This window comes from Pithys albifrons, chromosome 2, assembly GCF_047495875.1.
Source record: "Pithys albifrons albifrons isolate INPA30051 chromosome 2, PitAlb_v1, whole genome shotgun sequence".
Classification (NCBI taxonomy): domain Eukaryota; kingdom Metazoa; phylum Chordata; class Aves; order Passeriformes; family Thamnophilidae; genus Pithys; species Pithys albifrons.
In genome coordinates this window covers 12,036,728-12,100,058 of record NC_092459.1, presented here as the reverse complement: position 1 = coordinate 12,100,058, position 63,331 = coordinate 12,036,728, and the positions used below count along the sequence as shown (strand labels likewise).

At 39.3% G+C, this 63,331-nt stretch overlaps 1 protein-coding gene across 4 annotated transcripts; it reads left to right on the top strand.

Moving 5' to 3' along the window:
• The first annotated feature begins 10,731 nt into the window (after nt 1-10,731).
• LPIN1 (lipin 1) lies at nt 10,732-58,215 on the top strand. Of its 4 annotated transcripts, XM_071548336.1 has the most exons (21): nt 10,732-10,810; nt 20,559-20,759; nt 22,072-22,167; nt 23,217-23,554; nt 23,892-24,011; nt 25,129-25,236; nt 29,422-29,551; nt 31,393-31,702; nt 33,119-33,212; nt 34,389-34,576; nt 35,521-35,614; nt 37,990-38,059; nt 40,893-40,985; nt 42,332-42,405; nt 44,415-44,559; nt 46,032-46,180; nt 47,720-47,806; nt 49,697-49,849; nt 51,659-51,773; nt 53,774-53,877; nt 54,720-58,215. In XM_071548336.1, the coding sequence occupies exons 2-21, from the start codon at nt 20,568-20,570 to the stop codon at nt 54,877-54,879; spliced, it is 2,820 nt and encodes a 939-aa protein (XP_071404437.1). In that variant the 5' UTR covers nt 10,732-10,810; nt 20,559-20,567; the 3' UTR covers nt 54,880-58,215. The 4 variants fall into 4 exon arrangements, with proteins under 4 accessions (XP_071404437.1, XP_071404435.1, XP_071404432.1 ...); XM_071548334.1 differs by lacking the exon at nt 25,129-25,236; XM_071548331.1 differs by lacking the exon at nt 25,129-25,236 and having other exon boundaries at nt 29,422-29,560.
• Nucleotides 58,216-63,331: the final 5,116 nt, after the last annotated feature.

The window sequence follows — 63,331 nt, the reverse complement described above, 5'->3', positions numbered from 1 at the left end:
TCAGAGAAACTGAATGCACAGGCAGCAGCCCTTTTGTACAATTACCAACTCTGTTGCAACACATTGTTGACTTTTCTGCTGATGAAACATACTGTTTTCCTGTGGCAGATCCTATTATTATGTTTGTGAGATTTATTTTATGGATCATGGAACTCTGATAGTTTTTAAGAAGGAGAGAAAGTAAAGGAAAGAATGTGCCTCAGCCCAGAAAGCCAGCTGTATCCTGGACTGCAGCCAAAGCAGCGTGGCCAGCAGGTTGAAGGAAGTATTTCTGCCCTTCTACTCTGCTTTGGTGAGACCCCACCTGGAGATCTGCATCCAGTTCTGGGGTCCTCAGCACGGGAAAGGCATGGACCTATTAAATCAGGTCCAGAGGAGGGACATAAAAATCATCAGAGGGCTGGAACACCTCTCATATAGACAGCTGAGACAGTTGGAGTTGTTCATCTGGGAGAAGGGGAGACTCTGGGGAGCTCTTAGGACACCTTCCAGTACCTAACAGGCAACAAGAGACTTGGAGAGGGACTTCTTACAAGGGCATGTAAGACAAGACAAGGGGAAATGGCTTTAAAGTGAAAGACGGTAGATTTATATTAGATATTAGGAAGAAATTCTTTACTGGGAGAGTGGGTAGTCACTAGCACAGGCTGTCTAGAGAAGGTGTGGATGCCCCATCCCTGGAAGTGTTCAAGGCCAGGTTGGATGGGGTTTTGAGCAAGCTGATCTCATAAAGGTGTCCCTTCCCACAGCAGGGGAGTTGGAACTAGATGATCTTTAAGGTCCTTTCCAACCCAAAGCATTCTATGACATCTCTTAGACTCAAACAGGCGCATGCAACAGGAAATTGCAATTCTATTGAATTGAACATTTGCATACAATATATATTTGTATTTCAACTAATAATTTACTCTCCAAGAGTGTTTCTGTTCATGTAATTATTGGTGCAATAATGGTAGTATTTTCCTTCTGCTTAGAATAGAAAGGATAGACCACTTGTTAAAACAATGGGCCATGTGTAAAGAGATCTGTTTCTAATTTGAATGCTAGAATTCCTCTGTAATGCAGAATAAGTCATTCAATCAGGATGTGTCTCAGTTTCTTAATGTGAAAAATGTAATTTATAATACCTCCTGGTCTACAAGCTTGTTGAGAGACTCAGTAAATTCTGTTTGAATAGTGTGGTGCAGTCCCCAGGGGAATGTTCAAGATATTGTGGTGAACAAAAAAGGGCTGCGTACCAGACCTAAACTACTGTCACCCTAAACCTACTTGTCACATCCCCCACACAAAATGTTATTTTAATTATACATATACCAGAGTGTGTGAGTGTAATGAATAGTAATGGAACTCATAAGAACTTCATCTACCACAACTGGGTGAATTTATTTCTGTAATGCTTGTTTTTCTATTTCTGATTGCTACTTACTTGTAATTGTTACAATATCTTCATTCAAATGAAAGAAAGTTCAGAAAAAGGATCATTTCATGCCTTTTCTATTTGCTCAGTAAAGTTCCACAGAGTATTCTGTGTGTCATATAACTTGGGAATGATAGAGAGCAGAATCAGTTGGTTTTTTATTCTGGTGAGCATTTGTGTTGAAAAATTTTGATATTTGAATATGAGGGAATATGAGTGTTTTCAGAACACACTACCAGAAAACCTGGCCATATTTGAAAGTTAATTTTTTGAGGCAAGAAAGAGAAATATTTCAAATTATTCTTTTATATCATCATCATATTTGTTGATCCCGTAGAGTTAGTCCTTTCAGTATGAAATTTCACTATAGAGTAAAAAGTAGTATAAAATGCAGTATGGAGTTTATCTTCAATAACTCTTCATTTTATTGTAAATACAATCCCTTCATGTCCAGAAACACTGGAAGCTTACCGTATTTAGTGGGTATTAATTTATTTCGATGTGTCTTGCAGCTGCGGCTTCTTTAAAAATGAAATCAGCAGTCACTCCTACTTCTGTGCATTCAAAAAAAGGTTGTCACTGTAATTGTGTGCCTCCTCAGCTGTGGGACTTTGTGTAAGTACAACCACTCTGCTGAGGCCCCTGTGCTGCCCGTCAGCAAGGCACTACTCATGGAATAAACTCATGGCTCTGCCATGCAGCCCCTGAGCTCCAGGTTGCTTTAGAGGTATGAAGTGTGTTCTTGTCCTACAGAACTCTTTTTCCTGTCCTACTTGTTATTAGAGGTCTTCCTGTGCCATGAACAGGTCTAGAGATGCTGCCATATGAGAAGATCTTTTTCCTAGGCAGAGGAGTAGAATTACAGCTCTACCTTTGCCCTTTGCATTGGGCATCCTCATCTTGCAAGAGAATAAAGAGACTGTTGTGGTCCATGCTTCTTCAGAGCTCACAAGGATTTCCAGCTAATGATTTTGCTAACAGAGGGCTAAGTCCTTCTGCAAACCCCCTGAAAACTGAGACAGAGGAAAGAGAATTGAGAACATTTCTCAGTACAGATGCAGAGTCAGGATGACACAAGGGCAATGTGGCTTACAAAGGAATCCCAGGAGAGGTATTTATTTAGAGCACCTGGGTTTCAAGAACCACGATTAAGGCCTGTATATGTTAACTTCTCTGTATAGTTAATTATCTGCACTATTTCTCATTATTTTTTGTTTCTTTCAGATTCCACTGATGAAAGATCCTGGTTGGATTCGAAATGTCTGGACTCGCAATCTAAATGTAGGAATTTAATTGTTCATTTGCTATTTTAACTCCAGTGCCACAGAACAGGCCTAGCTTGAAGCCTGGTTGGTCTTTGGTAAAGCAGGATCAGGCAGTGGTTAACTCTTGCCCACTACTGGTACCCAGTGCAGCATGTCCAAGCATCACCCTTCAGACACTGTGTTCCTCTGTGTCCCCTGGAGTGGTATTATTATTCCTGTGAAAGCTTGGGTGGCTCTGGTGGCTCTCATGTGTGGCTGGTACTAGCAGGATAAGGATGGAAATGGCACAAAAATTTGGAAATTTGGGATTTGACCTGGGCAATAAACACAGACTGAGCAAACCTGTGGCAAATGTGAGATGCAAGATATGACCAAGCCAAGGAAAATGTGCCCAGACATCCCTGATGCTGCTCTTCTATAAGGCAGAGAGCACATCTGTGAGGTGGTGGTCTTGGGACATAGCTGTGGATTGACAGAAGAACCACTCAGGGGAAGAAATTAGAGAGGGAGGACAGCATTTCCCACCCCAGTCATAGAACTGCCCCTGCAGTGGGGGAGGGAAAAAAGACAGATCCAGGAATCAGCCTGATGATTTTCTAAGTGACTCTGGATTGTATTCCTCAGTGACCTACTCTTACAGTGATGGTGAGGCAGAGTATTTAGAGGCTGATGTGTTTGAAATCGTATGTAGGACCACAACATTCCAACCCAGCATAAGCAGAGTCCTGCAATCACATCCGCTGAGCTGAGCTACTGGAGTCACGCACAGCTCTGTGTAGGTTTCAAAGGAGATGTATTAGCCTGGGTGGAGTATAATCTTAGCTATAGCTATACAGTAGTTTGTTATTACATTGATTGTTTCCAGACAACCTACACAGAGCAGTGTAAGGTATATTCTATGATTTACCAAGGAATATTCCTGATCCAGCAGCCTGAGTAGACTTGCATGTAGCTCCTTGGTGTGCTGGCTGGTTGGTGGAGCCTGGCAGTTTCTTGGTTTGGGTCGGGCAGATGTAGGTAGGTACATCAATTTCTACAAATTGAGGATCTAACCTTCATGAAGAGTTTGATATTACCAATGTCATGTAAACTGGACAGGTAGAAAAGCCAAACAGGCAGTCTGAAATGAGGATGAGGTTGGTTGCTGTTGGCAGGGCTTGGGTTTGGACATCCAATTCAGCAGCTGAGATTTGCAGACTTAAAGGCACCTGGGAATTCAAAATTCCAGTAAAATAAACAGCGAAGGCGCTCCAATTAACAAAGGACATCATAAAATCTGAACATAAAACACACGTAAAGCAATACTACAGATATGATCTTTTCATTCCAAACTTTGGGAACGTTCAGGTCTGCATTCAGGTGAGATTCTGAACTTTACAAGAACATCTCCTGTGTAAACAAAACATACCATGTGAACTTGTACTGTAACTTTGAAAGAACTGAGGATAATGCATTCTTCCAGTAAGACTATACTTGCAGAAGAATCAGGTTCTGTTTTATTTGGGAAAAATTTTGAATTATTTTTATATGATCAGTTCTACATTATTTTTCTTAAATTTCTCATAATCATCTAGTACATAAATACATGAAGAAGAGGAGGAGGAAGAATTTTGTAATGTGGATGTTCTATATTTAAAATGTGCTGCAGAGAAAGAAGATCATAGGATGTTAACAAACCACTAACAATAAAAAAAATCTCAGAAGTGTTGCAGACAAAGGACATGTTTGCAATAAGCTGGACCTATGTCTGCACAAAGAAGACAGCAGTATGAAACAGAAAGTGAGAAAACCTCATCAGACTGAATCTGCCACAGGAAGCAGAATTGCACAGAACAAGTTACAGTAATCACTAAAATCCCAGAAAATGGAATTACAACGAAAAAGCTTCTAAAACAGATTATCCTAAAGCAGTATCTCACCTCTCCCCCTGAATCACCTGACACTGAGTCTAGAGGTTAAAGATCAGAAAGATCTGAAATCTGTGCTACCAGATAAAGGTGTCCTCACAGCTCAACACACAGGAAGGAATGGGAAGAGAGTGTGGAAAGACCTTAGGGCCAGAGCAGGTGAACAGACCTGCACCCTTGTGCTTGCCTTGCTGTTACAGAAAGCCCTGTGGGGGGAAAGTGAGACCCTTCAGGAAGAGGCACAGGACTGACACTTACTGCACAGGCTGAGTTGGGAAAAGTACCCTTTTAAATGTTACACATAGACATTTAAAAGCTACATCCTACCACTTCAAACATTCAAAAAATTGAATACTACTGAGAGAGGGAAAAAGAAAAAGGTAGTAATGGGTTTCATTATCTCACTTTGTGTCAGCAACAGTCATAAGACAGGGCTGAAGAGGAGAGCTTTCAGGCAATGCGTGCAGAGGTCTTCTCCATCAGCTCACTGATGAGGGACACAGCAGTCAGGGTCTGCCTCTCCTCCTGACAGCCTGCTCACAATCCTCCACTTGCCTCTTTCTCAAGGGGAGATTAAAAATATTTTCATCCAGTTTATATGACAGCTGAAACTAATGACAGTACCTGAGACAGTACAGAATTACTTCATTTCAAAGCCAAGCAAACCTGCTTCTTGTAACTACAAGCCAGGAACAGAGTGCCTCTTCATTCACCAGGAGCGACACACACCACAGCCCCTTCTATACCCTGGATTACACAGAAATGAAGAATTTTTCTGCCCCAGCATGAAGGACCAAATATTGCTACTTTTGTTGTAAAACTCATTTTAGATACTCCACTCTCTCAGTGGAGTTATACAATGAGCTTCAAGCCGAGTTATATTAGTACTAAATGCTTAGGCCACCAAAAGAAAAAGCTTTATACAAAATATCTCTTTATCTTCTCATTATCGGGGTGGAGCTGTTACGTCTTTGCTAGCTACAGTTAGCATAGTAAGGAGGTTTCAACACAGTGGGCTACTCAAGGCGTGCTGCTTTACAATCCCTGAGCAGTAACTTTCAGAATTTGTTTGCAGGGGTAATTTCATATTGGTAGGCAGTCTGATGTAGAAATTGCAGACATACGGCTGAAAGAAAAGCAACAAATTTCTAGACAGAAGGAGTTGGTTTGTAATGATCTGTTTCCTCTTCAGGATTAGGATTGCCACTTTAGTTTGCAAGATTTGCAGGAACAGTAAAGAAAAGATTATACCCTGGGAAGCAGACCAGCTTTGTTTGAAGTTCTCAAAGTATGTTTTGTACCATTTTGTTCTAAACAAATAATACTGATGATTTTGATTTGGTGTGCCTTGAAAACAGTATTCTGGGCAAAAGCTTTGCTGGTCATGCATAGATGTATTGGGCTGATGAAAAGCTATCTTTTGCACTGGAAAGCATTTCTGTCCACAAGATGGAGGGGATTTCCATGGAGTTGTGTATGATCTCTCATTTCTTGTATGTGTGTGCACTTAGATATCAGTATGTATTTTGCCTGAGCAGAGTACAGTCTGTGTTTGAACAAGCATTTGCAGAATTGTGGTCCTGGGCTGAAGAAAGAACACGTTGATAATTTCACTGTTAAATCCCTAATCTCATACACCATGATTGCTTTTATCATGTCTCAAGTTTTTCTAAGATTTTAAAGATTATATTTAGAGACCTCAACCACGGCTATTTACAGATTTGGAGCTAAATTATGTTCTGATGAGATTGGATTGGTACAAGTGTCTGTCCGGAAAGGCTGATATATTTAGGCTCTCTTGTTCCTAATTTAAATATTCCTACTCTTTAGCTTTGATGATATTTGGATCATAGGAGTCAATAGAAACCTCTGTTTCTCAGTAGCCGCATATTTTGTAGCAGAGAAATGTGTTTTGACTGGGGAAAGAACTCCCAGGATATAAAGGAGGCATTGAGGTTTTCATGGTTTTGCATGGCAGGATGTAAATCCAGAGAAAAAAGAAAGGGTCTTTTGAGAATTTTCATCGTCAAGATTTGTTATATCCTAAGAACTAAAAAAACCCCAAAATTCATCTGGTGGTTCATTTGCTACAGATCCCCTTTTGGGCTGTATTTTCAGTGAGGGGAAGAAAAGGGTGTATCTGTCACAAAACTAAGTCCCAAAGCATGTGTTTCAAAAACAAGTTCTGTTATGCAATCCAAGCCCTGACGGCATGATAGCTGCTATCACTACAAATGAGCATTTTGGTACATGACCAGTGCCTCCTGCTCTGCCTCTAATTCCTGCTGCAACAGTTCCTGGAAAATTACAATCCCACATTGGATCATTTGACAAAAAAATACTCTCTGTTTTGCTTTCCATTGGTCACTCCCTTGCCTCATTGTTGACTTACACTTTATGCTACTTCTGATGACATCACAGTCCTCCTGAGGATGAGGTCATCATCTCTTCCCTTAACACAGAGGTCAAATAAGAAAGATAAGAAATTATGTCAGAATGTGTATTGGCTATGACTCTCAGCAAATGATTACAGCACTTGGGAACTGTGACTATATGGAAAGCAAAATCCCAAAGCTAAAGCTGGCAAAGTGCAAGGAGTTCAGGGGCACAGACTTGATGGCTGGTGCAGGCCAGAAGCATCTGCCTAAATGTGGCAGACTGAACACACTGCCAAAAGGAAGACAGTTTTATATCAATAGCCTGTCCTCTACAGATTCATGTTGGACAAGGACTGTGTTATTTCTCTTTTCAAAGTAAGCTGTTTACTTCTCAGATATTCAAGTACCTTATAGTGAAACAGAACAGTCAATCCCAGGAACAGAGACAAAGCAAAACAGCAGGACAGTCAAAATTGGCAGCAAGTTAAGTTCAAGGGGGGGCAGGGGGGGTAGCAAATGTTTTATAAATCTCTGCAACTAAAGAGCATGTAATTATAGTTTTAAAAAAGGTTCTCAAATCAATCAAGTACTAAAAGGCAGATTAACTGCCAGTATTTAAGGAAATACTAGATAATTAGATTTGAAGGGAAAAGAAGAGAAAAAGGAATGAGAAAAAAAGTGGACCAGACAGTGAATTTAGTAAATTATTGCAGGTAAATACAGTCCTGTATGAAAATATCTACTTGTGTTAGGAGAACAATTGCTTTTTAAAGATTGTGGGACATTTAATTAGATAATTACATAGTCAGGGTCAAACTGGTTTTTGATGTTTACACTGGAATAAAACTAGATCAACTCTTAATTTACATTGCCTGAGCTACTCAATTGCTAGTACAAAGAATGTCAACAGCAGACTCCAGAACCATCTTTGCTTACAAGTTCATTATAAGTTAAAAGCTAAATGCTCATATTTTTAATTTACTGAATAATTTTTACCTGCACAAAGGGCATGCATTAACAGTTACAGTCATTCATGACCCATGTACTGTGTGCCTGAACATCAACTCCAGTTTTAGTGGGGGAAAAGCCAGACATTACTGTTAATGCACAATGGCTTGAGTGGTTAATTTGCTCTCTGGCAACATACTAGTTAGGAAACTCTAATGTACCAAGTTAGAATGGAAGCCCTATTTCCTCCTGCATGGACTTATACAGTGTTCTCATGGAATATGTTCGTGAGTTTTGTTAAACTCTTCTGGGCTTGTAGACTTGTTTTAAACTGAATTTTATTAATTTACAGAAGACTGCACAGCTCAACTTTATTCTTACATTTTCATAGTAACCGTGTGTCCAGATCAGAGTCTAGAACTCCACTGTGCCAGAACTGCACAAACACAGAGTGAATACATAACCTATATGCTCTGTGAGACAGGAATCAAGAGTTAGGTAATAATGGATGAATATAAATTGTCCACCAAAGGAATGGAAAGAAAATCTCCATGAAGAAATATTTCAAAAACTTTTGGACAGTTTTAGATCAAACCTTGAGAAACAAACATGTATTGACTAACACAATGCCTCCAGAAAGAAACCTGTCAAGTGGGAAACATTACAGGAAGAAAACAGTAATAGTTAAGAACTTCATCATTCCTGAGTGTGTTTTGAACATGACACCATCAGGGACTTTACTCTTGCAAGGGCAGAGCATGTCTCCTGACCATGCTCCCTCTGCCAACTAGTCTGTGAGTAACTCCAGATTATCTTTTAGGAACCATCCCTAAACATACTACACTCCAAACTCTGCATTGGGCTGAGTCAAAACCACAGCCACAACCATGCTAAGGCTTGGGTGATATCAAAGTTTATATATCAGTGGCTGGTTCCTAGGTAGGTATAACTGGGGAGAACAGTTATGAGCTCAAGTGCAGCACAAGTAAGGATTTCAGAATCACTTTGCATGAGATTGCTCCAGGGAAGTAATCCCAGGAACCCTCCTGTGCACACTGGTCACATCATCAATAAGAACAGAGTAAAAAAGCACAGAAGGATAAAGATAGTCCCCTGTTGTTAACTGAAGCTCACTGTTGCTGTGTAAGCATTTGGCACTTCCTAGAGCTTCTTGTGTGTGTCATGGCTGTATTTAGTCTGCCCTGTATAACGAGATAGCATGACCTTGCAGATGGAACCATTAAAATGTAGAGCATTATTCTGTGGGTCATTTTACATCAAGCAGCATATGGTTGGACATGATAAGTAACGAAACACGATATATTATTTTCACAACTGAGGCTGTAGCTTCAGGATTTCTGAAAGAAGCTCTAGGTTCTGGATTTCTGAAAGAAGCATGGAAGGTGGGTGTTGTTGAGACTGTGGGAAGACAGTGGTTTTGATTCAGTGTGTTATGGTCACATTTTGATTTTAGTATAGTAGTGAAAGACCATGGCAGACCAATATGTTAGAGCAGTCGTCCCACCTAAAATGAATGGTGATGGCTGGAGGTTACCATCCTCTCAGAGGGAACACAATATGGGATCATATTCGACACAAATGTGGCAGGCACTGGTCAGGATCCACAGACACACAGACAGCTTCTTGTATTAATATCAGGGATGGGATTATTTACCAGCATTTCTGATTGCCTACTGACTGCCCACTGACAAGGGATTAGATATGATATGCCTGGGATAAGAAACTGCAGGCATTTCTGGGCTCAGTTGTCTATTATTTTCTCGCTGGGACTAGGTACACACCCTTGTTTGCTGTGCCTGGACAGAAACTGTCTTCACTGACTTTTCTGTTCTAAAATTGAAGGGAACTGGTTAGTGTCATTGTGTGAGGGGGAATGGAGCAGAAGAAGAGGCAGGGATTGGAGCCTGGGAGAGACACCAGGCCCTGTCACCCAGTGACTCCATTGTAGATCTGAGCTGTACAAAGACTGATCAGCATAGACAGAGCTCATAGAGCTACAGAAGGAAGATGTGCCGCAGAAAAACAGTTTGAAGGTTTACTACTAGGTGATGACCTAGAGAGGATTGCACTGAGATTATTTTACAGTGTAACTGGAAAGTTAGCAGAAAATGGAAGGCTTAAACGTTGATTACTTGACAAGGAACTCTTCCAGGCTTCAACTGCATGAAGATTTTGGGGACTAGAATATGTAGATGCCCGAAATCCAGCTTTCAAAGACTTGTTTTCAGTCCTAAAGTTGGCAGGGTGATTCAACTAATGAACTTTGAACCTTCCTTTTAAAAAAATGTTCTTTGTCCCCCCCCCCCCCCCCCCCCCCGCAGCCCCGTGTTACTGTTTCCTTCTCATTTGTTTTGCACATAGCACCGCCCGTTCTTGCCTTTTGTAAACAGACTTCAAAGAGCCTGCAGGATTCCTTCATCAGTTCATTTTTAACACAGACATCCTCTTCCCGGTTTAGCTGTGTAGAAGGTTACAATACAGTTTTAAATGGAAGGGGACCACAATCTGGAGGCAAAACTTTATTTCATTTATTTACAGCGACAAAGATGCTGAAAGACATGCTCCCGAATGGCAACGAGTGCTGGGCTTGGGCAGTTTAAGCTTCCGGCGATGCCTCTCACGGACAGCCGGGGTGCCTCGGGTCAGGCTGGGCTGAGCGACTCCCTTTTCCCCTGTGCGCGTTCCCCATCACCGCACACCCCGGACCACATCACCCCACGCCACCGCCCCGCCCGCCCCGCTCGGTGCCGCCCCCGCGCCCGCCCCGCCGCGGCCCCTCCTCGGGGGCGGCACCCCCGGGCCCGGCGCGTCCCCGCGGCCGCGGCGGGCACAGAGCGGCGGAGCGGAGCCTGCGGGAGCCGGCCCGGGGCGGAGGTGGGTGTCGGGGCTCGGGCGGCCGCTGTGGGCCGAGGGAGGTCCTTCCTTTCTCCAGCTGGCACCGGGCGGTGAGGGCACGGCCGGGCTGCCCAGCCGGCCGCTGTTTCGTGCTAGAGGCAGCGGGGCCGTCGGCCTGGGCATCCCGCCGGCCCTGCCGGGGCTCCGGGCGGCTGCCCGCACCTCCTGCCCGCACCCTTTCCTCGCATCCCCTGCCCGCACCCTTTGCCCGCACCCTTTGCCCGCACCCTTTGCCCGCACCCCCTGCCCCGCACCCCCTGCCCCGCACCCCCTGCCCCGCGCCCCCTACCCCGCGCCCCCTACCCCGCGCCCCCTGCCCCGCGCCCCTGCCCCGCGCCCCCTGCCTCGCGCCTCCTGCCCCGCACCCCCTGCCCGCACCCCCTGCCTTCCCTTGCCGAGCAGCCTGGCTCTGGCGGTGACAGCAGACCCCTGGGGATGTTGGGCGCATCGTGGCTGGGCAGTGCTTTGTGCACGGGATGAGAGGGAAGATCTGATGCTCCCCAGGTTTACCCTCGGCGCGGGAGTCTCGGTTCTGGGGTCTGCGTCCCCGCCGAGCTGTGCGAGGCCAGTGCTCCTCTGCGCTGCTGCTTCCCCTTGGTGGACGGTGGGGATTGTGTTTTGCCTCCCTTTGGCTGGCAGCTGCTGATGCAAATCTCTGCATTAATGCCACTGCTTCACTAATACTTTCCCTGAGCTGGAATAATGAAAGCAGTATCAGGACAGAGGCATTTAATGGCATAGCAGAGCCTAGCTGGCTCAGTGCAATGGCTACATAGGAAAATATCTTTCTATTTCCTTTAAGTGACGCCCCTCTCCCCTTTTTTTTTTCACTCCTCCTCCCCACCCACCCCCCGGCCCAACAGTTGTTACTTTTTCTCTTGATTAGTGTGTCTCCTCTACCTTCAAGAAGGAAAACTAAAACCAAATGTATCTTGTGAAGAGAGGGGAGGAGACAAAACTATGCAATATTTTTGTTATTCCTGTCAAAACCAGAAATTGTGTAGGGGCAGCATCACAGCCCTGATGTTGGAGACTATCCAGGATAACATGTCATTTTTCTTTTCACATGTTAAGTCATTAGGCTTGATAGATCTATTGACCTCTAATTTGGTGCATAGTATGGAGGGTATTTTGGAATGGTTTATTTTCTGGATAACTTTGTCTGTATCTCTGCTGTCTTAGGAAACAGCTACTGGCAAATGCTTAGTGTACATGCATAACATTGTGCTGTCATCAGTACATTGTTAGAAGTTAGATGGAGAAACTCGTATTTCTGTAAAGAGCCTACTTCTCTGAAGGGAAGTGGAGAAAAAGTGGGGAGACAGTGAAGGAGATAAGATGAAAAACAATTAACATAATTATGTTATAATTTTAGGCATGAAGCCATGAAAATGGCTAAAATAGCTTCTAATGGTTTTAGATGCTTTCTGGTTTTCTGATAGGCCCAAATTCAGATGGCCCCTGAGAATATCTGCTTACCTTATGCAGCAGGGCCTGTTTGTAAGGAGTTGGGCAAGTTTTAGTCTTTGGCCCTTTTCCATACCTGAGCATGTACAGGTGCACACATTTGTTTATCTGTGAACACATACAGATGAAAGACAGTAACAGTTTACTTTAAACTCTGAAAATGTCGAAAATATAAAGTTAGAGCCTAACAATCAGGTTTGTTTTCCAGTCCTGCTAACAGAAAGGATGCCAAGTCACATGAGTTGTCAGTAAGGCGTAAAGCTACTTCTGTTTTTTTCACTCTGATTTATGTTCCCTCTCTGACCTCAGAACAGTAGCACAGGGTAGCACAGTGCATGACCAACCATATATCCTCCAGCTATTTCAAAAGTCCTCAGTTTCAGGCATCAGTTTGTACTTTTCAGTTTGTTGTAAAGATTGTCCCTATTTATACAGGCTCAGTCCAGAGGGATCTCAGCCCTTCTGTACGTTCCCTCAAAGTGTCTCCATGAGGAAGGAAGTACTGTACAGCTGGAAAGCTGAGGCACAGAGAGATCAAGGGAAATGTGGAGGGTCTCCTAGAAAACCTCAGGGAAAGGAGAAGGCAAGTCTTGAGGTGTGATTTCAGGAGTGCCTGAAATGTCAATAGGGCTGTCCCTTGTACTACACACCACTGACTCTTAGTTTCTCTCTTTAGCTGGTAGTAGCACTTGTATGAATATGTGGCGAGTCAGATCATCCAGTTGATGTAGCTTTATTTATTATTTAAAATAATAAAATATGAAATTTAAAATATAAAAATATTTATTTTAGGGCTGGTATTAGTGGCATTAGTTTTCAGTGCTAACATAAGGGCAAGATTTAGGAGAGTGAGGAATGTTGGTGTGGGGACTGTGGTTGTACACTTCAACTGGCTATGAAATAATTCTGTTAGACCCTTGTTTGGGTACCAGTCCGATACCCTGGCTGGAGTGCTGTGGGTCAGTCCTACTTTGGTTTGAAAATGAGGATTCATTACAGACAAGTTTTGAGTCTTTGGTTTGAATTTTTGGTTTCATCTGCTCTCAAGAAAATAATCTTCCCTCTACAGGGATTTTGTGAAGTATTGCACCAAGTAAAGTTTCAACTATTTGAAGTATAGTGCAATATCAGAACCAAATGAACAGTTGTCTCAAAGTCCATGTCTTTGAATGAGTGTGAGTGGGTGGGTTCTTGGAGGGACCAGCAGCTTGGAAGATAAATTTGATCCATTTGACTTTCTGGCTGTTGTAAGAAGTCACAATTTTTGGCACTGGCCTTGGCTAGCTTTGTAATAAAAGTCAAATAGTTCAGCATGATCCCAATCCTAAAATATTTCTGGATATTTGGCTGGCAGGTTTCACAATACTCTGTTGTAGAGCCAGGCACATGATTAATTTTGCTTTCTGATGTGGGATGTACAAGTGAATTGCACCTGCCTCCTGACTGACCAGACTTCTTGTCGAATCACCTGCAGGAATGTGGTCTGTCCCATGCAGCTGTGACTGTGGGGAGGTCCGGAACAAATCTGCTTATAATTGGACTTGGACAGAGTTTGCACTCCTATTTACAGAACAACCAGAGTCATGCTGCTCAGCAGAGTGCCCTGGAGTTCTCCCTCAGCTGCTTGTCCAAATCAGGGTCATGGCTGCTTATGGCTCCCTCTCAGGTCATGTGTCCAAGTTACCTTTCCCAAGAAAAAGGAATGTGCAAGGAGACTGCTTGTCCATGTCTCACTTGGATGAGCTTGGCAGGCTACAGTTGAGATACAACCTCAGTGGTAGACCCTTTTTAAAACCAATGGGAGTTACACACCCTCTGAGAGATAAGCCTAAATAACTTGCCAAAAACTATGTGGAAATCTTGTAGGAAAGCAGAGCCCTAAGCTGAAATTTCCCAAAATCCTGTGGATTGTCTACATGGCTCCTCTAGAGAAAGAAAATACAGGCTCTGATTTTGCTCTGAGAAATGCACAACTTTGGTGTTCTGTCTGGATATTTACCCAAAAAAAGTATGATGGAAATTCATGGCAGTGACCTTCGGTTTGATTGATGTAGGAACTTACAAATAGTTAAGAAAAAGGCTTTCAAAAGTTCCAAATGATTTTCAGTTTCCAACATGAACAGATTTAAAGTATGAAGAGATTTTAATGTGACAATCACACAGCATTAGTGACTATACAGTGTGTTAATTGCTTACTGATAAACAAAAGTACCTCTTTTAAAAATAATAAAATGGTGGTTATTATGCACTTTTGTATTTAACAAGCCACTGTTACTGTGTGGGTAGTACAGTCATGAAGGGTTAAGCTTAATTTTAAAAAATGATCCTAGGGAATCTTCATTTGCAATATTTTCTTCTCTCCCCTACATTTTTATCATAAATCCTTTTTAGAACATAACCTCTGAAGCTGTTTTCAGTATGAGAAAGACTTCAGTCAATAGTAAATTTCCACTAATTGCAGTAGAGGTGTTGGTGTTAAGTATTGAATTGCTTCAGAGTCAAGGAACTAAATGTTTGATATGCAGTAAAAGAGTGGCAATAAGCACTGAGTTTGACTATTGTCATTCATATTTTTTTTCTGTAAATGTGGAATCATTCTCTTGAGGGAATCACAGTCTGATTCTCAAATCTAGTCTAGTCTCTCTCAAGCTTTACGTCTTCAAAATAGAAGCCAAGTGCAGATCCTGTTTGTGAAATTGTCGTAGTTTCAGTGTTAGCAGCAGAGCTGCAGTGATATATTTTAACTGAACACTAGCCCATAAATTTTTGTTTTCCTTCCATCATGTCACAAATTTTATGCAAGTTCTTAGGAGAGATGTTGATTTGTTTTGTGCTTTTTGTGCTTATGCCCACCACGTAAGTGGTGGACCTGGGTCTCATCATCGCATCAGGTATTAAAAGCATAACTGAAGAATGTATCTATATGTGGTTTTTCTTCTTTGTGCTAACCATTTGGTTTGTGCTATGTTTACCATTGCTGCAAATTTTTCTCTTCTGGCCTACAAAGCCAGTGCACCGTCATAATAGTAGAACCTGAGAAAAGGTGTGGAAAGGGACCTAAATGTTACATCCCTGCTAGTGAATGAAATGGTGCTAAAGCCCATTCTTGGTGGCCAGACCAACTAGCACCACCTACTCATGTCTTTTCTATAAAGCTCTCTTAACTTCCAAAAGAAGGTGACTACTAAACTGGCCATGGGGGTAGTCCCCAGTCCATCTTCTCGTTAGCTGTTCCTGGGAGTTGTGTGAGTGCTTATTGGCCGTGTTTGAAAGGTACCAGAAGCAGATTTTGCAATTGAATAGATTCATTAGAGATACCCGGATTGTAATGATCAGATTTGTGATGGGATATGCTCCAGTTTACTGCCTTGGACACAGGCAGAGCAACAGTGTCTGTCCCAAAGATTGCAGTTGCCTGTTCTTAAACAAGTCCCAGCAGGTGTTTGTAGTTCTCAACATTTTCAGCCTTGGAAAGTGGAAGTCTGTTCTAGTTTTTAGTTACCCTTCCAGCACGGTACCTAAATCAACTGTCTGACTTTAGAGCAGTTGAATAGCAGTTGCATCCCTTATTAATTTGGATGTGTGTGGATATGTAATCTTTTACTCATTATGTTGTAGCACCTGACGAGACACTGGGTATTGCAAAAGGAAAAAAGGTCTTTAGTTCCTGTGACTTTAAGTATTTTATTTTGCAAAATGCAGCACAGAAAGATGAAAAGGCATGGGGAAGAGCTGAGCTGTAAAAAAAAATCCTGAACAACCGAAACCAGGCCACAAAGGATGCAATCACTGGCTTTTCCAGTGGAATTAGGACACAGTCTAGTGTACCTATGTGAAAGGAGTAGATTATCTAGATGAGTGCTTTTGATTTTACTGTGGCATCCAGTGGAGCAGGACTTTAAAGAACTAACTTGGCTAGGTCAATCTTTTCTAAGTGAATAAATCAGTTAAGTAATAAGGAAGATCACCTAGCTATTTATTTTTGACTTCTTTTTCCATATGATGATAAATTCTGAAAAATGACTGCTGTCTTTTGCAATCAAAAGGATTGGAAATTTTCTAAACCTTCTGGCAAATGTTGCTAGTTAAATTTACATTGAAAATTATACTTTTAATTTTATAATAGATATATAATTTAGAGCTCTGAAAGGTCTTCTGGCAAGGACCAAAAGCCATTGGAAAGTCATTTTCCAGAAGCAGCACAGACTGTTCTCTCATGCTGCAAGCTTAGATTAAAAGGATTCTGAATTTTCCTAGCATGAAAGAAATATTCTATATGTCCACTAGCATGGTATGAGAACAAGAGTTTTGCTAAATTGAGTCTAATTAAACAGGCAGGCACTGTGGGTTTAGCCCATGACGTAAGCTCATGTTTATTGCCAAAATTGCTGCTGCCTGGTCAGTAAGTGAAAAATGGAGTGGCCAGAGTGAAGTGCTACTCCAAAACCACATGCAGTCTCTCTGGGGTTTGAGGAATGTTGGTTTCCTGGAGTGCTGACATTGTATGGATTGACTTTAGGTTTGGAGTATAAATTTACAAACCTTAGACTCCAATCTCAGCTTTGATTGGCATGTATAAAAGTTAGGATAGTGAGCCTACACCAATCAGAATCTAATTTCTGAACTCTCCCCCATTTTACCTACAGCATTTTTTATTACTTACATTTGAAATATAAATCCATTTTTGTTGATTTCTTAGGGAAGTGGCATTTATGGGATTATTCTCCCAATGTGTCTTTTAATTCCATGATGATTTTGTTGCACATCTCTGGTTCAGCCCAGCTTGAAAGGAATGCCCATCACCAGCAGTTTGGACATGGCAGTTTCTTTTTAAAGGGGTGGGAGATTTCCCCTGTATAGAAGCAAATTGTCCTGTGCCAGTTGGCCTGGCCAGAGCTTGAGGATGGTGCCTAACTTCTTTAATTTGTGAGTATGAAAATAATCTCTGTGTCCTAAGACAGGGCAGGCAGTGCAGAAAAGATCTTTAGTGGACAAGAATAGTTGCAAAATTCTGTTTCTGATTTTAGGAGCCCTGCTAGTGTAACCTGCTAAGGGGATGTGCGAGTCCTCATATTTGGATTGTCTGTTCATAACTCACACATGATCAGGGTATATACTGTCCCAGCAGCACCTTCCAGGCCAAGGAAGTTGTGGCTGTTTTACACCTAGAAATTTTGTTACTTTAGTAAACCAACCATTAACTAGGGTGAACTATATAGTGTAATTTTGACCCTAATTGTAGCCATTGTTAAATTTAATCGTAGCTCAAGGAAAAACGTGGTTTTTATTGTGCTTTAGGTTGGAAAAATTCTCAGTAGAAACTGAAATATTTTTCCACAGCAAAGGGGTAATTTTAAAAGTGGAGGCTCACTTATGAACTTAAGTCTGTGCCTGTGTGGTGCCAACTTTTCAGAAAGTTTAGATAGTGGACAAGATAATTAGGGGGCTAGGAACTTTTGGCTTAAAAGGAGAGGCTGAGAAAGCTAGTTTTGTTCAAGTCTTCAGAGTATTAGTTACTTGTTGGGAGGTAGAGAGGAAACAGCTGGGATGTTAAGAGATGCACAGTGATAGGACAAGAGGCTATGGCACAAGTCACAACCAGGAAAATTCAAATTAGATAGTGGGAAGAAAATTTCTCTTTGAGGACAGTCAAACATAGGAACAGGAGTGCAGGAGTGCTGAGAAATCGCCATTCTCGAAGACGCTGAGAACCCAGCTAGACCAGGGTTGTGGGCTATGTGGTCCAAGTTGTCCCTCCCAAATTTGGGCAGACCTTTGGGCCAGGTGACCTTTACAAGTCTGTTCTGTCCTGGTGGTCTCTGATCCAGCGTAGGGTGTGGCCTGAGTTTCAAGTGCTGTTCCCTATGAAACAGCTTACCACTAGATTTGCATTCAGGAAGGCAATGTACAGTAGGAGCCCAGAAGTGGTAATACCAGTTCAATGCAGGAGAACTGACTATAATTGCCATGAAGTTTTTGTGTGTTGGCTTTTCAGTAGGTGGCACTTCCTGGATGCTTGAATTGCGAGCTGTGCAGGAAAGCTTCTCCAAAGAGTATTTAGGGATTTTTCTTCCATTACTTAACATCTGCCCTAGTTTTGGCTGGGGTAGAATTAATTTTCATCCTCCTAGATGATGCAGTTTCGGATTTTGGTGAGAATAATGTTGATAATACAGTGATGGCTTAGGTGTTGCAGAGCAGTGCTTACACTGTGTCAAAGTCTTTTCAGTGATTCATGCATGCCCTGCCTGTGAGAAGGCAGGAGGGGTACAAGCAGTTGTGAGGAGACATAGCCAGACCAAAGGGATATTCATTCCATACTATAGATTGTCATGCCCAGAATATAAACTGTGGGGAAAACTGGTTGTGGACTACTGTTTGTGAACTTGCTGAGCATCAGTCTGTGGGTGGTGAGCAATTGCACTGTGCATCACTTGTTTTGTATATTGAAATTCTTTTATTATTGCTATTATTATAATTATTTATTACTATAATAATAATTATTATTTTATTTCTTTTCTGTTCCATTAAACTGCCTTCATTTTAACCATGAATTTTATCCCTTTCACTCTTCTGATTATGGCCCCCATCCTGCTTGGGATGGGGGATTGGTTGTCAGTGAGTGGATGTGTGGTGCTTAGTTGCTGACTGGAGTTAAAGCACCACAACATCTTGTATATTAAATGCTTCAAAAAAGTCTGTCTGATTTTCAAAGTTAGTGCCTAGTTTTAATCTTAAACTTACCGTGATTTAGCTCCCCAATTGTCAGACAAGGAGACCATCTTTGCTTTTCAGGAGCAAGGTGGTGATGAGTATCATAAATAATTCTTCCTTCAGAGCATGCATGGTTGTGTCATGATACCCATGTATTGCAATATAAACAGAGAGGAAAGCAAAGCCTCAGTCCATCCTGTGGAGGGACTTCTGGAAAAAAAACACAGGTGAACCATAATTAATTAGAACAGCAATGCATAACCTGCCTTAATTATAGCATTTCCTAATTTTCTGATTTTTTTACTGTAATACTTTCACTGTATTCTCCAAATAGTTTTTGTTCATAGCTGTAAATCACAGTTAAAATTTGGAGCAATATTTACGTCTCATACATATTTTTGTTGTTTATGAAAGAACACAGCTGAAAGAGTCTATTGTAGCAGATGCTGCTGCTGCTGAGCAGTGACTGTCAGACTGAGCTCGGTTCTTTTCTCATCACCATCCGTGGGAGTTTTAGTGTTGCCTGCTCTGTGAGTGTCTCTTTTATTGGTGCCAGGTGATGTAGTACAGCCTAGCAAAGAACTTGTATGTGAGTTTTATGCTCTGTACTGAGTGCACAGGACTTCACAGAAAACAGTATCTTGAAACTGGCAAGAGGTGTTGGAAAAATAATGAAAAGAATAGACACTGGAAGTCCTTAAAATCTGTACTGTTCAGTGTGGTATCTGCTTAAGTTCACTGCTGTTTTGAGAGCCCTTAAAAGACTTTTTTATCCCTTAAGTATGTCTCAATATGTGGGGGACTAAATGTATTAACCAGGATGTGCAGTAACAGAGTAGAAGCAGCAAACTAAATCCTAAATACTGAACAAATTCAGGAGCAGAGGAAATAAAGACAATAACTTAACCATCAACACATGTCTAATTTGTAATAAAACTGCTGGTACTAAAAAGCTTTTTGAAACAAGAACAGTGAAGTTGCATTAGGAAGCACTCCAGTGTTCAGACACTCTGAATTGAAGGTTGTTTGTCCAACCTTAATGCATATCTATTGTCTGTAAGCATTATAATAATGTTTTAATGGGAGAAATCCCTGTCAAATGGGAAAATAGTGCAGTGGAAAATTAGATCTGCTTAAAACCATTCACTTGTCCTGCCCTTAAAAGCTTGTGGAAATAATGAGAAAAGTGTATTTGGTGTTGAGGGCACAATAAATGATAGGAGGAGATGTATTCTGGAAGTAATGCTTTTCAGTGACGTTTATGAGCTTCAGAGTCTAAAAGTATGACAGGCAACTGATTTTAATGAACTTTTGAAAGTTGTTACAATTCTCTGACTTACAAGGTCTCTTTTACTTTCTTCTATTGAAGGCTCTCTATGAGCATACATCAGCTGTAAATAAAGAAGGAGGAAAATTCTAATTCTATGTAAAATGGTTAATTTGGGAAAAAGGAGGATACTCCTCTGCTGGATTTTCTGTCATTCAAATGTCTCTAAAATAAAAATCAGGGATCAAAATCTATTTTCTTCTACCTTTTGCCTTTCAGGTCCAAACCATGAATTACGTTGGACAGTTAGCAGGACAAGTATTTGTAACTGTGAAGGAGCTCTACAAGGGACTGAACCCAGCCACATTGTCAGGATGTATAGATATAATTGTTGTGCGTCAGCCAGATGGAAATCTTCAGTGTTCCCCTTTCCATGTTCGCTTTGGAAAAATGGGAGTTCTACGTTCTAGGGAGAAAGTGGTAAGAAAATTGAGAATTTTTATATGTTTTGTTTTTGAGTTAACTCTAGACCATGAAAGTTACTGAATGTGCTGTGGTCTGCTAATCAAGGGTTTTATAAAAGGCCTGAATTAAGGTAGGGTTCAATTAAAATGTTTCTTACTAATTCTTGCATTTTAGAGCATAATTTGTAAGACACTTACTGTAAAAAAAAAAACCCAAACAAGCCATGAAATTTGTAATGTTTATTTTCAATAAAATAAAATTTTGAATATGTCAATTTGGGCCTATACTAGATTTATTAGTGACTGTGTATTAAAACACACTTCTTCGATGTACTCAGTGATAATTACAAAAAGGGAGATAATAGTGAAGTAATATTTTCAGATTATAGAATGTCAAGGTTAATTGAAGCTAGAAAAAGTGGTGAGGACCTTGAGATAAATGTAGCTGGGCCTGAATGACCTGGCAATATGATATCAGATGTGAAGTTACCATTGAGTAATGCGTGGCAGATTATTTTAGGAAATAATTTGTAACTACATACAGTCTAGGTTCTAATGTAGCTATAATTGTTCAGCAGAAAGATCCTAAAGTCAGCATAGACATTGTTCAATTCTTATGTAAATCAGAAAGAAATTCCAATGTTTAGGATGGGTAAAAGTTGAAAATGTACCTGTGCCAATACTGTGTCCTGAAATATAACATAAATGTAGACTTGTCCAAGGTTCCAAAACACTTACAGTGAAAATGAAGTTGGTGGGAAGAACAGTTGCAGGCAAAGAGAGAGATTCTCCTGAGAAGAGATGGAGAGAATTAGGGCTGTACAGTGATGTGATAAATGTGTGGAAGAAATAGACGCATGAATTGAATGTAAAGTGATTTTTCTTAGTTGTGCTTCTCATAGTGCAAAGAGAAGTCTGTTTAATTAATTTGAAAGACAACATATTAAGAATTTACGTTTGGAAGTACTTCTTGTACAATTCAAAATTAGGCTATGGATTAAAAAAGCAAATAGATTTGTGTGATAAGTGAAGCATTCAGAATTATATTTAAAATATTCAGAACTTCTTTATAATGGCTATAAACCTTCCTGAGTAGAGAAGCAAAGCAGCAATGAACTGAAAGAGTTAGAAAACCATTTTTTATAATTTATTGCCTTGTGAAGGGGTAAGGGAAGAAACAGAGAGGTTCACTATTTTATGTTTATTATAAGGTTTCCTACACTTCCCTGAGAAGCATTTGCTCAATAACAGCAGAAGGACAGCTGAACAGGAACTGTGTACCTAAAGTAACTTTCTTTTCATATGAGAATATACTTATTTTCTTCCAGGTTGACATAGAAATTAATGGAGAAGCTGTAGATTTGCACATGAAACTGGGAGACAATGGGGAGGCCTTTTTTGTGCAGGAGACGGATAATGATCAGGTAAGAGTCAAAAGTACTTTTAAGTAATTAAAAATTCAATACCTACACTTCAGAGTCAGTTCTGAGTTTAAGAATGGTATTGCAAAATAAAGTGTCACCCATTTCGTAGTTTTGAAAGTTTCTGGACAATTTTCTGCTGTAGAATTTTAATGCTGTGCTGTTACTTTGAGGTTTTTTTTAGTTGCTGAGGTTTGAAAAAATCTAAAGGTAATCACATAACTGGAAAATAAATCATGTGCGTGCAGTGTGTAAACAGAAATGGCACATACAGAGTTCACATCCTCCAAAGTTGTGTGCAGCACAGGTTGATGTTGAAGGACCTATTTTTTTGTGGAAATCTTTAATTTGAATGTATGAACTCAGCAGACTGCCAGTAAAAGTGCACATGCTCTTTGAAACATCCATTCACACGTTAATTCTGGTACTCACCATAAACATGATCTCACAACTATTATTCATGTAGAATTTAAGAATGTCTGCTTCTGAGCTGTGTGGTTAAATACTTCTCTGTATAAGTTATGGTCACCCTGCTTTTGAGTAGTCCACACTTAATGTGACATAAGAAAATTTTTGCAGGCATTCCTCTTCAGATATCCCCAATAATTTTTGTCATGTAACTTCCATGAATTTTGAGAGCTGTGTATATATATGAGTGAATAGCAGGATGTTTATGTGACTGGATTATAAACCACTGACGTATATGTCTACTCTGTGTCATCTGTGTTGTGAAGGGGAATTGGATTTTACAAAATGTTCAGGTTGTAAACTATGAGTTTGTTTCTGCTCTGTATCTAGCATGAGGTGGATAGGGACTCATGCCACTACCTGGCCAATATTAGATGCTCAGAAGATGCTCTTTATTAAGAGTATTGTTCCTGGCTTGTCTAAGGAGATGTAGCTATGGAACAATTTTCATATGCCATAGGACCATGCTGAGCATCCAGATATTAGTAACTTAGATTTTGGTAATTGTGCCTTGGCTTTAGAACCATTTGCATGATTAGTGAAAGAACTAACATGTTTCATGATTTGAATTTTTTCTTTTCCAGGAGGTGATTCCTTATCATCTCTCCACATCTCCCATTCTGTCTGAGGGAACTGCTTTAATGGAATCTCAGCTGAAGAGGAATTCCATAGATAGAATAAGAAACCTGGACACTAGTGCATCCTCACAATTACCACCCCAAACCCATGGATCCCAGCCTTCTACTGAAACATCTCCAGTCTGTACCTCTGTGAAAAAAAGGAGGAAGAAGAGGAGGAAGTCTGCCCATAAAATAGACAGCTTAAAAAGAGAAGACACACATGGAGACACATCAGAAGATGAAGACATGTTTCCTATAGAGATTAGCTCAGAGGAAGAAAAAGAACCATTGGACAGTTCAAGGTATCACATTGGAAATGAGATATGTAATGGAAACCTGGCTTAATGCTCAGTTCCGTGCCTTCCAACAGTAATTTCTAAGTTATAACACATGGGTGATGAACATGTTATTTTGAGAAAAAAGATTTAGGCTAGAAAGCTATTGGGAACGTTAGTAACCAAACTAATGAAAATGTAATTGAAAACATAAGAAGAATCCTCTGTGCTGTTGTGAACTAGAAGGTTTGAAACATAACATTTCTCTATCTCCTTTTACTTCTCTGCAGTAGGGTTTTTTGTTATCTGATGTATATGAAAATTCAGTATGTTTTTTAAATGTCACATCTTTCCCTGTTCTTAGGATCCCTGTTCCAGATGTGTTTGTTGATGATGTATCTGACATAAAGGCTCCTGCAGTTTCTGTGCTTTCCCAGTCTGCACCTTACCCTCATTCAGATGGAGAATGGTCACCTCTTCAAAGGTAATTTTTCTAATACTACAGTCCTAGGTAGTACCTTAATCATTTTTTTGCCATTAATGTCTCTTCCAGTGCCAAATGAAGTCATACTAAAAGTTTTTATATCAAACCTGGTCACAGACAATTGTTAGATGAATGTTTTCCATATTTGCAATCAGATGGTGTACAAAAGCTTAAGATAAGCTTTGTCCTTGATTCAGCAAATGCATGCACACAAATTTTGAAAAGTACTTTTATCTGTTAATGTTACTGTTTGCTTATAAATACTATAGAGAGGGTGAATGTTTTGTAAAATGTAAATATTTTCCTGATGCACACACCTTGTAAGGACTTTAGTGAATGCAGTTCTATAAGCCTTTAGTACTTTAAGTGTAAAACTTTTAAGAATTTGGAAGATTGGAATTAAAGTATAAAAATAAGATTTTCTTTTTGACAAATAGGAATATGAGCTTTTCATGTCCTTTTTAATATAGACATGAAATGTTTATTGTGTGAAAAGAACACATACAGTAATTTGCTTACTTTTTCCTGTATGTGTATTTGTGTGCTTTTGTGTACCTTTCCTGTCAAATCACAGCAGCTTGGACCTCCTTTCTTGTCTATGGAACCCTGTCAAAAAGGGACAATTTTTTGCCTAATGTGCATTGCATTGTAATTCCAGTTAGGTCTGTGTGTACGTGCCCCCATGCAGAAGTGCTCCACATCCTCCATGCAGGCTATTGGAGTACAGCAATATTTACCTTATCCTAAGAATTCTAATCTCAATATCCAGCCTCTGTCATTGATGTTCAGAGGAAGGGACTGTGAGGAGATTATTTCAGAGCAAGGGCTCAATTTTAATGTTTTGAGTTGTATTCTGGAAGAAACTTTCTCCACTGTTTGTAAAGCTTAATGTGATTGGCTTCACCAGTCTGGTGATAGCATATGTCAATACCCGTCCTTTCAATGGCTTTTGGAACTGTCTGTTCTGTTTGTTTCTTGATTGCACTATTCTGGATTTTGAAAGCTCTAGATGTAAATTCAGCATTCATGTAGCTAATGCAGAAACAGTTTACGTTAATCAGCATTTGTGAATAATGACACACTGTTTTTCTTTCTTTCAACACGCTTTGCTGCCCAGTAAGCCTATAGATTGTACAGGGCAAACCTCTCTCCTCACTGTTCCAGCAGACGGAGGCTTATCTAACTCTTGTCCTCAACAATCTTCTCACTTTTCTCTTCCAGACAGGTAGAACAGTTGTCCTCTTTTCTGGACTGCTTTTTGCTCCTTTTAACACATTAATACACTTTTAACACATTAATACTCTGTGAACTTCGTTGACTTTAGAACTATATTTACTGCTAACTCAGACACTTTGGAAGTGACATTGAAAACCACTTCCTCGCCTTGCTTCTTTGTGGGCATTTCTTGGAGGTAAGTTACCTTGATGAATCATCCATTGAATGAGGATGGCTGGTATAAAATCAGGTAAATGAGAAGCTGGGTTAAACTCAAGTTGATTAAGATGATAAAAATACCAAAAGGGAAGAACTTAGCTAGTGAAAACTTAGCATTCCTCTGAAGATATAATGTCGCAGGTTTGGCCTAGCTGCTGCCAACCCTGGACTGGTCCCCCTTTTCCCCTCCCAGAACTTTCCCAGCAAAGGAAAGGAAAAAAAACCCACTGAAAAGAAACGCACTCTAAAGAAACTGAACTGAATAAAAAGAATAAATTATATTTTCTAACATTTACAAACCACACTGTATACACAATACATAGGATACCATTACATTGACATTTCCATTTAGCTTTTTACAGTCAGCATATGTTTTAATGACATTTTTATTCCATGGTTTTCCTGAGTTGTTTGCTTGTGCATAGGCTGCAAAAGTAAAAGCAAAACAAAAACCTCAGAGACTGAGCAATAAGAAATGCAAAATTTGTGATTACAGTAACCCAGTGCCAAAAAACCCTCCTCTTCCTTTGTTCTTTGGGAGATGGAAATTATGTTGGATTGGATCGTGGGGGAATCTTGCAGAGTAAAGATGACACAATAGATAAGGCATCCTGTCAAAGGCTTAGGAGAGACTAAGAATTAAACCTTTTCTGGAGAGTAGGATTCCTCTGAGGGTGGACTCTTTTCCACAGAGCTAAAATTGGATAACAGACACTTTTTCTGTTATCTTAAATCTAAGAAGTCTTGAGATACTGCTCAAGCCTTTTTCTCTGCATTGAGTCAGTGGAGATAGGACACAGCAACTCCGTTAAAAAATTTAAAGTAGGTGTCTGAATATGACCTCAACAAATCTCCATTAATCTTGGGAAAGCTTTGTGTAATAAATCAGGCTAAATTGCTCATTGCTTATATCAACACAGTTGCCATGCTAAGTGCCTAAGGCTATATTGGAACTGATAATCTTGAGGTTTTCCCAGCTTCTAGGTATGTCCTCTCTAAACCAACTGTGTTGCAGCACCAAGTCAAAGTGAGATCCTGGGATATCCAAAGCTGTTCACCTTAGTGGTTTCCATTGCAAGGAAGGACAGGTGCACAGTTTGAAATGGAGCAGTGGTGTGGGTGGCTCCATGAACTTTGCTCTGGAGTTCACCTGTTCTACAGTCTAGATAGACAGCGAAAGTGCTGTAGTAGCTTATCTGAGTAAGACCTTCTCTGTGTCTGCAACTGTTGAAATAAATGCCTGGTGGGTCTTTCAGCAATTTTTTCCCTCTGCATGAAATAAGGAACTCTATTATGGCCACCTAAGAGAAGGTTCAGAGGCTCTCAGTTGTTGCTGAGACATGTACATGACACAGGCCTCTTTACTTCTCACTGTATTTTCACAGTTTACTCATCGTCAATCAAGACAAGACTTTTTCTCAGGTTAGACTGCTGCTTTCTCAGGGATCTTTTTGCTTCCAGTGGAAAACGTTGCAAAGATCATCATGGTTTGCTGTTGCAGAACTGCCAACTCCAAGCCAAGTTCCTCGTCCTTTGGCATTGGATTATATTAAACGCGATTGCAGCTTGTTAAGGAACACATAGGGTTGTGACACAAGTATTCAGCATTTATGGCATGTGAATCAGAGATGCTGATCTAAATGGCTGAACTGAAGTTTTCCTTCCTCCTTGTGTAGTGCTGTTGGGATGGGAGCCTCTAGTTTGATCTGAAATATCTCAGCAGTCTTTGCAACGCTAGGGAATGTCAGCTGGGCTGGGTCAGTCTCCAACTTAAGGGCACAGGAATTACAAGATATCGTTCAGGCCACGACAAACCCAGATGTGTGCATGGATCGTGGAGCAGCCTGTTGCAGCAAGAGCCTTCGCAGAGCAGAGCTCTGCCTGCTTTAACATACACACATATGCAAGTGCCATATTTCTGGTACTTGCATGTGTCCAGGAATGTAAATCATAGTCCTGAGTAACAGCATGGGCTCTTCACTACTCACTTGTGTGTAGAAGGGAACTGTATTTTCAGGGAAAATCGTGTAAGAGATCAGGCTTCTTTCCACCCCAAATAAATTTTCTCATTGCAAAATGCAGAGGTTCTAGCCCAAACTGAAGCAATACTTCTAATCTCTGAGATTGGCTGAGTAATTGAAACTGGGCTCAAGATACCCCAAAGGCCAGACTGGATATTTTTCTAAGTGAACAAAAGGTATTTTGAAGGTTAAAATGGCTGTAGTGCTCAGATTAAATAAGTCACAAAGCAATAATTCTTCCTTAAATCTAGATGGTTTAGGCTTAAAGCGTAAGAGCATTATTGCCTGCTGAGGTTTTCTGAAGTGCCCAGGCTCCTGATTTCCAAGGTTTCAATGCACCTTAAGCATGGAAAATACTTCAAATCCTATAAAATTTTCATTGTGAGAAGTAGAAATTGCTGAAAAACCCACTAGGTATATCTTGAATCATTAGAGCTCGAAAATACTTTTAAAATTGCATTGTATTGATTCCTTCTTCTGTCAAATTGTAGGTTATACCCTGAGGACTGATAAAAATTGAAATTCTTAGGATCTAAAAAGATCTTCCACAGTAGTATGACTTATAAATTTTGTACTTTAATTAGGTAGAATAAAAACCTGTAGGTAAAAAGTGTTTGTCCTTATTCAAAGTGAACAACCTTTACTCCTCAGCCTGTCTTCATAAAAGTGTTGCAGCTCTGTGATCAATTCAGTGGCTCTCCTTTGGCCTCATGTGTTTCTTGTGTTGGGGCCGTCAGAGCTGAATGCAGCACTCCAGGTGGGGTCTCACCAGAGCAGAAGGGCAGAAACACTCTGTCACCACACTGCCCACACTGCTTTTGATGCAGCCCAGGATATGATTGGCTGACTGGGCTGTAAGTTCACATTGCTGAGTCATGTTGAGCTTTTCATCCACAGACAACCCGAGGTCCTTACTCCTGGGCCTTCCTCAGTGCATTCTCTGCCCTGCCTGTGTTTGTGCTTGGGATTGCCTCAACTGAGATATAGCACCTTGCACTTGGCCTTGTGAAACTTCATTAGGTTAGGAACTTCATGGGAAAGGAAGCCTTTTGTTTTTGAGAGTGAAAGTAACTCAGTTTGACCTTTGATTTATGAATGTAGTGGATTCTTTTGTTGTTTGTAGTTTTTAAATCAGGATGGGATGAATATACTGACACATGTTACAGCTCAGACCAAAAATAATGTTCTTTGTTTGGGGAGTTCTGGGTGAAATTCTATTACTTATGCAGAAAGGCAGAGTAGGTAATCAACATCTTACCTTTTGACCTTAAAATCAGGAAATCTTTATTAATGACTGACTTGACATTGCGTTATTGACTTCACCACATTAAAAATATGCTACAAGCTGACAATTTACTATTAATTATTAAATATTTTATATTTTATAGCAAGTAGTCGTCAAAACAAACAGTTTGAACTGAAAGGGCTCAAATTATTTGTGTAGCTCTTCTGCTGTTCTTAATGCAAACATCCATTCAATGGTAGAACTGAACAAGCTAGTATAGAGAGGAGTAGACTGGATTCCTTAGACTCATTTACTACTTAGTCAGGATAAGGTGTCTTGTTGACCTAAGTGAGCAATTGCTGCACTTCACATCCATTATAGCAATACTAACAACTATTTATCCACTGCTGCTGGTACCATCCACATTGGTTTTTTTTCACACAGAAACCCAAAAATCCTCCTAAAATGTTCAGATGCCATGTTCTTGTGCTATCTCTTTCAGCTTCTCAAATCCTACTTCTTTGACAGCACTTACTATGAAATGGATGAGACCTCTGAATGTCAGTCAGAGGATCCTGAACTGTTTAAACCATTTTGCCATGCTTTTGTACTTTCAGTTGGCTCATGATTATTTCAATCTTCAATGCTTTGATTGATAGATATCAGTTTGGAAGGTGCTTAGTGCATTGTGGTTGTTTCTGGTTTTGTAACATTTTTTGTTTTTCTTCAGCCAATCAGATTCACGCCCTCCTACTCCTCAGAGTGACTCAGAATTAGTCAGTAAACCTATGGACAGAAGTGGACTGAAGAATAATCCCCACATGCACTGGGCATGGGGAGAGCTACCCCAGGCTGCAAAGGTATCCAGTGTAAGTTGTTTAATTGCTGCTAGCATCTATTGTGCTTTAATGGGTCACATGTCCTTATTTAACTGCAGACTGCTGAAGAGGGAATGCATCCTGGTTTTACATAAAGTTAGTGTTTTATGTAAGAGAATTGAATCATTCTTAGGAGGTCTAGGACCTTATGCCATGGATGTTCTTAACACTGATGATATACAGCAGAAAATGCAGAAGAACCTGAGACCTAGTCTTGTAAAAGTTACAAGCTTACAAACCAGATAAAATCAAATCAAGTGTCTTTTGGTAAATCACTGAAATTCATAAATGGTCTTAGATCAAAAATAGCAACATGATGCACAAAAATTAAAATGGGCTGTTTGAATACAGAAGCATCCAGAAACACCTGTATTTTTGCATGCCCAGACATGCTGTTCCCTTGGTTGAGAGGACTGGCTTGATGCCATTTGGCCCAGGTGGTGTTGGGATCTGCAGTGTCCCAGCAGCATTGTCTCCCATGCTGCACAGTAACCATGGCAGCTGCGTACGCTGCAGGTCCATCAGGGACTGTCAGCTCCTCGTGATGCTGTGGAGTCGGAGCATCCATATGGTAAAGGGGAGTCAGTATGGCTGCCCCAGTGTGTGAGAAATAAAGGTCAGGTTTCAGTGGAATATGCAACTGTGGGGGCTGGGATGGTGCAGGGTTTGGCCCCTCCTGCAGAGGGATGGCTTCCCTGCAAAAAGTACTGCAGGAGAGATGGGGTCACACACACAGCATAAAGGAACAATTAATTCTGTTTTGCAGGCCAAAAAAACTGGTATCCTGCTCAGAAAGAAGACTTCTATGTTTTGGTGATGGCACCAGAATTATAATTGGCACAACTGTAATTTGTCTTTAATTCAGTGTTGGTAACTAGTGACAAAAGCAGGAATAGGAATCTGGAATTCTTAATTTCTTCAGAAAGGTCTTCTTTATCAGACCAAGGATGAGCTGTCCCATCAACTCTGCGTTATTCTCCTCCTCATGTATATTACAAGAAAAGTGGGAGCCATTTTCTGTTCGTAGAGAACTGGTTTAAGTGCACAGGTCTATGCAGGAGTTTCAAGTTGGCATTTGCAACCTAGAATTTAGAGTTTCCTGCTAGCAGATTTAGACGTATCTTTTTTATCCCAGTTACACAGCCTGGTGTGCATTACAAATCTTATTCCTGGAGGCTTTTCCCTCTGCAGTCTCTGTCTATGTCCCTAGACAAGGCATTCTGAGTTGATCTGACCGTACCCGAACTGGGAGTTATACTTTGGATGCTGTTGATCTTTGTGTAAGAGTTGTTTGTTTCATATGATGTGAAGATTATAGTATCTATATGCTCCAGCTGTAGTTCATCTCCCCTCTGGAAGAACACTTCCTGTCCCACACCCAGAGAAGATCTGAAACTGTTCCTATAAAGTGATTTAAAATCTGAATCAGGACTATAGATGAATGACAGTGTCCTGGTGCCTGAGAGCATCCTGATTGTTCAAGGACTCCAGTATGCACTACCTTCTCCTGTTTGTCAGGGTTACCTTCTGAAGGAAAGCCAGGATTTTCATAGGAAGGGAGGAAGGCAGGGTGGGAGGTGGGATGTGCAAATGAGTGGGAAATGAAGACTGTAGAGCAGATTACAGAACAGATCTTTCCTGGCCCCAAGATGCAGATGAATTTTGTGAAAGCAAATACACAGCAGAAAGGTCTTTTGTACAAGGTAGTCTCCTTCTCAGTGGTGGCTTTCTGTTGTAGTGGAGTGAGCACAACAGGTTAAACTCCAGCTGTTGCATTTTTTAAGAGCTTTTCTTTACAGTAATCTGTTTAATTTTCCTCACAGGCCAGTTCTCTGCTCAAAGCAAAGGAACCCAGTGTAGTGGATGTAAATCCTTCTGAAAGCACTCACTTTCGGGTCATCCAAAGCTCTCCTGTGGAGGAGTTTAGTACAGTGTCTCCTTTGCCTGCCCTTGGACAAGCAGATGCAGCAACTGCTGATGAAAGTGAGCCCTTACCAGTTGAAACAAATAAGCCAGAGACAGAATTGCCAGGAGCAGCTGTACCACCGTTGCCTGCCAATGAAGAAATAAAGCAAGCTGCAGCTTGCTCAACCCAACCAACTGGCAAGACAGATTCCCCTTCAAGAAAGAAAGGTAAAGCTTTATATGGTTTATATGATTGTGTTTGTATATGATTGTGTCTTCAAATTTCATAATGATAAAGCACCTAATTGCCGTATAAATTAGTCTGTGTCCTGAAGGCACTTTGGGATCTGGAAAGGAGTAAGCTTTGGAAGGAGCCTTCAAAACCTGAGCTGTGCAGCAGGCTGTTCACAGGAGATAGGTATTAGATAGAAGATTCTCCTTGGTCTGGAGTTTTTGGCAGTGCTGTGCATATGATAAAACTACAAAGCTTACTCCAATTTCATTCATATTTGATAGATTCAGGAGTTTCACTCTGTAGATCTGCTGGTTCACTTGAATTATATGTTGCTGCTAATTGTGGAAACTCTGCTGTGGTACAAAGTGGTAGTATGTCTTTTGCACAAACAACAAATTTACCATAAAATGAGGTGCTTTTGTTTCACATGAGTCTTTTCAGTTCTGTGTGTTACATGTCCTGTCCTGAATATGTGAAATATAACTCCAACTACTTTTTTACGTTCTAATTTCTGGGCTCTATATTCATGATATTTTACAAGTGTTACAGTCCTCACATGAAATGTATTTGCTTACAAATTATCTGTTTTAGAGCACTCATTCTATAATTATGTAAGCTCTATATAAGCCTAGTGTGTGCATCTGCTTTTTAATCAGTAGACAGAGAAGTTTCTTAGTCTCTTTCCCATGCATTTCACTGTCTTTGAAAAGAAAAAACGTTGTGTTACTGTTCTTACTATTCAGTCTTTTTATAACTTTTTTGATAGCTTTTCTGATGCTTGGTGTTGAAAATTTGGGTAGTGAAAAGTTGTGGCTTTGAGAATCAATTCCAAATTAGCTTTTGGCCTTACAGTGGTTACTTGTCTAGATGTTCTAGCAACAACAGGACAGTGATGGCTCTTTGTGTTAGTCCCAGTAACAGACCTGGAAGGGTTGTCTCATCCCCTACATGAGTTGTCTCTATAACAAGCCTTGGATAGTGTGTAAGTGACACTACAGTCTAGTCTGTTACTTCCCTTTTGCAAGGAGGGATTGAAGATTAGGTCTAGGAGATTAAATGCTCTGACTACCATACTATGACAGTAGGCTTATGCAAATACTTAAAAGGTTTTTCTTTTGCTATTTTCCTACTGTGACCACTGACTTCTGATTCCTAGTGGTTTTGTCTGGCATACGGAGTCTTTAGCATGTCTTAAAACTAGTCCTCTGCTCTTCCCTTTTGTGTATTCATAGTTTGAACAACTTATTTTGAAATTTTTGACAGTACCATTTTGTACTAATACAGTTTACCGACTGTTATAACTTGTCTGGTTTCTCTATCTTGAAATGAATAGTTAAACAGTAATACCAGCTCTGGAGTGTTACTCAGAAAATATTAATTAATAGGTTTATTTGTGCTGTCCCTTACAGATAAACGAAGCCGGCATCTTGGTGATGATGGTGTCTATTTAGATGACCTCACTGACATGGATCCAGAAGTTGCTGCACTTTATTTCCCTAAGAAGTATAAGTTCTTTTATTATATTTTTACTTTTTGAAGAGCTATTGTCACCTTCCATATTTAGATCAAACTCTTCATTGTCAAACAGATAAGATCTCTTTTTCAGAGTCCAAGCAGAGATGAAAGCAGAAGGAAAATAAAACTTCATAGAGAGGAATATTAGGGCTTTTGAAAGGTGCTGTGTTTGGGCCTGAGAAGTGTGGTTGCTGCTGGTTTTCTAATTTGGTCAATTTAGCATCATATATTGATTGTAGATTGTTATGTAATATACACAGATATTTATGAAAGTTACTCATATGTCCTGGGAGAGCAGTTGGCTTTGGGATATAATTATCCCCATGTCCTGACTTATTACCATGAAGAACATATCTTACTGTTAACAGTATGAGCAGAAAATTATTGGTCTAGTGTTGCTTTACTGTGTGTGATCACCTATAAATAGGAAAGTGAGAAAAAAAAGATTTGGAAGATCCATGACAGAGTTATATGTGAAAATAGTGCACCCTGAGCATACAACATTTGTGACATTTATAGCCCTCTTTCCACATCATACTCTAGTCAATTCACTAAAGTCTTTGAGCAATAACTAAATTTTTCATGGGTATAATGATTTACTGTTTCTTAAAATTTTAATCCTAGTAGTTTATATGTAGAATATTTTATTTATAGATACATGATGTACAAATACACAAACATACACATCCTTTGGGTTTAGCTATCAGTTTATATAATAAATCTAAATTAAACAATCAACTAATACCTTTTTTCTTGTTCCCGTGTGGGAATAGTTCTGCTAGTATAAACTGTGCTTATAGTAGCATTATTTTGTCTAATAAGATTGTACAGCTTCTTGTTTTATTTTTCCTATCTCTTGTGAATAAGTGAAGCTATAATTATACATACCTAGCTTAGGCAAGTAAATAGAACCAATCTAATATTTTAGGGTACTTGAGCCCTATATTACTGTGCGTTGTTTTGCTGTAAAATGTTTAAGAAATTTTCTTTCCAGTTTTCTTTTTTCCCTCTTTTCCCCCCTTTTTAACCTTTTTTTTCCCCCTTTTTATTCTTTTTTCCTTTTTTTTTCTTTGTAGTGTGCATCAGATGTAAACAGTGCTTGTTGAAGGAAGCAAATTTGGGAATGAATACATAAAGACTGAGTTCCTGATTTTTCTTTTTTAGTGGGGATAATGTCCAAAGCAAGAACACGACTGACACGGGGCCACATTCAGCCAGCCACTCTCCACAGTCTGTCGGGAGCTCAGGTGTTGACAGTGGAGCTGAAAGCACCTCGGATGGAATTCGGGATTTGCCCTCCATTGCCATTTCTCTCTGTGGAGGCCTTACTGACAACAAAGAGATAACCAGAGGTACAGAATGACTTTCTGAATTGCAGGCATGTGCTGGCAGCCAGGATTGAGCATCCCAGCCTGAGCCTGCAGAGCCCTCCTGTGGCTGTGCTCAACAATATGTTGCGAAGATAAATACTGGCCATGGAATCATCAGTTTTCTAGAATTTTTCATGCTTAGAATAGACTTATATAGGACTTGTGCTTTTTAACACATTTTAATAATCCACTAGATACAAAACTTTTTGAAAGTATTTTATTGGTATTTTTATTTCCTGACAGTGCTATGTTTTGTATCACAATAATGTTAGTGGTGCTTTTGCCACTTGGTATAGTATATAGCTGGGAAATTCACAGCTGTTGGTGTCAGGAATGAAAATGGTGGTCTGTAAATGGGGACCCAAGGAGAGAGAGGTGGAAAACTTAAGCTGAGTTCCTGCCCTGACTCGAATTTCTTGTGTAACTTTTAGATAAATCACTTAAAATACTGTTCCTTAAACTTCCAGTGGCATAATGAGAAGATAAATGTGTCAGGACTTGCACTTTCTGCAGTAATGTAGTATCATAAAATCATATGAGCCTAATGCTGCACTGATTGCTGCTCCAAAGGTACTTATTAAAACATTTCAAATATGCTGTGATTTAGTGGAGTCATATTGTCATCTGAATAATTTGTAAATTACATAACTTTTCTAAAAGGAGATTTTTCTCCCTCACAGTTACATCCCTGAGCTTTCACTTAAATTGTATGTTAAACAGGAAAAACACCCAGTGGCAAACAAAGAAACACTCAGCATCTTCTGAGATTGAGAGTCTCTGAACAACTTGCTTCCATATTACAGTTAAATCTCAGCAGCTTCATGAGTGTGCAGCCTATTAGTCTGAAAGACTCTAAGAGGTTTAGGTTGGCCCATCACAGGCATCTGTAAATGCATGCTTTAAAAATGTAACTTTCTCCCCCACAGAAGAATTCATAGAACATGCAGTGACATATCAGCAGTTTGTGGACAATCCTGCTATCATTGATGACCCCAACCTTGTGGTTAAGATTGGAAATAAGTAAGTACATTTCAGGGAAAAAGCCTACCATTGTAACAAAGATATTTCTGTGGCACTTCAGTGCCTTAGATCAGTTTAGCCATAGCTGAAAAACATGCTTTGAATGTTTGTAGCTTGGATTCGTCCAGAAAGATCCCACTCCCTAGTGAATTCAGGTCCTTCTAGTTACCTTTTCTCCTTTAAATTGAGAGTAAAGAGCAGTTTCAGGTGACCTATTACAGCTAACTGACACAATTTGAATTTCAAGAAGCTGCTATTAAATGCTAATAGTATTCATACTCAATTGACAGAGTAAAAATTAAATAAGGTATGAACTTGCTAAGGCTTGCCCTGAGCCAGTTTGAATAATTAATATTTACAGGGATATGTCAGTCTACTTGGCAGTCACTCTGTACCCAGCACTTTTTTTGTATATACTGAGTATTTTTCTAATATGCCTCTATGGAGGTACCGCTTTTCAAGACCTGTCAGACTTCACCCACTGAGTCTGAGACTTTTCTGCAAGACTAAGACATTTTGTATGTTTATATTGCAAGCAGCAGGGCAGCACTGTGGTCTGTGCCAGATGCAGATACAGCTTTTTGGAGGATTCTTTAACTTGAGAGCTGCTTGCACCTGGGAGACAGTGTTTGGGGATAGAGGAGAGATCATGGCATTGTGCTGCATTTAGAGGTTTGGCTGCCCTTAGTCATAGACAACACTATGCAAATCTGATGTATCAGGTGATTGTTTGTACTGTGTATGTTATGGCCTCATACCTGACCCTCCCTCTGGTTTGAGATGAGTCACTTGCTGCTGCCCTGCCAGAGTTCTCTGAATTTCATGGTACTATTTACCTGCCTACTCAATGTGTTGGGAAGAAAAGAGTACTTAGTGGGGTTGTTACTGTCATATTCTCTGACTGCTTCAGCTTCCCCAGACAATGGATACTGTAATTGTTCTACTGTCTATAACTAAATTGCCCCATGTTCAACATGTAATAGCAGAAGCTTGATATCATACAGACTACAGCCCTTGATTTTTGTGTAGTTCCTTGATGGAAAAACAGTGAAAAGCTTGTAAAAAATGTGGTTCATACTGTGATAATGAGGTATAGTAAGGACATTAGCTGGCTGGCTGGCAGCCAGAGAGTTGTGGTCAATGGCTCTGTGTCCAGGTGGTAGCTGGTAATGAGCAGTGTTCCTCAGGGCTCTATCTTGACACTGGTGTGCTCTTCAATACCTTTATCAATGGCACAGACAGGGAGATCAAGCACACCTTCATCAAGCTTGCAGATGACACAAAACTGAGTAGTGCAGTTCAATCAGCAGAAGGAAGAGATGCCAACCACAGGGACTGGACGAACTTGAGAAATGGGCCCATGAGACCCTCATGAAGTTGGAATGCAAGGTGCTGCAGCTGTGTCAGGGCAATCCCAGATACGGAGTACGGAGTGGGAGATAACTCATCAAGAGCAGCCCTGTAGGGAAGGATTTGGGGGTTCTGGTGTTTGAGAAGCTAGACATGAGCCAACAGCATGTGTTTACCGCCCAGAAGGCCAACCATATCCTGGGATGCATCAAAAGCAGTGTGGGCAGCAGGTCGAGAGAGGCGATTCTGCCCCTCTGTTCTGCTCTGGTGAGACCCACCTGCAGTGCTATGTCCAGGTCTGAGGTCCCCAGCACAGGAAGCCAGTTCAGAGGAGGCACACAAAGGTGTGATCAGAGGGCTGCAGCACCTCTGGTATGAAGTCAGACTGGCAGAGTTGGGGCAGCTCAGCCTGGAGAAGAGAAGGCTCCAGGGAGACTTCATTGCAGCTTTTTTGTGCTTAAAGGGGGATTATAAAAAGAGAGGGAGAGCAACTTTTTTACATGAGCTGATAGTGATAGGATAAGGGGGAACAGTTTTAAACTAAAAGAGGAGAGTTTGAGATCAGGTGTTAAAAGAAATTCTTTACTGCGAGGATGTGAATCACTGGAACAGATTGCCCAAAGAAGTGGTGGATGTGCCATCTCTGGGCGTGTTCAAGAACAGGTTGAATGGGACCCTGAGCAATTGTTCTAGTGCAAGGTCTCCCTGCCTGTAGCAGGTGAGTTGAAATTAGATGATCTTCAAGGTCCCTCCCAACCTAAATCATTCTGTACTTCTATGATGACTTGAGGAATGTATGACAAATACCTTTCTACTCAAGGGCCCAGCACTCTCGCATACCCTGAAATGTATATGCTGTAAATACATGTGAACATACTGTGGAATAAAATGGGTCTGTATCAGTGCAGGCCAGAGTCTGACCTGTGCTCCATGGCTTTGTGCCTTTAAACTGCCAAGTGATAAATGCAAGGTAGATTGTGATTTGGGATTACAAAATGCAGCAATTGTCTCTCTTGCATGCCCAGGTACTATAACTGGACAACAGCTGGTCCCCTTCTGCTGGCGATGCAGGCATTCCAGAAACCTTTGCCAAAGGTGAGATTGAACATGAAGATTGGTAAGAGGAAGAGTGAAATTATGCCATTGATTAAGGGAGGGAAGAGGGATTATTGTACAAGAGAACAAAGTAATATCTATCCACCCATAACCATTCATCTAGCTTATGCTAAGGGCTAATTAAGGAGGACTGAGTTTGGTCTGTGAATAGTGTTTGTTTGCTAGGCTATTACAACCATTTTCAAGAAGGAAAACTTCCTTTTTTACTTCATAAATATGGATTGTAAACATAAATTATGTTGACTCATGTTAGTGTTTGCTTTAGCTGAATACTTGGTGATTGCTTTACCATTTCATACATAGGCAGTTTATATTATTAAATAAATGTAGGGTCCAGGAATTTTAACCCTAGGGTTTAAACTTTAACTACTGAATAAGGAAGGTCTCCAGCTTGCTAGTTTTCTGTTTCTTGGTTGTTCTGAATCCAGGTAGGTAGTGACTGATTGCTACAACTGTGTGACAACTATGTTGGCTTGTATTAAATATATTGAAGAAGTTCACTTCTACATGACCTGGTGCTCATGACAGAAATACACACTACTGTATCACTGTAGTATCACTGTTGGCACTATTTTGTATCGTGGTTAGCCATGTATTTAATAAATTTTGGAACCTAAACTTTCCTTCTGCCACTTACAACACTTCATGTATCTTTGGGTTGGTTCTACGTAAATTCAAATGCTCTTTCTTTTGCTGTCCATGTGGACTAAAAAATTCTTAAAAGCCCAGAATATTTTCTGCTACTGTGTTCTTTCTTAGTGCCCCATTAGCTCTATATGCAGTCAGATGTAACTGTACAGTAGCATCCCAATATAAAATAAACTGATCCTAAAAGTCCCAAATATCTGGTAAATGTGGCTTGAATTTCAAGGATGTCATAGAGCCACATGTTTTGTGCATACCTGCAAATGTTCTACTAATCATCAAAGGTGCAATTCATCCCATGGAACTCAAACACATAGAAGAAGGTGCATAGTTACCCTACTCTGTATTTCTTGGGTGCTCCCACAGTGGGATTTAGTCCTCGATAGGTGCCTATTGGGTCTTCAGTGGCAAAAATAATGCAAAGTAACTGCATTTTTAATTAAACACTTCGATGCCTGAGCCAGATGTTGTGGGTTTTGCCTAGGATGGGTACATAGAAAGAATTGTTATCAAATGCTTATTCATAAAGTTACAGGAAATAGCAGTTCTTTTAACAGCTTTATAGTTATGCTATTATTTATAGATTATCAGTTGAGAAAAATCTATGACTGTGAAATTCAATGTGTTCATTTTTTTAATGGTTAATTTATTTTCTGAATGCTGATAACTTTCTATACAGTACAATTTTATTTTAGTGGAGAAACCAGTATTTATAGTTGGAACAATCTGTATGATTGGTAAGTTTAGTAGGCTGAACTGTACCTCTAAAACTAAAATTAATTATTTATATTACCAGACATCCTACTGGTTTTCTTCATGACTCGTTATTTACAGTTTTGGTTTGCTGTAGTAATAAAACTAAGGAATGGAAATATTAAGACACTTTACTAAAACAGACACTGTGAAGTGATTGAAAACTGAAGTTTTTGCAAAAAATTCTCTCATGTTCTGCAAAATGCACTTAAGTGCATGTCTGATTGCAAGCATGTGAATTCTCCCACTAAAAGTCAATAGGACATTTGATTGAAGTTGTCGATATGTTTGAGAACCTTTTTGTATTGTAGCTGTTGTTCTCAGTGGTGGCATTCCATTCTCAGTAGCTCCATCTGCTTCCTGTTTTTTGTATTTTGTTTAAAAGCTCTGATTTGCTCCTCGGTCATTTCTTTTTTTCTCGTATAGTTTAAATAATACAGTGAAGGGAACCTATGGAAAAACTGAGAAAAGGGAGGCATTGGCCCACACACTCGCTGAATGCAGCCTCCGCTCTTAACTGCTAAGTGTTCTTAGAACGTTTTTTAAATTTTTTTTTGAAATCAGTAGTCAACAGCACAGCTTTCTTTTGGTGACTTTGCTTACAGTGGAAGGTATCACCGCAGAAAGGCAGTGGCTAAGCTGTTGCACAGTGTACCAAACTCTGTGGCCACCTTTACTATTATATTTTATGTTTTTATATTTGCATTATATTTTCTCCTTTCATCTTTTGCTTCTCTCTAAGTGAAAGAATTCAACTCTCCTTGTTGCAATGCATAAGGCTCCAGTCATTATAGGTATTGAAAGAAACTTCTCTACTGGTGTCTAATACATAGAACCAATGAAAAGTAGCCAGGGTTTATAAACAATCCCACAATTCTAACATCATGAGTCAAATTCATAGCATCATATGAAACTCACAAAAGCTAGTAACTTCTTTGCTTTTTTTCTAAACTGGTGATTAAATATGAACTTTACAGTTATTTTTAAATGAGAATAACCATCTTGCATGTTGGTTTGTTACTGTTTTGCATGACAGCTCCTTCAGGTAGTGATATTTTTCTTTTTCTTTTGTTTTTTTTTAACATATAATTTGTACTAAATAACTTAAAAACAGTAGGTTATCCATTCTAGACATTATACTAATATCTCTTTATGCTTTTTTTTTCTTCTTTGATTTGATTTCTTTTTCATTTAATTTTTAAAAATACCATAAGTATTCATGCTTAAGTTACTTCAGAGCAGCTCTGGATACCATTAGATTTTGCTTTAGTAGAATTTATGGTCCACAGACAGTATGTTTACTTTTATTCTATTTATTATCAGTTAAAATTGTGTGTTTGGCACTTTTTCATTTACATGTATCAGGTTGTTCTTTGTTTTGGGCCTTTTTTATGTTACCATCCATTTATCACAGGCAACTGTGGAATCTATAATGAGGGACAAGATGCCCAAAAAAGGTGGAAGGTGGTGGTTTTCATGGCGAGGGAGGAACAGCACTATTAAAGAGGTAAGTTTAAGAAGCAAGCAAGTTTCCTTCTGGTTGCAGTGGGAAGGCTGAGTATTTCCATATTCATCTCTCAGAACTTTTCTTCAGAAGTAACTTATTATTCAATGTGACTGAGCATATATATATTAAGAGATGTTTAAACATGGTCTGGAATCTGATTTCTTTTGACTTGAGAAACCTTTGGATCAGGTCCTACCTGAAACATTTGCCTGAAGAATTTTGGTTCTGCCTTTATTTTCATTCCCAACTTTGAGGCAGTATTACATAATGTATTAAATCTCTTTTTGGGAACATAGAATCATAGAGTTGTGCCATTAAATTAATGTTTTCATGCAGTCTGCCACCCTTTCTACAGCTTTCTTTTGATAGTTGAAGAGGACACATATTTATGAGTAATGTAAGCTGTAAAATTCAGCGAAACCTAACTCATATATATATGAGTTTGAAAGTCTTTTGGAGTTTCTTTTCAGAGCATTAAAAGTTTGTGGTAACAGTCTTAAAGCCATGAATGAACATTAAAAAACAGTGAAAAAACCAAAGCTTTATATGAAATATTGATCTCCTGTCTAGACATATTTAATCTTTAAAGTTGGCTAATAAAACCTCTTCATATTAATTTATCCTACTGCAGAGTTAGTACTTGAGGGGAGAAAATGACTTCTAATACAATTTTATGGTTGTGCCTCAGTCAGGAACTTCTTTAACCTTGCATGAAATAAGCATTGTACTGCTCTGTGGGTATGGGCTTCAGAGCATGAGATTTTAGTTTTATAGTTGTTCGAAGTTTTTAGAGTTTTCCTCTGAAAGTATTTGGTTATCTCTTGAGCGTGGCAACTTTAAATGGAGTTTTTTAAAGTAGAAATATTCACTATTTAAAAATTTTGTGGAATGACAATCATAGTGTACAGTATCTACTGAAGGTAAGAGGAGTTTGAAAAGTTTTATTGGATTAAAAATTTTAATGAGTGAGTGAAAGGTAATTTTGTTGTTTTTTCTTTTTTTCTCCAGAGTTATATTTTGCTTTTTCAGGAGAAATCTAGCTGTTTGAGGTGTATGAACTGAGTAGTTACGGAGTTGATCTCAGAACTTAAACAGTACTAGATGTGAAATCTAATATTTCTCTCCTTCTTCCATGCAAAACTTAATCTTAATTATCCTCTGGGTTTTATATTTGCAATTTTTAGTTCTTTATTCTTTAAAAAACCATGAGATTTTACTTTGCCTACAAGGAAAGGAAAGAAACATGCTGTTGATTTTTACCAAGTCTGTACAAGACAGAATTAGATTTTCAAATATTTTTCTGTAAACTTTTTCTTTCTACTCAACACATACTTGTGTTTTTACAGGAAACAAAGCCAGAGCAAGGTATGAGTGAGAGTGGACTTATGGAGGACTCTTCACAGATGAGCAGGGCAAACAGGTATCCCCAAAATAATGTGCACCTCAAATAGGCAAGAGTAACATTTAAAAATGAAAGCAAGTTACCTCATATATTTGATCAAAGAAATACTGGGTCAGTGAAATACACTGACTTTGTTACTCACTGCACCACGTAAGTGCAGATAGGAGGGCTCTGCCCATGGCAGGGCTGCAGCCCTTGTGAGTGTACTCTGGCATTTCTGTGGTTTGGCTGGCAGCTCCGTGACACACCTTCCAGCCCTTAGAAAACAAACTGTAACTGGAGCAGTTCTCCAGAGCTGTATGTATTTCTCTACAGTTTTCAAGGGAACATTATAGAGGAACCAGTGTTTTTATCAGATCCCAGTTGCTAAAATTTTTGATTTACTTAAATATATGGCCTGACAACTTAAGATTTTCATGCATATTTTGGGAAGTTCGGGGATCTAAGTCTTCCCAGACTGTTTTTCACAAGTAATAGCCACGATTTTCTGTTAGTACTTTCAAGTATTGCAGAAGTCTCTTCCTTCTTGTGCTCCAAACGAATCACAGTGTATAGCCAGAGTCTCATTTTTAGGAGGGTTCCATAAAATGAGTTTTAACTTGCTTTGGAGGGATGAATTATTCAGGGACGGCCCTCCTGCCTTGCCCCTTTTCTGTGCATACAGATCTTAATGTAGAGACAGCTCATCTATGTGCTGTCTGCACTTACAGCTGAAAAGGGCCAAATTCAGATATTCTCATTATATTAAGTTCAGGGATCACCTTTCTGAAACAAAAAGAATTGGCTGTTTCTCTTTCTGGTGGTCAGTGGCTGCAGCCCAGGTGAATGTGCTGGAAGGAGGATTCCTCATCCTGTAGGAGATTAGCTGTTGTCTCTGTTGCCGCTCTGAGATTGAGAGCCATAGAATAAATCAGAAAGGCTGATTTGCCCTTTAAGAATGACAAGTAACATTTAGATCTGTTTCTTACATGTTTGTTTAAAGATAAACTTTAAAGTGGGATTAAGACTTCAAGCAGACTAGATTCTGAAATTGGTGTTCTTTGTTTAAATTTTAACTGGCCTTGGAATTCTGTCATTAAAAATTAATTGTTTGTGAGCAAAATGTGACAAGTGGGATGCTGAGTAAAGCTCTTGAGATCAGATGTCACAAAGAATAAAACAGGCTTTTAAATGTTGCTAATCATGACATAAAGTACCTTGATATTGGATCAAGAATTCCTAACATCAAACAGCATCCAGGGGTGATTGAAATAAGAGGCCAAATGCTGATTGTTTTAAAGATGAGATTTGTAGGATCTGAAAGAATATTTTATCTTATGCTTACAATGGTAGATTTTTTTTAACTGAAGAAAAATACCCTTAACAAATTTCTAAGGAATGGTTGTAGCAGAAAAAAAATAACTCTGTGTGTTTAAACAGAATGGTGTGAGGGAGCTCAGGTTTTATGACTTTTCATCATTTTATCTTGAATGGGGTAGTCTTAAAAATACTGGAAAAGAATAATCCAATGAGCTGAACTTGCTCATTGAAAGAGAAGGATGAGTTACTTTCTGTAATAAAATAGCCATAAGCATTTCTTTTTTATTAACTTTTAAATTCTTTGGGGAAGGAGAGAAGGGGGAAGAGAAAGCCAGAATGAAAAATACATCTCTCTTCTCCTGAGAGGAGAGGATATTTTATAGTTACAGCATCTGGCAGATATTATTTTTTTTACCACTATGAGATTTTTGAGTCAATACAGCACATTAATTTATATTGGTTAAATTTAAGTAATGAAACTTAGCTTATAGACAAGTGAATGGCTAGAGAAATCCAAGTATGAATAATGGAGAACATGCCTGAATGAAGATTTGGTGCTTCATTGATATATATTCAAAGTCACAATGTGAATGACCTCCTGTGAGACAGTACTTGGGACCAGAGAATCAAGGACTTATTTGGTGACTCACTGTTAATGCATTTTTAATGGATACTGAGATGCATTTACTGACATTATAGCATCATTTTCTGTGTGTGCAATGTTCCAGAATAAAAGATGAATCTTCTTCAAGCGATGAAGACCCTAGAGCTGCCAAACAGAACCTCGGGTCATTACAAACCAACTCGAGTCATCTCTCATTATTGTCTGGAATCAGTTACAAAAAATCACTTCGACTCACTTCTGACCAGCTTGTGAGTTAATTTTACATCCTTGTCCTGAAGTGTCATTTCTAATACAACATGAACCACACTGTTATTCAGGCTTGCAAAGCTTAATTAACTCTCATGTCTTGAATTTAATTCTCTCTTTTGTTACATTTTTCAAAAAAACCCTTTTCCCATCTCTTTTATGTTTGAAGCATGAATGTTGTTCCTTGCAGCAAGTGCTGGCATTCAGTGGTTGGATCCCATTTGAAAAAAAAAAAAACTAAATTCCAAAGTATGTATGTTTCATCTCAGTATACTGGAACCACACTTTTTTGTATGATGTGTATTGTGTGTATGTTAACCCACAGGCCTTTCTTTTTCCTTTTGTCCTCCTCTCCTTTCTTTTTCTCTCATTTATAGGCAGACAGTCACATTTTGCATAAATAGAGTTTTCTGTTAGTAAATTCTGAAAGAGCTGCTTGTGAATTTACTATGAGGCCAGGCTATTAATTTCCTTGGAGCCAATTCTCTTCCTCTGTGGCAGAGATGAATTGACTAATGGTGACAAAACTACTTCAGTGTTGTGTTCTGTATATTCCAATTTGATCTGGAAAAATGGGTTAGTTAATTTAGGGAGATACTTTTTGTCATCCTGTCTACTGCTAATTAATTTTCTGAAGGAAACCCACACAAGGTGTACAGCATTAAACGTCCCATTGCTCACTGCCTCTATAGTAGGTAAGAAATATAGAATTTCTCCCAAGACACAGATGGGATGTGTTCTTAATTTTCTATAGCAAAGAGAAAGCAAGGGTGGCATAAATGTATTGGTACTTTTCAGTTTCAGAAACCTTGCAGAAATTAGCTGAAGCTAAAACTGCTCTTAAATTGGTTTCTTGATGAAACACTGTGAGTGACTGATCAGTTACCCATCAGTTGTTCTTCTTTCCCGCATCCTTTTCAAATAGAATCAAATCAGTCTCTTGTCCAGCATGTCACTAAGCGACATAGGGAACAGTGAAGTTCAGCAAAGTGGGAAAGTGAAGGATATTTAGTGGAGACTGAAGGGTAATATGGTGTGAGAGGTGGGTTATTGCAGGAGAGAGATGCAATACCACAGAACAGAAGTTCCCATATAAACACTCAGTTTATGGAACTTCTTGTTACTCACATTTCTCTGAATGTGTACCTGTATCTCAGAATGGAAACCCCCTATAGATAGTTCCTGTTTCCCCATTTTTTGCTGTTTATATGAAGATTTGGGGATTTTTTTTGTAATATATTTCATTGTGAAACAGAACTTTTTTTTTGTTTATTTGCTTTGGTCTGTTTCATATGTTAATGCCTAATATGCACTGCACAGGGCAAACCTCTGCTGTCATTATCTAGACCATAGCTCTGCTGAAAGCAGTAAGATTCAGTGTGACCAAGGCAATGATCATCTGTGGCTTTGTGTTTGCACTGTGCCCATTTCACATGCTTAGTTTGTTGATCACCTTGCTGGTAATGTCTTGCAGAAAAGCTTAAAGCTCAAGAATGGCCCCAATGATGTGACTTTCAGTGTAACAACACAGTATCAAGGCACTTGCCGCTGCGAAGGCACCATTTACCTGTGGAATTGGGATGATAAAGTTGTTATTTCTGACATTGATGGAACAATCACACGGTGAGTTCATGAACAGGGATTTTATCTGCAAGGACAGGTTGCCTTTTAGACTAAAGGAAAAAGTAATTAACAGGTTTTTTGAGTCAGAGAATAATTATATTCCAATGTTTTGCGAGGGTGTTTATTTTTTTTATATTTGGCTTTCAAACAATGCAAGGATCCTTTCTTAAATGCCATATGGGCCCATTGTTTGTCACCTCTTGGTGTTTCACGATAATATTTACAGCAGTAGTGGAGGACCTTCTGCAAAATCCTAACCTTTTTGCTGCATCACTCTTACAAAATACACTTGCTACATTAAAAAGAAGACACATGCGAGTTTTGTTTTAAAAGGCATTACTGGGGCATTCCAGTGTGAGGTATTATTATTTAGAAGACAAGACTCTAAAGTCAATATCAGAATTATATGGAAAGTTTCAGATGAGTACTTTGGGTAAAACCCGGAATGTTTGAGAGACCAAAATGATGCACTGACTTGCTGATTCTGGTTTATTTGTTTATTTAACATTGAGGTAAACGATTGTGTGTGGAACAGGGGAAACACATAATAAAAATACTAGCACAGTCTTTTAAAGTGAAATGCTTAGATTTGTTTTGAAATCAATTTCTTTCAAAATCAAACTAAGCTATATCTAATTAGGAAAAAGAATGAGGAAAAATAATTTCCAAGAGCAATCTGAGAAGAATTAAAATAATTGATTTAAACTGAAACTTTGTTGTTTCTTGTGATTTATTCATTGTATTGCAAACATTTTTTTGTTGCAAATGTAAATTAACATCGCCTCCTACTTTGTTTTCTTACTCTTCAGTAAAGTGAGTGGGATCTATTCTTTCCTCTGCTGCTGAGCTGCCTAGAGTTACTTAATCACTTCACCTTACAATACCGGTGCAAATCTATCCTAAGCCACTGTCCAATGTTTTCCCCTGTAGGATGCAAGATATTCAGGGTGTGGACTTCTTGCTGTGTATCTGTTCAATGCTTGGTCAAGCAAGGTGCTTCTTTGCACCATTTGTTATTATACTGTAAATAATTTTCTCTCCTATATAGCTGGAAGTATATTGAAACCAGAATAAATATTTCGAAATATTTCATATGTGATGAAGTCCTGGCTTTATGTGGAGAACTTAGTTTAAAGTAAGATAGAATGTGACTTTTCTCAAACTTTCATTTTCCCATGAACTTCCCCTTATGAGTAAAATTGGTTTATTTAGAAAACATTTAATGTAAACTTCAAAAAGTATGCTTAGTACTGGTGGCCTCCTACAGATCTGATTGATGGCCTGTGTGCTGTAACTTCCATGTTAACCTTATGGGTCACAAGCTTATCTGACCGGGGGCACGAGTGTAATTAAAACAACCTGGCAAGGATGAGCACTGAAAAGGGAATAAAATAATCCTCCTGTGATTTCAATCAGTACCTTACAGAAAATCTTATTTTCATCTCCTGCTAGCCAAATAGGCTATTGGGGTTTGTATTAACCTCCTGTTATTATAAATGTTTTTTTCCAGTTCATTTATATTGTTTTTTCTTCTTTCAGGTCAGATACTTTAGGTCATATTTTGCCAACTCTTGGCAAAGACTGGACACACCAAGGGATCGCAAAGTTGTACCATAAAGTGAGCCAGTGAGTATTCAGTAAATCTGTTCATGCATCTGTGGCTTGTTCATGTTTATTTATTTGCACATAAAAATTAAAATTTCTCTAGGCTTCTCTTAAAACCTACAAGGGTGACAATCTCATGAATATCTCATCACTTCAGTGATGCTTACACAGTGTAAACCTCTGCTGCGTGATATCCAGAGCAGAACCTGCTTTGTGATACTAAAAGCAAAAGCCCCCTATCTATGAGTAGTGATTGCACTTCCAGCTATCCCAAATAGATACCTACATGTAATTCCAAAGACTAGTAATCTGAACAAGTTATACAGTTGTAGCAAGTGTAACTTTTTTGCAAACTGGGAATTGCAGCAGTGCTTTAGGTCAATTAATGTCATTGACTGGGAGAGTATCCAGGTATGACCTAGAGCAATATATTCCAAAAAAATGTGGATGTTTCCGCTGATGAATATGAACAGGAAAAACAATCAGACTGTAGAGCTGACATGGGGTGATGTGTGGGAACATTTCTAGGTGACCAAGGCTAATGCAAAAGTACAGGTGTGCTGTACTTTTACCTTGGATACATTTTGCAGTGTAGTCAAACCATTGGGTACACTGGAAGATCAAGGACAGAGTATGGTGAGTTTTGTAATTACCCATTGAGAGAAAAAAGGAAATGAGGAAAAATTAATTGATGTCTGAATGGGATCAGATGAAGTATCTGATTTCAGTTTTTACAAGGAGGATTACTGATTACTGGGGTTTTTTATTGCATTAATATCAGCTTCTCTTACATATTCAAATTACCAAAAATGTTTGAAGAGCCTCTGGTACACATCACAAACATCGTCTTAGTTAATCTGATTTGTTCTGTGTACTAGGGTTATGCTAAGGTTCATTTATTGCTTTTTGTTTTACATGGATAGTGAATTATAAATTATGGATGATGGAATCTAAATTATGCTGGAGATACTTGTCTGTGCATAGAAATACATGTTCACAGAAAAGACAGCACAGCCTGGGAATTGACATGCTGAGTTTTGTTTATAACCCCTGCATTACATTTGGTGAAAATGTTAATTAATTTTTTTAATTGCAGTTGTTATTTCTGTGCCTGCCAGCATTGTCAGTTGTTAGGGCTTTGGGGTTCATAAACATAGGGGAAAAATAGATTTGAGTCATGTTGGTTTTCAAATTACTGAGTTAATTATGTAGTGGCTGGATATTACAGCTGAACACCACATAAATGTTCAATACTTAGATTGAATGACTGTACGTTCACTGAATACAATATTTCTTTATAGGAATTGGAAAGTAAACTACTATTAAGTTGAACTAATATCAGATAGAACTCTATTTTATCATGAACAGAAACAAAGGCAACCTGTGACTTCTGCCAAAATTTATTTCAGTGTCAAGTTAAAGATTACTTATCATACTGTATTTTGAAGTCTGAATTTGTTCCAGCATGAAGGAATATGTTACTGCTGCACATAGACTAGACTGTCTTTGCAGAGGCCCAAAAGTCAGGAATGCAGCAGTGTTAGTACAGCAAAGGCCAGTACACCAGTATCTGTTTTATGCCAAGTGTTTTTCACTTCACAGATGTCATTTCAGTTAATTCTAAGGACAATGGTTCCACCACACGGGAATGGATAGGAAACCTTAAGTCATGAGAAGGGCAGAGATGTTAGCCCTCTTTAGGTGCAATCACAAAATGCAGTGGAGCTAGATGGGTTTGAATTATCCAGGTTTCTGCCATAAATGTTTTTATTCCTTTTAAATTGTTAAGTTAAACATAAGTCTGTTTAACTGTCATGACTTGATTCTTATCAAAGTAAGCCGACAAAATTATTAATACCTAAATACCTGCTTTATTTTTACAGTAGTTTCTTCTTTTATATCTGCTCACAGAAATGGATATAAATTTTTGTACTGCTCAGCACGTGCTATTGGAATGGCAGGCATGACCAGAGGATACTTGCACTGGGTCAATGAACGAGGAACTGTACTGCCTCAGGGGCCAGTGTTGCTGAGTCCAAGCAGCCTCTTCTCAGCTCTTCACAGGTAATGCAATTTCACTTGTTTGCAGAAAGAAACTGAGGTTGGTGCAGGCTGAATTCTCAGCTTTTTCAATTGGGAGTGCTTTAAATACTTTAAATTTTATTTTTTTTTTCTTACATACTGGTGCAAAATTTAACTAAGAAGAAATTTTGATAGACAAAGACCAAAATTCAGTAGATAGTCAATAGATTGTTTTGTTTATGTCTTAGATGTATATTGAGGTGTGTCTGTGTGTGCTGTTTACCAATCCTACTTCTTGGTGACTTCATGTGTTTAATGGTAGCTGTAGGAGAAATGTGGATGTTTTTATAGCAATCACTCGTCTTGACCTGTAAGGCATGCCAATTGTCATAAATATGTTTCTGTGGGAGATTATTTCTTGGTGGGTTTTGAAGGAATTCATATGAAAATGAAGTGAAAGTTTCATATGCCTGACTGCACTGTGGGATTCTATGTGGACAGTGTTATCTTTTCCAGTTGTTGAACTGCAATAAGGGAATAAGAATAGCACAGATTATGAATTATTGTAACTTCTTCCTAATTTAGTGAAGCATGTCAAGTGATTACAGAAAATATTTTAAGCTGTTAAAAGCTGCTGTGACAGGATATATTTCATTAGAATTTCTAATGAAAGGTTGTTCAGATGTTCTCCGGATTGAGTGACATGCTACAGGCTGTCTTACCAGTCATGTTCTAAATATAAGAAACCGTGGAGGTATTACAGTGCACTTCTCAGACTGATTAAATAATAAATGCAGTGAAAGGGTAGTTACCTTATGCTCCTTATATCTAGAAATACATTTAAAGTGATACTCTGGTATCTTGTTTAGACTAAAGAATGCCCATCTTTCAGCATAGACTGTTGTAACTGATGCGGTGCATGGGTAATAAATGACTTCATTGTTATCCATAGGTTTAATTATTGTAGGTTTGAGATCAGGTGTATGTGAGACTGTGGAAAGATGGTTTTATTTGTCTATTGCACACTCTCAAACTTCGATTATACATGGATCTGCTGTTCCAAAGGGCTGTTTTACTCCTATGAATCTTCTGTACTATTCACATCTTCCTTGACATATGTGTTGGTGCTAGGATCTGGGATTTTGAGCTTCTTAAGCACTTTTGTGTCATGCTGGCATCTTCCTATGTTATGGGAACTCCAGACTCTGCCACCTGTTCAGTCTTCTTGCCAAGAGAAGCTGTTGTGAAAGGGCTTTTGCCCAGGGATGAGAACTTCTCTGTTCATTAATGAATTCTGTATTCTGTAGGGAGCATCTGAAGGGAAATAGAAGATTCCTTTATTCCTTAACTTTTGCTAATTAGCAATGATGTAGGGCCCTGATTGTAGAAGATTCTTAACAGGCTGAGATGCTTCTAGCACATATGGTGATTGCAGTTCTTTTAAAAATAAAATTTAAAAAGGCACTATACACAGTGAGGGCTAATATAATCTATGAATCATTCTGCAGTTCTCAGGAGGCAGTTTACTTGATGACAGTTTATGCCTCAGAGGACTTGATTTAGCAGCTACTGCTTGTAATCCACCATCCTTGCTCAGCAGCCATCTTCGCAATGTACATTTCAATAGAAGTTCCCTTGTTTCAAAGGATTTATTTACTGTGTCCATTATGTAAGCTTGGGAATGCTGTTTTGTCTTCAGGGACACCCTGACTTCCAGATGAAAATTTGTTGGAGAAGGGTGGGTGCTCTGCAGCAGTATATAACTAGGTGAAAATGTTGAATAAAGAAAATAAAATGGTTTGTTGTGTATTTCATGTGTACTTATTCAGCTTCTCTCTTTTATCATTTCAGGGAGGTTATAGAAAAGAAGCCAGAGAAATTTAAAGTTCAGTGTTTGACAGACATCAAAAATTTGTTTTATCCTAACACAGAACCCTTTTATGCTGCTTTTGGAAACAGACCTGCTGTAAGTAATAGCCTGAATTTATTTCTATTGCAGAGAACAGAAGGGTTGCTGTTATTTCCTGGTTCTGTTGCATTAGAGCCTAGAATCTTTAAATGGGAATTAAGACTATCTTACTAGGCCCTGTACAAAGGAAATATATTCTTTCTCAAAAATACCACAATGTAGGATGCAGAGACGGAAGAGCAGCAAGTGACTATATCTGCATAAGTTAACAGTTAAGCTAGTATGGAAATGCTGAGCTCATTTTAGTTCTCACAGATAGTGTCAGTGAGATACCCGTGGGCAGACAGAGAGTATTTGAGATTAATATTGGTGGGGTTTACCCTTCACTCTCCTTAGATGTCCCATTGAAGTCAAAAGGCTCTGCATTGTAAGGAAAGGGATATGTTTGACATGACGAGGGGAAGACAGATCCCTGTCACCCATTTGGAGTCTGTATGTTTGGGCTATAGATGGCTCTTATTCCTGCCCTAAAACAAAGAATACCTTAATGCATCTAAAAGAGGTAACAGTCTTTGAGGCTATGGCAGAGGTGGAGACCCTGGCACGTGCTTCTTTAAAAGCATTATGTCAGAGGTGACAGTAGGTCCTCACTGTCCAATTGCTATATTAAATTGTTATACCATACACAACTTAATTTCTGTTATCAAGGTACCTTTAAACATATGATTCTGAAGTTTTTTAAAAACTTTTGTGATGTTGTATTATGGATGAATCTACCTCTACTTCCATTTTTTTGAGCCTCAGGGAAATAGAATCATTATTTTCACACATATTTCAATAAAATTTCAAGTGAAACACTAAGTTAATGTTTCTAAAGTAATTACTGGTAACTCAGTTCTCTGATTGCTGCCAGAGTGCAGGCGTCAGGTGTGTGACGTGCCACTGCCATTGTGAAGATCAGGATCATAGCAGTCTCAATTTTCTGCTCTGCTTGTTTTGTTTTTTGTTTTTGTTTTGTTTTTACAAGAATAAACTCAGGAAATTTCCATTCTTGTAGATGCTACAGGTGTGGACAGTGCGTGGACTGCCAGGATGCTGAATTCTTTAAGTGGCTACGGTTCACTTTTGTTCAACTACTTACTTTTTTATAAAACAATCTTTACAATGTAGATACAAAAATAATCTTTGTATCTTCATTAGTATTCCATTCTTTCACTGCCTTGGCTTTTAAAACCATGATTTATATTAGCAAATTGAAAGATTGTTTTTACTCTGATCTTCTGGGAGATATTTTCATTTTTGGTTTTGTCAAGCTTTTCTTCAGAACAGATCGAAACCTATTTATTGCTTTCCATAGCAATCTGAATTTTTAGAAGACATTCTTAACTTTTTTGATTGTACTTCCCATAGTTGCATCTGCATTACCTGCTGGGGCTCACTGCTGCTATTCTGGCATATGCTTCTTGCTTTCCCTTATTTCCCCCTTGATCTGACATGGAGTATGGCACAAATCTGAACTCAGGAGCTAAGAGATGTTTCCAAGGGTTTTAATGTAGACACATCTGTTATGACTTTCTTTTGTGGCCTTGTCCTTAAAAATAATTCCTGTTTTATGTGTCAGCTACATTTTAACCTCTGTACACTGTTGTAAGATACTTCGTACAGTGCACTCAGAAAATGAAATATTATTTGAAAAAAAAATTAAGGTGCTAATGCTTTTACACTAAATACCACTAGTTTTTTATTGAATGTTACTGTTGAGTCAAGGGAAGTTACTGAAAAAATGAATATGATTTTGATTAATAGTTTAAACTGATCATGGTTTTAACTGAAGTAGCAAACCCTTTACCTAGCAAGAAATTGGCCATTTTATTAAGATTTTTTTAGATTTACCTAATTTGTAACATAATGGAGAATTTCAGGTGCACAAGAACTAAGTAAATTTAGTACCAATACTGTGTGAATGTATTCTTCTGTGTAATATGTTCCAGCAAGAATAACCATTATTGTGCAAAGGCAGAATCATGATTTTTCTTTTTTTATTTTCTTTTTTTTAGGATGTTTATTCCTACAAACAGGTGGGGGTTTCTTTGAACAGGATATTTACAGTTAACCCCAAAGGCGAACTCATACAGGAGCATGCAAAGACAAACATCTCATCGTAAGTAATCTCATCCCTAACATCTTATGGACTAGATTAATTCTCTGCACTAATTTGAGACTCAAGTTGCCCGAAGATCTATTCGATTTTAATAATGAAAAATTCCGTAGAATACTTAAAACAAAAAAAGTAGAATAAAATACAGACTTTCCACTTTCCTTCAGTTAAGCTGACAAAAAGAAATTTTTTTTGTATTTAGTATAATATATCTCCCATCTACTTTAATCATGTAAAAGAATTATAAGTGTATGAATTAGTCTGCATAAAAATGAGATTCACTAGTTTGCTGAAGCCTTGTGTCTTTTCATGGCCTTTTCAAAAGTTCCTTTCCCTGGAGCTTCTATGTAGAAGAGCCAGCAGACAAAATCTGAAGAGAGGTTGAGTGCTTCCAGCAAGTTGCTTAGGCACTGGTAGCACCTACCACTGGAATGGTCTTTGGTAATGTTTAGTGTGTCTTTAGTTGAAGGAGAGCCATATGTGTATAAAATAGGAATAATCAGTTGAGCAGGGAGCTGCTTGAGCCAAGCTGGACAGAAATGGAGAAGCAGAGTATGGTGTTTGAGTGTTTAGCAGATGATCTGGGTGTAAAACGGCATCGGTTTCTTACTAGGTAAGCATCATTTGTTATAATTAATGGATTAGAATGACTTCCTTATCTGAACTGTGAATCCTTTCTGCAAGCTAGTTACTAAACTTGAGTTTAGGTTTATTCCTTTGAGGAGAAGTCTTTGTCCACCTTGTCTTTTTGTAGTAGTCATGCCTTAGTGGTTGGGGACTTAAAAAAGTTCAAAATAAGATGATCTGAAATGGTTCAGCATTCTTTTTATTTGTTTATTTTCCAGCTATGTCAGACTCTGTGAAGTGGTGGATCACATTTTCCCTTTGCTGAAAAGAAGCCATTCTTCAGACTTCCCTTGTTCTGACACCTACAGTCAGTTCACCTACTGGAGAGAACCTCTGCCGCCGTTTGAAACTCAGGATGTACATCCAGCCTTATCTTAACTGCATCTCCAAACCTTGGCCTCTGCTCAAAGAATGAGATGGCTTGTATTGAAGGACACTAAGTGGCTTTTGCACTTGACAGTTCAGCTGGAATCTGTGATGTTGTGAGCATTGTATACTTCTGCTGTGAACAAACTTAGAAATGTTTTTTCATACTTAGTCACGTTTCCAAACAAGAGGAGTCTTGCTAAGGAGTAGGAGTTGCATTTCTAGGTCTTCACCCAGCTCCTCAAATTGTGCCATGCACTTTCATTAAGTAGGGTCAAATAAAAATGAAGCGATGTTGGAGTTGCAGTTAAGCATGCCATTATGCCATAAGGTTGTAAAGTGGTTCCACGGGTGTTCTGTATCACTGAAGCCACCTTCCATCTCATCAGAACCCCTTGCCAGTAAGGGAGCTGAAGGTGCTCACCATTCCTGGCATCATTCAGTGACACAGGCAGGGATTGCAATCCATATATCAAAATTCCTCTCTCTGAAGGAGCAAATGATTCTTCCCCTTTCCTCTCGCTTGACCAACAACTGTTTGCTTGAGTTAATTACTGGTCTAGATCCTCAGCTGAAATACGTCAGTGTAGCTATCAAAGCCATTTGAGCTGTGTTAATTTATTCCAGCCTGTTTTGACATGGCACAATTCCAACGAAATAAATTATGTGTAAGCTAAATAGAAAGTAAATGAAATAGGATGGCCATATTCTGCCAGTCTTTTCAGTTTGAGAAGTATCATTCAAGAGTAGCTATTTGGATCAAGGTAAGTGTGCAAGTAGAAGATACAGACTATACCCACGCATAGTGCCCACAAGTGGGTGATTTTCAGTAAAGACATCTTACCCACATGATGTGCCGAGGTTCAAGATTGTAACTGAGCCAAGAACACTGAGGATTTTGTAAAAATGGAATAGTTTTGTTTGATACATTATTTTGGCTAAAATGTGAATTTTGATGCTGGTGAATGATGCATCTCAGGTTTTTACTGTATGGATTTTTTGCTTTGTTTTGTATTGTAAAGAATGGATACTTTTAGTGCAATTTACTATCCTTTAAGATAGTGAATTCCCCTCTTTCATCTTTTTTTCCCTTATTTATCCAGACACAAGCTGTAGATACTATTTTTGCTACCTGCTTTTGACAGCCTTAACTATGCGTGCTAAAAGCAATACTGTGGGACAATGAAGAACTTAAAATGTGGACTTCAAGTGCCCACATGCCAAATGATTCTCAAATGTGCTTGTAGTTAGGAAAGAAACTTTTTTCCCTTTTAAAATGTAGTGAAAAGTCTAATTGTTCTCTGAAACACTGAAAATGGCATCATGGGATTCTATGTATATTGTATTTCAGTATGGCTAAACCAGTGGTTCACAAGCTGTGGTCTCTGCCAGCTTGTGATCTATGAGGCTATGGTACGTTTTGCAGCTGCTTTGCAGTGTTTTCACTTCAGAATTTAATAACAGGAAGGCAGAGTGATCCAGAAGAAACTTTAAGATGTGATTATGGTTGTTATCACCCAGAAGTTTGGGAATGGCTGCTCTGTATCACATTTCTTCTGTTGCAACAAATTCTGGTTTTGCATGTCAAGAGCGATAGCGACGTAGAAAGGATGGTAACTCTGTATTAGGGGTTTTCTAACTTTTAGTACTGCAGACTTTATCCTGAGGGGCCAACTTATCATTTTCTCTGTGCCTTCAATATTAATAAATATAAGTGCAATCCTTCACACAGTTGCAGTGTGCAGTGGTGAGCGCTCCCTAAGTCTTCCTTTCACATGTACATTACTGCTTCAGGCAAGGTTCCTGTCCTCTTTGGAGATACCAGGATTAGAGTCAAAGAGGAAATAATACATGTTTAACAACCCAGACAGGTTGTTCTCTCTTGGAAGTTTTGGGAAAATGCAAATATCTTTTTACTTAAAGCCAGAAGAAATGTGGGGTGGATTTTCTGAAAGACAGTTTGTGGGGATTGCAGGATGCCAGACTGAGATGGTTGCATCTTTAAATATAGTCACACTTTCCATGAGTATCCATTAATACTTGTCATTAATGAGTGAATAAATGAATATATATCCTAGCTGCATCCTATTTAAATTCAGTTTTGGTAAAGGCCCATTTCAATCCACTTATTATGTAAAATAAACTCAACCAATCGTCCTTTTCAGTAAGAGGATGTCAGTTTTGTGATATTTATCCTTAACAGTAGTTAAGATCTATTTTCCTAAGATACTACATACAGCAACTCCCCACAGCAAGGACAGTGCCTGAAAATTCTCCACAATTAAAAACTATGATATATTTATCTGCAACTTAATAAACAGGTTATCCAGGGTTGGTTGTTGCCATTAGTGTTTCAAACCAAATCATAGTGTGAATGCGGGTCTGTTTAATTGTCAGATTGTAGCTGCAGTGCAGTGCTGGTACCGGTAACCCTGAGATGCTGCGGAATCTGTCCCAGAGTTATGCAAGACTTGGTTAAACAGTGTTAGGACTGACTTGATCTAGAGTTGGCAATCATCTGCTTCAAGGCTGAAGTTGGACTGCATGACCTCCAGGGGTCCCTTCTGACCAGCATTTCTGTGATTCTGTGACATTAAACACCTTACTTTGACATGCCATACCCATTTGTATCTGAAAGTGGAAGTATAGCTAAACAGTGTCAGAAATGTGTGTTTCTATAACGTTTATCAAATTTGCTCACAAAAAACCCCCTACAAAAATCAAGGATTTGACCTGCTAGAAACATCACCATACTTTTCCAGAAAGTATAAGACATTTTGATTTGGTAGCTGATTAATTTTAGCATAATATTTAAACTGCTTTGTTAATTCATGTAGAGGAAAAAGGGTTTGTTTAATGAATTCCTACTCTTTCTGTGAAAGAAAAAGTTTAATCTTGTTTGCAGTGTAATGCTGGTTTTTGTTACAGAAAGAATGTGCTAACATAAGTATGCAGACACATTAAATCACAGTATATTCAATTCATGCAATACACAGAAACTAGAATATGCAGCAGTGAGGGGTGACTAATATTTATTTTCTTCAAGTTGATGACCACACCAGTCCATCTGTGTCATGAGAGCAAAAGAATACCATACTTGTGGCATTACTTATGTTGGAGAAAAAAATGTTACTGCTGTAATCTGGGGAGGGAGGACAAAGAGGGTATTGGATATTTTTTATTTGTAGATATGGATTGTCATTATTTCAAAGCCTATTTATATAGAGTATTTACTCTGTATATGTATGTGCTACTGGAAGGATGAAAATCATTTTAACACTTCATTTTGATCTGCTGAATACAACAAAGGTAGAAATACGTATTGTAATAAAGGCAAATATAAATTTTTTCCTGACTTTTCTTTTTCTCAGTATCCTTTGATAATAGCAGAGTGCTTTTGCAGAACTGCTGGAACCTGTAAAATGTGGCTTTTGTAGCTCCATTCTCCACTGCCAGTTTCTTACTGGGGATATCCAGTGTAACTAGCACTGTTTTTGCAGTTTGGCTACAGTGTTTTACCTAGAGCCTTTTCAAATGCAAAGAGTTTACTGAGGGAGATGAGGTCGGGGTCTAATCTGGCTGTTTTGAGATACGAGAAGAGCACCTTGGAGTCACAAGGAACCAGATGGGAACTGGAGCAAACTGGAGCTGCTGGGAATCCAACCCCACCCCGGGTTTTTTTTGAATCTTCCTTTTGTGTAACTCCTAGGGTGATCTAAGCAAAAACTAGCCATCTGTTTTGAATGGAGGTGTTGTCATTCATGGCACCTGATAGCCTATTTTTTGGGTCTATTTTTCTTTCCCCTTGTCTTTGACATTGGCCATTCTGCTGTGGAGAAGCCAATACCTTTTTTTTCCCCTCCTGTCCCTGAGAACAGAGTGCTGCCTTTTGCTCCCACTGCCAGGTTTGCTGAGCAAACTAACTGCAGTGTAGTGATCTGCCAGGCTCGTGTGTGCTGGTATGAAAACAAAGATGTTTGGGGTTGATAAGGCTCTGCAACATCTCAAGTTCTCGGGTAAAAATACAAGAGCAGCCGTATTTGGGCAGCCTACAGTCACTGCTTCTTCCGTCTTCTCTATTTTCTGTCTGTCTCTTGCTTGTATAAACATTTACCCCGGAGCTCTGGAGACAGGCTTGGAAATGAAGGTGCCCTTTTAATTACAAGTCAGAGTAACGGTGCTTTGACATCAGCAAACCAAACTTTATAAGGACATACTCATTGCTCCTGGAATATCCCATTAACACTAAAGATACAACAGTCTGAGTGAGGAAGCCTCCTGAGGACCAAAGAATGTAAAGTTGTTAGGGGTTTTTGATGCAATGAGGAAGGTAGGGAATATTTCCAGGATACTACATTTTTGTCCTTATAAATAGTCTCAGTTCAATATGCATTGCATGTGTCATCAGGTACCTCAGGAGAGTTCATGGTAAGAGACAGGCAGAAGAAGGTTGGTGCGAAGAGCTAGTGCCTAAAATTATTATAACTTTTAGCTCTTCCATGAATGCATAAAAAGGTGAAGTCTGAAGGTTGTTCTTCCTGGGGTTCTTTTGTTATTTGTTGGGTTTTTTTTCAGGTTTCTTTGTTGTTTTTTCATAGAAGTCCAGCAGGTGGTGGATGGAATATACTCACTGTGCTACACCTTTAGATAGTCTCACTCTTTTGCTTGCAGTAATAGACCCCCTCATTCTTTTCTGTAACATATTGGAGATATGTAATGAAAGGGCTGGTTGTAAATAAGAGCCAAGAGCCTGGCTCTAAGGAATACCCAGTAGTGATGCTGAGGAATTACAGCTGCTGCATGCTTTGGGAAGAGATCTCATCAAGACATTTCCAGAATGTGAGGGAATAAAATAAAGGTAAAATGAGAAATAAGTTTTCTTCAAGGGGGGACTTCAGATAGGGAACAAAACCAGAAGAAGTGGCTAAAAACCACCTTCATGTTCCTACCCCTGCACTGACCCCTGGTGATGCTGGGTCAGGTGCTGAGCTCGGCCTTTTTCTCCTTAAGCAGTACTGCGTGAAATCCCATGTGTCTGCTCTGCATAGAAGAGGTGAGAAGGCCGTTTTGGCTTCATTTCCCAAACTGAAGAGAGTAACATTGAACAAAAGGAAATCTATGCTCAAATGTCCAAGGGATACTGCAAACAGCAAAACAAAGTTGCAGTTAACTGCTAAATTTTAAGCTTATATAAGGACTAGAACTTCTTTATTATTTCATGAACTTGGGAAGCAAATATTTCACCTGCAGCATATACACCTCTGTGGTACCATGTGTGCATCCTTTTAGTATGGTTTGCTTCAGTGAATAAATGCAGACATCATCATTTTTCACCCAATTTAAGCAAGTGTTTAGCTTGTCCCTCCCTGAGCTGAAATTTAGGCATGTTCTTAAGCACTTTGCTGGATTAAGCCAACTAATTCCAAGAAAACTGTGTGCTGGGGAGATACAGTTTCTGAGCTGAAGAATTGATCTGGCTTTACTAATGGTTACCCTTGGACCGGTTTTCAGCCTCCAGCACTGTCAGGTGTTCTTCCTACTGCCAACAATCTATTTATTGATACAGGAAATCCATTTTGCCTTGCCTTGCTTTTAATGAGTTTTGCAAGCAAGTGGCCCCTTCCTGTGACTCATTCTGTGTTTTCTGAGCGAGAGATTGTGGTTTTAAGTTTCACATTGGAAAGTAACCACTGTGTCTGCTTTCCTTGTCTGCTGGAATCTCAACAAGAGGAATACATTTTGGAACAAAGAAATGTAAATGGAGTAGAACAGTTCATGTTTCTTTGCAAGACTGTATAAACATCCTTCTTTTCAGGACAGTTAAAAACACTAGTTCAAAATGAAAATGTCATGTTTTAAAATAACAGATTTATCTTAGAACATTGCTGTTAACACAGGCAAAAAAAAAGACATTTTCCCTGATATCTTAATATTTGTTGGTCCTTTGATTTATAAACATTGGAAAAATTAAAGAGTGGAGGCCTTTCTCTGATCTTACTGACGCAGGAGTGGCTTCGTTAACTTCTGAATGGCTGCTCAGATGTGCACAGATACGATTGCAATCTGAAGTGTGAATAGAGAGTGCAACTGATTTCCATCCATAGTGATCCCTCTCATCCCTTTAGAATACTGTAGCCAAAGAGGTAGGAGATGTGGATGTATTTGTTTCTGGCTTTTGCCAAAAATATGGTGGCGGAAGGAGAGAATCCTCAGCAGTCTTGGACCGTTAGCACTGAAAACTTAAATTTACGTTAAAACCAGCCATAAATACATCAAAACCAATGACCAAGACAGTTTCCATTCCCCATTGCTAGATACAACTATTTATATTTTGGGCTCCATGGCTATGTCTGTGCAGATAAATTGCTGTCCAGTAAAGGACAGTGATCATTTTTAGGTGCCCTCACCAACGGACTCACTTGGCGAGTGTCCAGCTGCCTGCCTGCCACACAGGGTGATTGCTGACTCTGTGGAGCCTCGGGCTGTGCCTAGTCCTTGCTTGGATGAGCACTGGCTGTCCTGGCTGAGGTCATGCCTGGGACCTTGCTGTCAGCATACTGAATAGGTAACTGTGTGCCGGAGCTGGGGCTTGTGCCCTGACGCTTTGCTGATGTGTCCATGGTGTACTTGGGAAGAGACGGGTCAAGGGCTTGGGTCCAGGCTGTTGCTCCTTTCCCCATGTGTGTCCCAGCTGCCCGTGTAATGGGATTTGGGACCTCTGTTTCCAGAGGCTTTGATATGATCTGGGCTCTTCCTGTGCCTTGAGGAACTTATTAATTTCTTTTGTAGTTTAGTTCAGTCTCAAGGGGAGGCACTCTCTGGTCCTGAAGTGCTTTCACCTCTGTCAGGTGCAAGACTGTGCAATATTAACCTATATTAAGGAAGCTGCAGTTCTGCAAAAGGCCAGAAAAATCTAAAAGCCCTGTTAGCACAGGCTTAGAGTTGAAGTGTGGATGGGGATATACAGAAATTCATACCTCAGAGCAAATAAGCACATTGGACAAGCAGAAATCCAACAGATCATGCTTAAAATGTGACCTTCCAGTTACCCCTCTCAGCTGTCAAGTTCAAGCTGGTAGAGACCACAATTGGAAGGAAAAATTGTGAGGCTCAGAAACTGAAGCAGCTTCATTGGGAATGTACTGAGAAGAAGAAAGAGTGAGACCCAATATTATCATACTCCTTTTCTGTAGGGATCCAGATATCATGTGAAAACACAGTGCTCTGTATTGTGGTCTTTGTTTTTGACCCATAAATTGAGTGAATGGAAATAACATGAGAAATGTCTTTATTTGTCAAAGTATGATGGGGTGATGTTGTTTTTGGGGGTGTTGTTTATTTTGTGTCAGTAACAGATTGTATGGAATTGCAGTGACTTAGGGAGCAGTTCTGCTGTTCACATCTACATTGCTTTCTAATGCAGTCTCCACACAACCTGAGAGTCTGCACAAGTATTTCACCTCTCTGCAAAGCCCATTTCTTCTCTTGCTCTGAATTGGTCTTCTGCACATCACCAGTATGGAATCACTTCAATTTCCTTTGACCTACTAAATACTTGTAAACCAAGGCTATGGTTTCATGGGTGACTGATCTGATCTACTGGTTTTGTTACTGCCTAAAGAAAAAAGTCACTCTCCCTGTTTCCTCCTTGGTTCCTCCTGATTTTCCACCCCTCTGTGCTTCTGGAATAGTTTTGTTCTGTATTAGTAAACTAAATGGATTCAAAGGGAAACAGGATCTTATGCTTTCGTCTATGTCCCATGAAACTGTAACCTCAATTTTACTGTGTCCATCCCAATTCTATACCTGATCTCTTTATTCTTACAGTAATCATCGTATAATTGTGGGCAGACCTTATAAAGTGACATGTCCAGTGTCCATCAGTGAACTTGAGAGCATAGTCACAACCTCATTCAGATGAGACCATGAATGGTAACATACAACATGTGAAGACATTGCAGGATCAAAACCATCTGCCAAAACAGGGGAACTGATGGGAAAGTAAAAACTGGGTTCCAAGTGAGGAACTGGATCCAGTCCATGCCCTGGCACAGAAATCTTGCGTTGACTGAGGTGAATCCTTGCCTGTGCTTTGTCCCTCAGGTCTCCGTGCAGAAGGTGGCACTGATGGCAGTTCCTCTGTCCCGGGCATGCCCCGCAAACAAGTCATTAATGCCTAGGAGTTGCTGTAATATAAAACTTAGGAGGTCAAGAAAGATATTTGAACAACCATCAGTGATTCAGCTTCTGAACACCTGTAAATCAAGTTTTATCTTTGCTGGCCCATGAGAGATGGAAGAATAGTGTCCCCATTTAGCATAAGGAAACATCTTGGTAGCCTCAGTAACTTCAACTTCCATTTCCAGAGTCTGCTGTCAGGGTTCCAGGTGTTGTGTCAGCCTTCAGACTGCTCAGAACAAGAACTGAGAAGAGGTGAGGAGCTTGGGAAAGATCCTAATTTGTC

Bases quoted from the DNA above. Each gene is read 5' to 3' on its own strand.
- LPIN1 (XM_071548336.1), top strand. From the start codon at position 20,568: ATGAATTACGTTGGACAGTTAGCAGGACAAGTATTTGTAACTGTGAAG. The intron at 29,552-31,392 runs GTATCCAGTGTA...TTTTCCTCACAG, and splicing joins AGCTACCCCAGGCTGCAAAG to GCCAGTTCTCTGCTCAAAGC. The intron at 35,615-37,989 runs GTAAGTACATTT...TTGCATGCCCAG, and splicing joins GTGGTTAAGATTGGAAATAA to GTACTATAACTGGACAACAG.